Raw genomic sequence first — 60,395 nt, 5'->3', positions numbered from 1 at the left:
CTTCCTACCCAATTAGTTTTATCTTGTTAACAATACCCAACAATTTGTTTGAATATTCCTTAATTGTCTTAAACTCTTTCATTCTTTGCAATTTAAATTTCTTATCAAATTTAACATTTTCATGCCAAAAATATTCGTTTTCTTTGTATTTTACTTTCAAATTGTCTCAAATTTATTTGGATGTCGTTAAAGTCGTGATTTTAGTAAGAATCATTTATGAAACACCAACTAACAAACATGATCACACCTTACTTGCCTTTTTTTTGTTTTTCTTTTCTTTTGAATTTCAATTTGAGCTATAATCAGATTTTTAGATAACGAATTAACAATATAATGCTCTTCCAGAACTTCCCATAAATATAGCCCTTCTAGATAGTTTGCAAGTTCACCCACAAATCATAACTTTCGTCTTGGAAGAGAGGAATAATCACTTGTGAGAAATTTTTTCTCTTTCCATTGTACACGTCACTATGATTCCTATTGTTGGATTTTGTGTTTTAAATATAAGAGATATATTTAGGTTGAGGAAGTTTTCATTTACTTTACTTTGTACATGTACTCTATATATTGAAAAAAAATGTAATAAATATAAAATAGTAACAATATTTTAATCTTAACTTTCTAAATCTAAATAATAATTAATTATATTTTAATTTTATCTAAATAATATTTAATTTAAAAAAAAACTAATTTAAATAAAAATATTAAAGAAATATTCTCAACACAATAAATAAATGAGATGGAAGCTTAAACCATAGGGTTAAATTTTACTGCCTTTTACCTAACTTTTGAAAAAAAAAAAAAAGATATCTAACTTAACAACTTGGCTTGTCCCATTTTTGTTTAAGTATTTTTTTTTTACACTTAATCTAACGAGTCTAAAACGTGGATGAAATTGGTTGATCGAATAGATCAAACCTATTAATTGTTTTTACAATTGTGTAATATGTGAGCTGAGGTTAATAATTATAACAAAAGAGTAGGATTTTTATTGTATTATAATTTTATGGATTTGGATTTTTATCTATTTCAACCTCTAATTTTTATGCTTTTGGTCAACCTCGGATAGAAAAGAAAAAATCTTTGGCCTAGGATGTGAGATTTATCCATGGTGGTGGTTCAACTTCAACCATTTTCTCCTTTGGCCATTATGAAAACTTTGTATCAACATATATGTTTATGTTCATAAAGTTTTCCCTGTATGATCTCCTGAATTGAAGGAAGAGTAATCTCTGTGAAGAAGTAAACATTTGAAGGATTGAGCTATAATATATGAGTTGGTTTGGTCTGATAGGTAAGGTTTGTGGCTTGACAGTTTCCATGTGGAAAAAGTGCTGACCTCGGAAGACGCCAACCAACATCCAACTATCTCATCCTTCACACTCTAACTCACTTAAAGCTCACACCACACATTACAAACACAATCACAATCTCCATGCTTATATTTTGCCCCTCTTCTTACTCTCAACAAGCTTCATTTTCTTGCATGCAACAAGACCCTACCTTGGGATTTCATAAAACTTAACTCCTCTTATTATTGCCCAATACTTGTTCTTCTTTTGTTCACCGTCAAGCTTCTCATTCATTTCAGTAATATTACAAAGGGATATATATAATATGAAGTAAGTTCTTTTCCCCCTTACCCTTTTTCCCTGATCTTATATATTATATATAGTTTAAGAGCTTTCAACTGTCTTCATGTTTTTGCTACTTTTCTTTCTGCTTCATCGTCTACCGTACGGTAAAGAAACCATAACGACCTACAATTCTGTCTCTGACATTGGTCGATGGTGACAAGAGAAATCTACTACTGTTAGCTGCTTCTGATTTTGTCTCCCAGAATTAGAAGCTTATTTCTAGCACCATGAAGAGAACAAGCGGATGGTGTGTTTCTCATCTTCTAAAACTCGTTCTTTGCTGGCTCTTGTAACAAACGTTCCCTACTTTCATATGTAACATACATTTGCTGATTGCTAACCTTGACCTTTTTTTTTGGATATAAAGAAAATTACTTGAAACCTCTGACTTGAACTATTTGATTGCAGGGCTTTTTCTCATGAGATTCCGAGTGATGTCACCGTACAAGTTGGCGAAGTTTCGTTTTCCTTACATAAGGTAAGTGAACCAACTCAAACACAAACCTTTTACAAAAGAAAATATTTAAGTTTGAATTCATGAATTGTAATATAATTTGCAGTTTCCATTAGTTTCCAAGTGTGGCTACATAGAGAAACTGGTCTCAGAATCCAGTGGCGAAGATGTTTCATTCATTGAACTTTATGATGTGCCTGGTGGAGCAGAAGCATTCGAACTGGCAACAAAATTCTGCTACGGGGTAAACTTCGAGATTAGTGTTGAAAACATTGCTATGCTTCGATGCGTGGCAGAGTATCTTGAGATGACAGAGGATTATTCAGTTGGAAATTTGGTGGGAAGGGCTGATTCTTACTTGAATGAAATGGCACTGAAGACTATTTCAGGGGCTGTTTCTATCCTACACGTGTCTGCACGGTTCCTTCCAATTGCAGAAAAAGCAAAATTGGTGAGTCGATGCATAGATGCTATTGCGTTCATAGCCTCAAAGGAGACCCAACTTTTTTCATCTATGAGAGGTGACATTAGCAGTGATGGCATAGCATCTCACCAAAGGCCAGTAGTTCAATGGTGGGCTGAAGATTTCACAGTTCTCAGAATTGACATTTTTCAAAGAGTGGTCATTGCAATGATGGCAAGAGGGTTTAAACAGTTTGCTCTTGGTCCCATCATCATGCTGTATGCACAGAAATCTCTACGAGGTTTGGTAAGACTATGACCCTTTACCCAAAACATGGAAATACAAATAAACATGGTTTTATGTATTGACTGTGTGCCATGAAAAGATTCATTTTGTGATTTCTTCTAATAAATATTTGTTTCAAATACGAAATCAATTTTCATTCAGTCACATATTATCACTAATAACAAGTTTATTAAATTTTATGACCACCATTTTCCAAAGTTACATTTAAAATAAATTCTGATTGATTAATATCATTGACAGTACAAGGAGTTCAACATTCATGCATGCTCAGTATACAAAATTTTACAGTGTCAAACAATCAGAAATTAGTGTTGATGTGACCTTTATGGTAATTATTATAAGAATCAACTAATTACCATATATGATGGTCTAAGGTTAGATGTTGCATAGCCTAAAATGATATACATAAAGCAAAAACGTAGTTTGTATGATTGATTAAAAGAAATAACAGTGATTGATTATCACAAGTAACCAAAATGCACTCTGATTCATGAAAAATTCTTGTTGTGGAGCAGGAGATATTCGGAAAGGGTAGGAAGAAGATAGAAATTGAGGCACAAGAGGAACACGAGAAGAGGGTTGTTTTAGAGACATTAGTGAGCCTTCTGCCAAGGGAGAAGAATGCAATGTCAGTGAGCTTTCTTTCTATGTTGCTTCGGGCAGCCATATATCTCGAGACTACGGTTGCCTGCAGGCTTGATTTGGAAAAGAGGATAGCCCTGCAGCTAGGACAGGCTGTTTTAGATGATCTTCTCATTCCTTCTTATTCCTTCACTGGGGACACACTGTTTGATGTAGATACAGTGCAGAGAATCATGATGAATTACCTACAATCTGAAAATGAAAAACATTCAGCCTATAATGCAGACGATGAATATTTTTCTCCTCCCCAAAGTGATATCTATGGGATTGGAAAGCTAATGGAGAACTACCTCGCTGAAGTAGCCACCGACAGAAATTTACCTGTTTCAAAATTCATCACTCTAGCTGAACTAATTCCTCAACTATATAGATCAACAGAGGATGGGATGTATAGGGCCATAGACATCTATCTTAAGGTAAGCTTCTAAACCCGTGTGGCTGTAACTTCTTTTGGGGTAACTTTTTGGCTGCAACTAGTACTGTATATTAAATTAGTCATCAGTGCTATTAGAAACTTCTTTCCTCCTATTGGTATAACTTATATAAATTGGATTCCTTAAGTGTACATACATAACAAGTCATGGATGTGTTGAAATATTAATCATTCAGTGCGTGTTTGGTCATGAGTCAGTGATCTATAGTATGCCTGGATGCACAGTGAAACCATGGGGATATTTCGTTTTCCCACCATATCTCTTAGTAGCTTTAAGGTCACAATGATTTTTTAATCAAACAACTAGTACATTTTTGCGTCATGATAAAAGCTCTCTATGGTAGCTTTTGTGTCTCTTATGACGTGAATTCTTACAAACTAAACGTAGAAAATGTATTTCCAAAAACACATGTTTTTTTCTTACTCAGTTTAAGGAGTCAAATGCAACTTTTATGTTGTACTCAGATTACCTGTCTCTCTTCGGGTCTCTTATTAAAACTTTATTTGCATAATGATGTTATTTTACTGGGAGAGACATGGAAGGAGATCGAAATCAGAGACAGGTTACTTCATTTCCTTTTGGTAGAACACGCACTCACGATCACATTTTTGTACTTCTACTATTTTGCAAAGCCTACATCAGATTTCACTTCTAGAAAGCACATACACTCAGGTTTACCACATTTGAATTGGCTTTGGATTTTGATGTCACCTCGTATCAATATTAAACTTACGACACTCACTCTAATGTTCTATCAATTTTATAAAAGCATCATAAATTGCTGGTGATAAAGTAAAAAATTTACAAATCTCAGGCTCATCCAATTCTAAGCGACACGGAGAAAAAGAAAGTGTGCAGCGTGATGGATTGCCAGAAGTTATCACGAGATGCGTGTGCACACGCTGCTCAAAACGACAGGCTTCCCGTTCAAACTGTGGTTCAAGTTCTCTACTATGAACAACAACGTCTTCGCGATTCCGTGGATGGTAGTGTCGGTTGGGATTCTCCTAATAATTTTCGCGACAAGGCGAATCTATCCCCCAACGGGCTTAATCCAGTGTCAAATGAGTTCTCCAACTTACGAAGAGAAAACGAAGAGCTGAAACTAGAGATAGTGAAGTTGAAAATGAAACTAAAAGAGATCGAAAGATCTTCCCTTATATCAGCATCAAGCAGTCCTGTAATATATGCTTCACCCTCCGCTGATAAGCCTCCTCTCCCTAGGAAATCGTTCATGAACTCAGTTTCTAAAAAACTTGGACGCCTATCTCCTTTTTCACGTGCCGGTGCTGCCACCAACCCTGTCAAAGGTCGCGTAAAACCTGACAAAAATCGACGCCATTCTATATCCTAATGTGCAGGGTACAAGTTCTATCTTTGCTTTCAGAGGCTTATTGTACACAGGGCTAGTTTTACTTCACTGTCATACTCGTGAAGATTAAATTTTCACGATCCTTACTTCCAAGAACTTTAATGTGTAACTTGTAAAGGGTGGTGAAAACTAATACAGAATTTCTTATTGATTGCTTGCATTTCAGCCCAGTGACTACATGAATGCTCTATGATTCAAAAAAAAAAAAAATTCAATAATTTATCATCTGTTATTTTCAGAAAAATAAACCTCTGTTCTAATCAACAATGATGGAGATGTCACGGCCAAATTATAATATATAAACAGAGTTAAATCTACACTTTATAAGCTGATTTTTTTAGATTAATTTAGATAGAAATCTGTTTATTAAGATAATATTGAAGTTATTCAAAGTCTCTTCAGTCAAGTTCATTGAGGTTAATATGTCATCACTAATTGATGCTGAATCTCCCCGCATCTAGTGTTCGCCTCCCGAGAATCTAGCAAATATAAAATCTTACATACCATCATGTTCACTTTTTGCAGTTTGTATGAATCAATTCACATAGAGTGATGTATTATGTTGAATACCCAGAAAAAAATATTCTTTTATTCATTCGCAAATGCCAAACGAAGTTGTAAATTTGTTCTGTTCCGTTTAAAAGGGCATAGCTTCTTGCTGAAGATCCAAATGTTAATAACTCTGTGTCTGTGATCAAGGAGAAAGGGAGGAACGGAAATTATCTTTGTTTTGGGCACAAATTCAACATTCCAGGAAAAAAAATGGAGGAAAGGGTTATTGGTGTAAACATGAGGAAAGTACAATTTTATAAAAGTTCTGAACGAGTTAATGGTATAAAGAAAAATGAATATTAGGCGGGTCAACTTGGAACAGTACAGCGACATAGACACTACATCTTTCCAACGACCTCAAGATCCCTGGAAGAATACAACTTCTGGTAACAGCAGTTAGTGGGGTCGGTCTGTCTTTGAATTATTGAGTCCTTTGGGATAAAAACTTGGTAATATGGTTCAAGTGACAGCCTAGCAATGTCCGTGCTGATGTCTGAGCCTAATCATGTAAAGAAAGAAGATAATGGTTTGGGTTCGATTCATGCATATTCTAAAGGCATCAAACATAGTTATAAGTTATACATATTTCGGGACAGAGCTAACGTAAGTATGTTAATATATGTTTAAATATTAGCTGGAGAATCTGATGTCCATCCCATGGCAGACAGGAATTAGATCTCCAACTTCGTGTTGGCTTCTAAGTTGTGTGCGGTGTGTGATGGATAAGTGGAAAATGAATCACACTGGGGAGAGAAAAAAAATATTTTGCCTACTTAATGCGTTGAGGGAAGTAAACAATTGCTTTCTACTCTTACCCAAAACTTGAATTGTTTTTGTTCTGGACCCCTCCTTGGAGTACTAGTTTGAGGTAGTTTGGCCAATTAATTCAATTCACTTATCCAATAACTAAGACTTGAGATATGCAACCACAACCTTCTAGCGGTACAATTACACTGACTTAAAGGCAAAAGTCGGTTAAAGATATCAATTCTTGTAAGATTGGTGAGAAACTTGTATAGGAAATGCCAAAATGACATAAATAGGCCTAGTAGGGCTTGGTGTATTTGCTATCTAATTTCTAACTTCTATCCTCCATTCGTTTTCTTCACTTGAACATTTGAACATTTGCAGATACACCATGAGACATTGACAAGGCCAATTTCCGAAGTGACTTATTTTGAGATTCCGTTTGAATATTTTGTTCATGAGAATTGGTGGTGAACAGTGTTTGCGCTAGCTGCAAAGAACCATCCATTTTCATTGTGAGTGGTAGCGGGAACGAACTACAGCAACCTGATACTGTAGTAAAACACTACTGGGTTCAGTTGCTTGAGAGAGATCTATTAGGATAGACAGTTTTTTGTCATTTTAAGGAAAATTGGTATCTAAAAGTTCTTTGTTAAAAGACTGAATGTGGAGGTGGGAATCTAATTAAAATGAAATATCTCAGCGTTTCTGAGAAAGTGGTATTTGATTCATATAGTTGTCCTCCGTAATATATGAAAGGATGATTCATGGCGTTTAGTGTGAAGGAATGCGAGTGGTTGCATGTGACTTGTGAATAGTAACGGGTTTGGGCATCAGGGAAAAAAATGATCTTACGATAGACACATCAAATCCTACCACTCTCAATAATTCGGCTGAACATTCAACACAAACATCATCCACAAAGTTAGTCTCAACTCTTAAAACATAAACATAAAATATATCACATTGACCATAGATTTTTCTTTTCAAGTCATGTTCAGATTCAACACTTGAAAAAGCCAAGGTGACTGTTTTAATCTCTCTTGTCTCAATTGTTCTTCTACATCAAAACTGTTTCTAATTCCACTTTGGCACCCTGGGGTTGAACCAGGCATCTGGACAAGGCGAATTATGCTTCCACTTGATTCTTCTCTTGTGGTATGACTGCCATGACATCTTGTCTTGTTTACACGGCTTGATCCACTAGAAGAAGAAGACAAGCTGTGTCCTGAATCTGATGTTAGTGGTGTCTCAACTTTCTTCCTACGGTTGTAACTTGAGGGGCCTAATGTTAGCTCAATCTCAGTCTCATCTATGGCCTCTAGCACCCCATCTTCTGATTCTGCAATGTGCTCTTCTGCTGGCCGTTCAAGGTCAAATTTCATTTGAGGATTTTCTTGTTCTCCTTTATGAGTTAAACTAATCGCATTCTTGAAGTACCACTCTTCTTGGCTTACTTCAACACCTCTTCTGGCTTCCATATTTTGCATCAGTATCTTCTGAATTCGGTACAAACGATGTAGTTCATATACCTGTTAAAAACATTGTCGGGATTTTAAGGCTCTAGGATTCATGATTGAAGAAGATATCCTGAAGGAACAGAAAGAGAAGTACCTGCTCTTTGAAGGTTTCTTCGTGTTTTAACATTGCCATCCTCATGTATTCTTTGTCGCAGGACCTCACAAGCTTCTCCATCGGTGGTCTACTTAGCTTCTTGAGAAAATGAACTTTGAACTAGTGCTACACAGTTAAGTCTTCTTTGTAGAAAATTTGTACTAGACTTGTAGCTTCATATGCCTTCATATAAGTTATATATCACTGATGAGCTTTAAGTGATGTAGTTGATAGATGAAAAGCTTTTATATAGAAAACAGAATAGTTCATCAAAAGCATGGTTACAATGTGGCCATGAGACACTAATACAAAATGATAGCATCAACTTCCTTTTAGTATAATTTGTCTGTTCCCTTCCTTTCAAAACTTTGGACCACATTCGACTGAACCCCAGCAAAAAAAATATCTCCCGACATCTTTATCAGTTGAATTTTCCTACCATAATTACAACTTCTCACACATACACACGCATGATGTCATTATTCATGTTATCCTTTCAATTATTGCAATATTTAAATTAACGACCAGGGAGACATTTTCTCTTCTTTTCATATGCCTAGATTAAAAAGAATGCTTGAAGAAGCAATATCATTATAGTCAGGGCCATAAGGAAGCCCATTTACTTGTTTTTTAACCCTTGAACTTTCCTTCCTTAGTTTCTCTCTCTCTCTCATTCATGGCATAATTTTGTTTGTCATAATTAATTTTTTCCCTTGTTAAACTATCTGCAGACATCCATCCATCCCTATTACTCTAGAGATTTAAAGGCGTGAATGATTTAGGCTACGCTTTTGTTTGTGTAATCTTTTAGAATGTACTATACTTCTCCACATTGGCCCGCCAAGATGCAAAGCATATTCCTCATCTCTCAATTTCTTCAGGATTCAACATTTGTTTGTTTTGTTCTCTACAATATAATATCACAATCTGACATTAAATTATTTCACTATTGACACACTATAAATTTAAACACATACTAATATATCATCTTCAATTCTCGACAATAGAAAAACTTCGTAGCACCCTCATTAAAGTTATACAAACCAAGTCCCACAGCTAAATTACATAACAACAGAATATGCACAAAATTTGCTTGCAGAAAGGGAAGAAGAGGGGCATGCCACAGTTTAAAAATCAGTTTGTAAACTTAACCAAGAATATGCCTATCATAAATACTGAACTGATTTTGGTTTTGAGAGTCTTCCTTCCTATAACAAAACACATGTTCAGAAAAGAAATAACTGAATTTCCAACGCAAAAGATGATGAGAAATGGAATATTGTAGCTTCTAACCTGCTAGAATTTTATTAGCCGAGGGCACCAAAAATATGTTCGGAACAAGAAGACGAGAGAACAGAAGGAGATCTCAGAAGGAAAAGAAAGAAAGACACTCTTCCTTTCAATTTCAACCCAACTTAAGCGACAAGACACAACCCTGTGTTAATTTGATGAAGACTCTGCTAACCTGCTCTCACATTCCCCATCAGGGTCGTCAGTGCATACTGTTGGGGATTAAATAGAACACTACAATGTAACAGAACTGTTGTGGAATTTAAGATTCTCTCTTGAGGACACGGAAACCAAGGTGCTATTGCATGAGGTTAGAGGCATGCGAAAGAAATCCCAGTGCCTTGACCAATGTGATTGAAGTTTTGTGGAGGAGATGCCTGAGACAGGTCCAGCAATGCAGATATATTAAACAAAGAGTAAAGAAAGGAGAAGAAATAAAGAAATACAGGTATTATTAGCAGTATTTTAAAACTATATAATTGTTGAGGATCACAAGGCATTGGTTTGCTCAAGACAAATCATGAACAGAACAGCATAGCCTGCTGAGGTGAATCACATGCACCTAAAATTTCTTCATCATAAAATAGTTGTCTGAAAACAAACATTATAGTATTATGTATGTATGATGAATGTATGTATATGTAAGTTAGCATTAATATTGTATAATTGAAGCGTGCCTATGTGATTGTGAAGGGGCTTAAGGTGGCATCTTGTGTGCCGCCGACAGTTGGATCCTGACCGTACGATGAAAGGGTATCTCTGGTAGTTGTCGAGGCTAGGAACTGACCTCAGGATCTCAAATCGAAGCATTGGTGTTAAGTTTAGAGTCATTAAAAAAAGCAAAGGGGACAAAAAATCATGGGTTTATCCCTTACTTAATTGGTTTTGTTGGTTATATGGCATTGAAGGGGCGAGCAAAGAGTGAAGGATGAATTATGGATGTTTCGTACCTGTACTATGCGAAAAATAGATGCAATATGGTATTTTGATGAGCATGAAGACCCGTGGCAATGATTATAGAGGTGAAGTGGCCATGTGGGTGGTATGTGTTTTGCTAATTCAATGCATGGTTGTGCTAACTTTATACATTTTTGTTTACAAATGGATGTGCATACGTTACGGGTATATATGTACGCTAATCCATGTAATAACGTTGATCCATGTGTACCCTGGTCCTTCTGAAGATGACCACACACATGCTTGTGAGGCCTATGTTGAAGTAATAATATATATTAATAAAAAAGATGGAGGGAAATGGACGTGGAGTGGAAGCACGCGTTGCCGGGGCTACAAGGTGAATTCTTATGGGGTGGTGGGTCCTTTCAGTTTATACCTCATTCTTCATTTCCATATTCAATCACACCAACCAACCCACACAAATTAAATATATCAAATGGGAATTCTTAGATCCACTCAATTCTTATTATACTATCAAAATATTCTTACTACATCTAATCAGAATGCCCAAATAATACATATTCAAATTTCATTATGTTCAATTACGCAAACACAAATGTTCTATAAAAACATCTTTAGATAAGGATAACTCTTATTTAATTATTAAAACATTTTTTTAACATATATTACGTTTAGTACTTCTTCATTTTTTTAATTTATAGAAACCTATTTTATTATTTGGATTTAGTTACCAAAGTTAACTTTTATTTCATTAATATTCATTCATGTGTATTTTAATGGTTTTTTTAAAATATTCTCACTTTTTCTTTTACTAATGAAAGACAAGATTCGGTAACGATTTATTATGACACCTTCGTAATGAGTTAAGTAGTGATAAACTTGTAAATATGGACAGAGTTTTTCTTAGTTTGAATTAGAGTTTTTTTTTTCTATAAAGTATCTTCCTAAGATATTTGTTTTTGTACTCAATCCTTTTCTCTTATTTTTCATTATTTGGGTATTTTGTGTTTAAATTAGTAATATTAGTAATAATACCTAAACAAAAATATAATTAAATGGTATAAAATTAACCTTTAAAGAATATAAGATGGTTTTTCAAAGAAATCAAAACACCTAACAAACACTACTAAGCAGAAAATGAAATAGAAAAATAAAACACAACACTAAAAAGTAAGAAAACGGAATAAAGTTGCAGCCTCTAAATAAGCATTAACACACTTCCATCAAATTTCACAATGTAAACCCAAATTCTACGTCGTGTTAAAATATTTGTTTATAACTTGGGATCACATAACTCATTGTCCAAATTTGAAGTCAAAGTCTAACCAAGAATTCTATCTCATAAGATACTTTGTATATATCCTGAGTTCTAGTTTCCACTCTAAACAGAACAAAATTTGTTCCTTCAACCCAATTGCAATTTTTTTTGTTATTTTGTGGATCACAGTGTTGCTGAATGAAGACTAACCCTCATTATAAAATTGCATTTGTTCTAGAGAGTGGAATCAAACTTTCTATATGGTTAGTCTCACTCCATACTTTATAGATTTATTAGTTTTATTATCCAGTTAGAAATATGTTCAAAACTTAGATTGGATCATCGTTCACTGTCAATAAATGGTTTCCATAAAATAATAATTGTTTGTCATACTTCCCCTTTTGCTAATTAGAATACAGATGTCTCAATAAAACTTTTAGTGTTTTCTCTTTACTCTATCTTTAAAATAGATTGATTTTGAAATTTAAAAAATAATATTTTTTATCAGCAAAAATACTTTATATAAAATAAATTACTTAACAATCCTTAAAAAAAAAAAAAAAAAAACTTATTCAGAATAAAAAGAAGAAAAAACTAGATAAGTGGGATTATAGTCTTCACCCCACAATAATCTCCCAACACAAATTCACCCCCACAAAAAATCTCTATGAATCACAAATGGACCGTTATCTGATCTCCTATATTGCCCCATATGTAGAGAAGAACCCAATTGACTTATTACAATGATTCAATTGGAAACTTCTCCTTATTTATAGGTGTTGCATAGAACTACGGGTTCCTTATTGTTAGATTTTATTTCCTTGTGTTGTAGCCTCACATCAAAGCACCATGTATATGTTGTTTCTTTCTTTGTAGCCCTTCAAAATTTTACAGACTCTACTCACATGTCGCTTAAATATGCTTGGTATATGATTGCAACCATTAAGCTCTTGAAATTTTGTTCAAACAGTTCTACAGTACTTTTTTTTTTATCAGAAAAAATAATTAATAAATAGAATCATTCTAAGGATAGTCTAATCTTTATACAAAATATGAAAACAAAGTGTATCACTCCTATCAACCCACTCCACCCAAGGAAGGAAATCCAACACTTAACAAAAGAAACAAAAGCACTAAAAGAAACCAAAACACTAAACCAACATGTGACTATAGAAACCAAGAGGTTCAACACTCCACACAAACAAAACAAGGATCACCAAAGTATAAAACATAACCTAACTTCACCGTCAGACAATACACCACCCATCCAAATTGCTCAATAAAAGATAAAGTTATGCCTACCTAAAACAGAAACAGACAACTTAAATCGAATTCAAACAAGATAAGGGAGCAAACACCAGTCGGAGAAAGAGAAGTAAGCAGAGAAAACTTTATAAGTAATTCAAGATCAAACCTTCAATTAAGCCAAAGAGAAGATTTCAGAATGATCCATTACACTAACATTGAAGATGACTCTAATCCTATGACATCAAATCTCTCTAAACCACCAAGATCCACACACTCCCCACAACAAGGTTGGACAGGACTCGCTGTCTCACATATTTACATACACTTGGATTTGTACATCTGCCTTCATTTTTAGCACATGTTTCCTCTAGCATAAGAATTTTTTGAAACCTTGTTTGCAAAATCTAAAGGTAACTAATATATCTCTTTGGAAAACATTTATTTTTTAATTAAAAAATAAACTAACAAAAAATATTAAAAGTTTTCGGAGTTTTTATTTTATAATGATTTTGTCAATCCACTGACAAATTGTATGAGTTTTTGCTATTCACACCGCTCCAACTACTATATGCACATTTAATGAAATTATTTAAATAATTTTTTCTTTCTCTTCACATAATTATTATTTTACTCCTCCTGCTTCACTGCACTTAATTTCGTTTCACCATATCTAGATATTACTTGTAGTCTCACTTTACTATTTTTTTTATTAACAATAAATAAATTCTATAAAGTGTGGTATTTTATACATTTTACTATTTTTTTTAAAACTTAAAATTATTATTATATCGTTAGATTGAATGTTTCCTGTAGATATCGGTATCCGATACCAAACGACATAAGTTTAGACATATTTACTAAATTATATATTAACGTTAATTAAATCGAACAAAAATAGGTAATAATTGTACTAGTGGTAACACATGCCTTAAACAAGGTCCAATAGTGAAAGGACAAATCAAATATTGTAAATAGACTCCACAACAAGATAAATATATGTTATTATTACAATATTTATTGTATTTGAATATCGAACCCATTTACTTAATTAAAAGTCGAATAACTTTTTATAGGTATTCTTCCGATAAAAAAAATAAGGACAAGAGCATCAAATGAGGAGATTTAACTGTTCAACGTGTAGATACCTAGCTCATACCCTTTTAAAAAACAATTATTATTATGTAATTTTAATCTAGGTATGCTAAGTATATTAAATACTCCAAACCTGAAATTCTAAGCCTTAGATATTAACCCTAGACACATGTAATGACGTTTATTTAGAAATTAATAGAAATATTTTAATTTATTTTAAAAATATATAATAAATAAAAGGAGAAGTGGTGTGATGAAACCGCGAGTACGATGAAAGTGAAAGGGATAAGTGAATAAAACAGAACTAGTAAAAAATGATATCTGAAAGAGGTGGAAATACCGTTATTTAAGTAATTTTATATAAACTAAATAAAATAGAAAGAAAATGTAAACAGAGAAGGCCACTAAGGTAATACACCTTTAACCTATTTTTACTGCTCCTTACTTATTTTCCTTCAACCTTATCTTACATCTAAGCAAATATACTCTCTACTTTGTCAAGTAACCTTTTTATTCACACAAATTTGTGATTTTAACAATCACAAGTATCATACTATTTAATGGTAATACATAATTTTCAGAATATATTATTATTGTTTAATTTTAACAAAAAAATAGCATAAATAATTACAATTATATAAAATTATAATTTAATGATTACATTGAAGGAATCTATTTTATATGTAAAATTACTGTAACATTTAGTAAGTTACAGAAGTATAATTTCAATTACACTAATATAAGTCATACCAAATATTATATCATTTATTTTTATCACATCATATATTTTTTTTCCAAAAAATCACTATTAAAGTTCCAATAACATAGATTATATACATAATTTTATATTAATATAAAAAATTGTATGCATCTCTAAAAAAAAAATCTCTATTTTTCTCTCTATAATCTCATACTTGTTTCTATTTCTTTCCTTAAGTTATAAATTTTGTTAACCAATTTGTTTCTCAAATATTTATCTTAAAAAAAGTTAAGTCTTAACAAATAAAGGAAAAGAGAGAGAAAAATTTAGTATTTTTTTCCAAATAAAACATGTTAAAACCTTTTTTTTATCACTGATAAATCAATCTCCTTATCAGTGATTGAAATCAATTTAAAAAAATATAAATATCCACGCATCGAAGAAATGTGAGACTAATTTATATTTAAGTATAACAATATAGCTTGTGTCATTGAATTAAAATTTATATTTAAATATCTTTATGTATCTTAAATATTGAAATCAATATTTTTAAAAGATATCTGAACATTCATTTATTTTTTATCTAATAAGCGAAACGATTATTGATTAAAGATGAGAGAGAATTGGGTGAAAAAGAGAGTTGAGATTTGATTTTGTTATTCTTCCTTAACAATTAACATAAGGATTAATTTGGTGAGAAGTTTTAGAATGATTGATTGTTTAGAGTGGTTTACAGTGGGATATGAAGTACTTATTTATTTATTTTTTTCATAAAAGTTGGATTAATGATCCATATTTATTATTTATTGTTTTTTAGTGATTAAAAAAGAGAGTTATTATACTGATTAGTCTCTCACTAAAATTAATAGAGTGGATCCAAAGGAGCAATCCTTTATGTTGGAACAGCAAAATAACATCATGATTTGACCAACATATAGAAAAGGAAGTCAAGAAAATTGCTGAATTTAGGATGATCCTGATGAGTGTGGAAAGTGAGGGAAATGTGTCGTATCTGAATTGAAGAAAGCTTGGCTAAGATTTTTGAGATCCCAATAGAAAGAAAAAGGAGGATTTACATATATTTGGACATTTGCTCTTTTAACTTCAACTTCTTCTCAATTAGCTAGTACCCAACTCCTTCATTCTCATTGGTTTTGTTAGCCCCACATGTATTATCGTCTTTGTTGCATTATGATGGAGTGTTGTATGATGATATGAACACAGAGAATCTAAATTGGTTAAAGATAGCATAATTGCGCCCCACCATGTTCAACTTTAATCAATGAACACACGTTTCATTGCGTTACCAAGACCAGAGATGAATAAGTCATGCAAGTCTTCGATTGATGTTGTACGTGAAAAAACCCACCATATGAATGGACCTTAAATCTATTTCACTCACCATCACACCTCACTCCACCCCCACCCTCCAAAATCAGGTTAATAATTAACTTTATTTCAAATTATTCATTTCAACTCTAAAAGGGTTCATTATTAACAAATCTGAAAAAATTAAAATGTACCATTCTATCTATTTTTGAAGTATAGAACTCAATCTGTCCTCTCAGTTTGTGTTTTCTATAATAATTGCCATATTGGTTGCAAATTAATGTACATAATATGAAAAAAGTTGCATAAAAAGACACAATTAACAACCGGTGCAAGAGTTGTAGTTTGAGATAAGGAGTACTTGAAGAAAAAAAAACACAATGTAAACCAAATGAAGCCTTAACCAATAACCAAACTTTAGGTAGTGGAAACTATTTTTCCTTCATTCATAAATGGAACCAAGTGCATCAACTTCAAGAAATTTTGCTCTTTAAGAAGTTTCCGTACACATGTTATGGCACCACCAATACCCAATGGGACTAACAAGTGCACCAACTTTACCTCTTCAGTCTTATCTTAGTTCAGTGAATTCAATTACACCTACTACTACAAGTACATGCATAAGAAGATGTGTCACCAAGTTTTCAAGCATCCACCACTACAATTACAGAACAAATTTTGAGATTACCTTGGGATTGATAGGTTTTAAAATGGTTGAAGTATATCTCGAGCTTTTTTTAACTTCTCTTTCATTATTTTTTCACATGATGTATTAGAATCAACTTAATTAGCTCTAAAAGACAAAATAATGATTTTTCTTCTTCCTGGACTAAGATATTTGTGATAATTATATAAATCATAGTTAAACCCTGTTCATAAAAAACAATTTCACTTTATACCTACCTGATCCGACTAAGATCTTTACTAATTTGTTAGAAACTTCACTATTAATGTCAAATTATAGACAATTTATTTATACTAAAATGTTTAAATGTGAAATCATTTCTACTCTGCATTAAAATTCATACTACAGTCAATCCTACATTTATAATGTATATAGTAGGAATAGTCACAGTAATTTAAAACGAGTAAAAGCAAAAAAACTCATAGAAACAAAGATGGAAGAAACCGAAATCATTGCATGCCTTCCTTTAAGAGCTAACTCAGGAAATTGGAACTGATAGAATACGGGTGAACATGAACCAAAGCTAACTCAGGAAGTTTGAAGAAAATAAGTTAACAATGATGATCCAAGTTAACATTTGGAGACCTTGTTAATATTTTATCTCTCATAAATATTATTTTATTATAATTTAGTAAATATTAATGAGTAAATGTTACTAAATCCGTAGATACTAACAAAATATTTTAAAAGAAGAAAAGTTATAAAATATTAAAAATTTATAATCAGCTAAATAATTACCGGCAACTATAATAATTGTGGGTATACAAATAATTTTTTTCTAATGATTGGTCTTGAATCCTTGAAATCACTTATTAGTCATCAATACTTTTTATCAAGCAATATAGTAGTCTCAACTAGTGTATTGTCAAGAAAAAACTGTCCATAAAAAGTAAAATTTGGTGCAGTGAGTGATACATCATACTGTTACTTAGTTATTATACAGACTCGTAAAGTTTGTGTATGCATTTTTTTTTGTTACTTTATGACGTAATGCTTCCAAAATTTGTTATCCAAATCTTCACTGTTGTGGTAATGATTAAACTTTTTAAGAAATTAAAACAATTTCAACCTTGTACTGAATTCAATACATAGTTATTAAAACAAAACGAAAAGGGTATTGCGATGGGTACATGAATAGTAGCAGCAAATGAGGGACACAAATTCCATGATCCACTCCCACACAAATGAAAATAGAAAATATAATAATTAAAATGTCATTTTCATCTATATTTCCCAAATGTTATTAATGGAAGTTAAGAGCAGCCCATGGATGAGCATGCAGAAAACTAAGAGGCCCATTATGATTTTCCACGTGGCCATAAAAGTGTTGGGTTTAAAACAGAAATCCAAAACATAAAATGGACCATTCACTGCACTACCGAAAACAAGGGAAGTTACGAAATGGATATTGTCGTGTCTCTATCACTCTCTCTTACACAGCTGCACTTAGAACTCACTTCAATAAACGAACGTGACGGACACCTAGTTTTGGATTTATTTATTTTATTATGGCTTGGAAAATTATTCAAACCACATTCACCACTTCACAAGTTGTTAGATTCTTTTGATTAATATCTAGATCTTTAGAGGTTTACAGAGAATATATCATGTAAGAATTAATTTTAAATTAAAATTTGATGAGAAATTTGGTAGAATTAGAATTTAGAGAAGGGCACAATTGATTTTTTAATCAAATTTAATGCTGTGTGAGTGAGTTTCAGCAATTTATTTAATTGATTTCGAGTAAACGAAAAAGGAAGACAATTCGAGAGGTTTAATTATCAATGAATGATTAATTTTAAAATTAGAATGAATAAACCGAGTTTTCCAAAAAATGCAGGCGAAAATCAGACATTAGTCAAATTATTAAATCACAATTAAATCAAATTTCTAATAAAAGAAAGGTGAAACTCAAACAAAAAATTAAAAATAAAAATAAACACAGGCCTACAGATAAATATAAGTAATGAATGAAAGCTATGCCTGTAATTTCTAAGCTCCGATGGGTCTCTAAAGTGTATACTTAAAAGAAGAAACTTAAGTTTAAAGTTAAAAAAAGTAGTCAAAATTTGAATTATTCAAAGTTAGATTAGAAGAGGGGGTTAGAAAACAAGACTGGTATTAAATGGTTAGAAGAAAATAAGAGTAGGAAAAGACAATTATGAGTTCAAAATACAATTTTAAGCAAACAAAGTTACTCAAATTAAAAACCTACTAACTTGTTTGCTTTCTCTTACATACACATTAAATTTTTTTTGTTTGCTACGACTTTCAACATTCTTTAAATTCTCTAATTAACTCATTTATTTTTTATTGATAAAAAAAATATATTATAAATATTTCATATATTTAACCTCTTTTAATTACATTATAAGGGAAGGTATTTTGTTTAGATTAATTTAAGCAGGAGTGATTATTTGAAAAATGATATACTTTTAAAATTCAAGTAAACCATTCTTAAAAATACAAATAAAGGTTTAAAGAAGTAGGAATAGGTTCTTGCGTTTGTTTTAATTTGAGGGCAGGTATATGATAATTTAGTTTAGAATAAATGATAACGTTTAATTATTGGTTTTGTCAACATCAAGAGGACAAGTAAAAGAGTGCAGTTTAATAAGATCATAGCTGGCAAAGTTGATACACTTTTTGTCCTTCGTTTTCGTTCATAATTGATACATTTTTGTCCACTATATATATATATAAGAAATTGGTTTTCTCATAATAGGCCAAAACTAAATAATTAGTATTGACTTCAAAATACTAGATTTATCTCTTTGACAGCGATGTAGATGTGTGAGCATGAAGACTAAATCAGAGATACAAGAACCTGTAAATTATTTCTGCTTCCTTTTAAACATACTTCTTTTTATTTATATCTTTATTCAGAACAATAAATCAAATTTGAAATTTACAGTATTTTTCACAGTCTAATCAACCCAACTAAATATATTTTTTCGTTTCCATCTAAATTGTTATTTTAAAGACTTGTCCAAAGAGTTTAACAACTTAAATTTATTTGTGATTAAGTCTAATATTTCTTTTAGTTTTGTCAGTAATAAAACAATTTTTTAAATATTTGCAATATAAACATATTTCATATTTTTAAAATGACTAAACCATTGAATTAATACATTTTAACATATAATTCATTTTAAGCAATTTTAATTTTAAAAATCGTTGTTCAGTAGGAAATATTATTCTGTAGGTATTATTTAGGGTTTCCAGTCAACTCATATCCTATTAGTAATGCAGATATGGATATAGTTTTTTCCCATAACTTAAGGAAGAAAATATAAACTAATTTTAAATAAAAATAATAATTAATTGTTATAGTGACTAAATTTAAAATTATTTTCAAAATTAAAAAAATAGTTTTTAAATTAATTTTTATTATTGTTAAATAATTTTTAAATTGCTACTAAATTTAGAATCTAAATAATTGGTAATTAAAACTTTGGTAGCTAATTAGATACAAATTTAAAAACTATTTAACAATAATAAAAACTCATTTAAAAATAAAAAAAATTTAGTATCTAAAATAGTTTCTAATTTAGTTACTATAACAATTAAATATTTTTTGTGTTTAAAATTAATTTCTATTTCATTGTAGTGTGATCGATTAATTTCTAAAATTTGAAGTTCTAAAATACTAACTACAAAATTAATTATGTAAATACTATTTCAATATTATAGGATAAATTGATGTAATATATACATGATATAAGATATATAACACTCACTACAAGAAAATCATGAAATAAAAACCAATTTTTAAAGACCAAAATAATTAGTTGCAATAGTAAATAAATTAGATACCATTTTAGAAACTAAACAAAATTTTGGTTTCTAAATTAGTTTATATTATTGTTAAATAGTTTCTAAATTGGTATTTAATTAGCAACCAAAGTTTTAGAGACCAAATTTAGAAACTAAATAATTGGTAGTTAAAATCATGGTTGCTAATTAGATACCAATTTATAAACTATTTAACAATAATATAAACTATTTTTTTTAGTTTCTAAAATGATCTATAATTTAGTTACTATTGCAACTAATTATTTTGATCTTTAAAAATTGGTTTTTATTTCATAATTTTATTGTTCTGAATACACAAGTTAACCTAACAACTAAATATAATATGTAGTTTTTTTTATTTATACAAAAATATAATCGCATTTCATTGAAGTGTTGTTATTCAAAAATTAATATAATAAACTTGTTGTAAATATTTTTTTCTACATTAGTGCGATAATTTAATCTTATGAAAAATAGTGTTCTATAATTTTTCACATATTCAAAATATGTACTTCAATGCATTTTATTATTATGTTAACATATCGATGTAACTTTATATATATGTTATAAATTAGCACACATAATTTAGAGAATAAAATTTAATAAATTATAGTATTTTAATTAAATAATAATTTACTATTACTATTATTATATATAAAAAATAATCCATTATTGTAAACTCATCTCATTACTAATAATTTTATAATTATAAAACAATATATTACTTATTGACTTAAGCCCGTTATATAACAGGTTTTTTTATATTATTGACTTAAGCTCGTTATATAACAGGTTTTTTTTTTATATTATTGACTTAAGCTTGTAAATATAGTATTTCACATTTTCTTTATATATATTGAATTAGCAATTTTTTTCTTAATAAAATAACAGTCTTGGTTGAACTTATAGCATTAATACAGATTTGTTTAATAAGTCCTTCTCATGCCAGGTATCAAATATATATAAAACAATACAATAATTTTAAAAGTATATTAATTTTCATTTTTGGCTTAAAATAGTTGTCTTTTCTCTTTGATGTAATAAAATAACAGATAACTTCTTGTTTTTGTTTTTGAACTTGTCTTCTTCTTCTTAAATATAACCGTTGCTGGTGTGAGTGCCTTTATACGTTACCAATTTAATATTATTATATGCATTGACAATATATAAAAATTGTAATTTAAACTAATATTATTTAATTATAAATTATTGTTACAGTTACTTTAAAATAATTATAATAAAAATTAACAAATTTATTATAAACGCTGTTTTTTAATCTAAGAACCGTGTAAATTATCTTAAATTGGCATAAGCTTGTTTTCTCCTAAACTAATACTTATATTTGTAATGAAATTAAATTAACTTGTTTCAGTAGTTAACTGTAAAATTTAGATAAAAATAACAAGATAGAAAGAGAAATAAAATTTTATAATAAAGGACTTAAATTACAGTCAAATTATAAATTTAAGAAATATAATAAAATATACAAATATTTAAATTTAAATGCGAATAACACTATTAAAGTATCCGTTTTTTTCTATCAAACAAATTCTCCTTTTCAATCTCATGCTCCTTTTCAACTACCAAAAATAAAATAAAAACTAAAAAGGCTATTACTTTAAAACAAAAGATAACTACATATTTTTTAAATGGTTTTACAGTTTTTGCATCCTTTTTTTAATAGCGAATATTTTTTATTAAATTATTTAAAAATTAAAAACAAAAACAACGTGATTTAAATGTTCTAAGTCAAGGTATAATAATTTTTATTTCAATTCTTGTTAATATTTTATTTGGTTTCCTTTCATTGTTTTAAAACATAATTCTGTGTTGTTAATTAATGATAGTTTTCTAAGTAACAAAATGTCAAATATAACGTTACAATTGTTTTTGATTAAATTTATTTATATTTTTCTTAGAGTAATTTTTTTCAAACTTTCATTTAGGTTTGGTGTAACACAAAAAAAAATTGTATTTTCATTTATATACTTTTTTATAATATTAATAATAATAATAATTATTATTATAATTTATAATCTATAACAATCTATATACTTATATATAAAAAGGGATTTTTCATTGTTTTTGGTGTACACAATTTTGTTTCTATTTTATCTTTATTAACATTTTGTTTTATTAATTTATTTTGGTTATTTTGTCATTTTTTAAATTCAGTTGTTAATAAAATAGTTTTTTAGTTTTAAAAATTTATTTTATCTATAGTTACTTAACCGTTGTTAGATGTGGACAGAGAGATTGGTATGTTGGTGTTTTAGACTTATTTTTTCCATTGCTATTATACAATTCTGAATTTTCCATTTTATTTTTATTAATATTTTACTTTGATTTTTTTGTAATTTATTCATAATTGATATTCTTTTGTAGGAAACGAAATTTTTAAAAAAATGGAACACTTAGAAGAATGATCAATTACTCGCATTGGTTAAGTTAATTAATATCAATGTATAATAATTTTACATAATGACGATAATAATTACAATTTTTATTTTTATGGATCATATTCTTATTTTAGGTACATCATTTGTAAATTTATGAATAACATGTTTTATACATTTACTCGATTATTGTTGTAGTTTAAATATATTCATTAAAAGATACTTTACTTCTACTTCTTTTGAATGATAGAAAAAATAAAAACATCCCAAATACCAATCAAATCATTAATTTCTTCTTAAAATATATATATATATATATATATTAATATACTATATATTGACTATGTATTCTTCAATTTATGAGCATTTTACACAGGTGCTCTCACAACTTATGTGATATCTCGTTATCATGTCTTTAAAAAATTAGTTTTCAAATCCTCATTTCAACGGCACACAATATTACAGTCTTTGGTTTTTCCATCCACTACTTTTCCTTATATTTCCATAAAGGAAAGTTATTACAAAGATCTTCATTTATTATATTCCATCAACTGCCATAAGAAATATAAATATAGTGTTTCAACGTAGGAAAAAAAAATTGCTAAAGTTTTCACAATAACTAAACTGAATCCAAAAGAATATTATCATTGAACCTTTTATGTTTTATTTTTTTTATCAGCTTTTATGTATATCATGGTGTTTTGTACAAAATTACCTGTATTTTTATTTTTTGGATGCATTTTTTTAAAAATTTTCTGTGCGTTGTTTTTCAATAAACTATATCATTTGCGTTTTTTCTGTACTTTAGTATAGTGTTAATTTCTTGGTCAAAGTTGAGAAAGTTTTTTTGATATAATTTTGTAGGAAATTGAGTATGAAAGAAGAGGAGACTTACATAAATACATGTCACATCCTTTATAGGTATATGTTCAAATATCAGTTTGACAATGGAATGATAGTGGAACAAAATTAGATAAACATGAAACTACTCTGCAATATAGAATATATTCATCTTATTAGACAACAAAACAAATTGTCCTATATATGTGATAGGTTAAGAGTTAACTAGGGAGTATAAGAATAGAAAGATATTGTTGTGTTATTACTTTTGAAGTTCAAATAATGAGTTTTTTTTAAGAAAATACATTGTACATTGACTATAAGAACTTTATCTACTTTTGTTTAAAAATTGAGACATCACTTAATATATTGGTTAATTCATTATTTTATTTTCTTTGCTTTGCTAAAAAAATCTTTATGAAATCATCACACCTCAAAACAAAATCTTAATAAACCAAGCGGAAAATATACCTGAAATAACAATCACTAAATGCTTTTTTAGAATTTTTTAAAACATAAATATTTTGAAAAGCTACAAACTGAATAAAAGTAACAACAACCACATTAATAAAAAAACGTAAATTAAACATAGAGAGAAACCCAAGGTAATTGGTGGGCATGGCGCATCAAGCATTCCAAAATAGTCTGTGCATCATTAATTTTTATATACCAAAAAGTTGAACAAAAGCAATAAACTAAGTGGCATGTCCCACACTTTTAATTATACCCACTTGATTTTTTTTTTTGGATTCACAAATTGTCAATCTTTTTATCCCTTATTGCTGTGTGGTACTCTTTATATAGAGAGATTAGAATATGAAAGAGAATGATTTAACCAAAATGAGATATTTCTCAATATAAAAAAAAGTGAAAGAAAATAACTTTTCTAGACTCAGACTTCTCAAGAAACTATTTTTTTTTTTATTGTAAGATGATTTACTTTCAGTCATCTTTTATAATTAAAGATAAGTAAGCTTTGTTTACAAGATAGATATATATGAGTTGTAGACATTTCTCCTATTTTTTTATGACAGAGAACATATTTGAACAAATAAGTATATCTATAGATATAAAACATTATTTACACTGTATAACATAAAAGAGTCGTTAATACTTTTTTTTTTCTTAAGTGAACTTACTTTTATATTTTACTTAATTTAATTGAACAAAATTAAGCACTCAAACATCCTATTCTTAATCTATTATTTTTCTTAATTTATGAAAAAATAATTTGGTATATTTTTCAAAAATTATTTGAGTTCTATACTAAATTAGGTCCAATAAATTGTAATTATATATACATTTAGATGATTTTCATTATTTTATTATTTCATATACTTTATCCATTAGATAATGTCCTGTGATGATTACAAATATTGTTTCATAAAATATATGTTTAGTTCAGTATAATTATGACATTAACCACATTTAGCAAAGTACGATTAAGAGTGATTGTTTTGTGGACATAAATACAAAGTTGTAAATTTTCTATTATACTAGTTGTGCAAAAGCAATATGCTAGGTTTGTGTAAGAATTACTATTTGGATTGTTTTAATTTCTTTTGTTATTTCTTGAACTATTTTGTTGTTATAATTATAAATCAACAAATAGGGTGAAAAAGGTTTAAAGCACTAGAGAAAAAAGCATCAAGAAAAGGATGTTCAATATTAAGATGTCCCACAAGGAAATTTGGATAAGAACTTGCACCAAATGAGGGAATCAAAATGAGGTGAAGCAACAAAGAAGAAGAGAGAAAATGAGGTGGAAAAGTCAAAGATAAAGTGAAGAATGAGATTACGTGCATGAGCAGACAATTATTGAAGGGAGTTCTACATGAGGGTGTGTACCTTATTTGAATACTTCTTTCTTTTTAGACTCACTCTTATCCCCAATACCCTAATCATTAATTGTTGGTATACTTCTGTAATTCCTTATTTTTGGAAACTAGTGTTGTATTTCCTTTAGTGTAAGTTTCTAAACACACTCTTATTGAGTAAAACTTGAGATTCAAACAATTTTTTTTTATTTAATAAGTGAGAAAATTAATAAATAATGTACTACATGACAAAATTAAATTTGTTTCCATGTTAATCATACTTGCATCTTGACTTTTTCTTTTCTTTTTTATTTCATGACAACCTTAAGGGTGAGACGATGGTTCTTGTTTTCGGTTGGTGGCTTCTGTAGGCATGTGCAATGTTTAGAGCACGCCATTGATGAAAGTTACTATGCGAATCATGATTTTTTGTTCAAAGCACGAGCCATGATATTTTTTATAAAATCGCTGACAAGTTGTTTAATAATAACATTGATCTCGTTAGGTAAACTATTTAAAAATAAATAAAATTACATTATTGTCTGTTGATAAATGTTTGTATCTACACTTTGGCCCATTAATAGTTGCCTAGAGACATTACTTTATGGTATAAAAGGGCATCTCAATAAGAAAGAAAATAAAACTAGAGTTAGAGGATAAGACACCCCAAAAGAAAATTACATTAAAAAAACACAAACGAAACAAAGTACAGTGAGAAATAGTCACAGAAAATTAACAGTTTCTAATAGAGTCAGACATTTGGGTGAGTATATAACAGGTGCAGGATAATTCCTCTTTTGTTAGACTACACTTGAGAGTACAACTGTGATAACTTCAGACCAAAGTATTACTGCACAAGTCTTTTCCAAGTTTTAAACATAAGTTTTTTCTTAATCAGGCATGACTCTACACTATTTCAAACTTTTAATGAACTGCAAATGTTAACTGAAAGAAATTCATATGATATGCAGAAATAGGCAAACATTTAATTTCTTAAATGCAGAGATCATGTAGAAAATTAATACAACAGAAGCTAGAGAATGAAATAAAAGAATGGTTACAATTAATTGTTGCCTGTGTATTATCAGATGAATAAACTTTTTTTTACTGGGAAAAATCATATTTAAATAATCAATATTAAAGTACATGCCTTTTGTAATTAAGGGTCATATCTTATTATCAACATATATCTATTGTAAAAATAAAAGTACAAAATTAAAAATAATTGACACATATATATGGAGATAATATAATAGATAAAATAAACATGGTAGAACTATTTTATTATCATGAAAAGATTATTATATTTTTTAGTTTCATTAAATAAACTCTAATAATCAGGGATCCAATCCTGGATAAAGCATACATTGTTTTTGTACTGAAAAGGGTGAATGTCTTCTGTCTCACCACATGTTCCCAGGATAATCCTCATCTTATGCCCAATTATTCTTTATAAAGTAATCTACTGCCCTGCTGTACAGAATCGACCACTGTCTACTTCAAGGTCAAATCATATATGTATTAAATAAAATTATAATGTAAAAATATAAATATTATGAATCAGTATTTTATTAATTCACTTCAAACCCATCACTGTATTTCCAAATAAGGTTTCTTCAGGAAACAAATCCTACGCAGTTCTCAAACAAAAAGCTGCACCTGATCTCAGTCATGAAAAATTACTTGTTACATAGTAAAGTTGAAGTAGTTAGTTTAATTCAATCAAGTTTGGTCTGGATATGCAAAAATAAGGATCAGTTTAATCTCCATCAATTAAAAATCTTCAAAATTGGTTAAAACTATGAGCCTACACATGTTTTTCAAGAACATGTAGGAACATATACTTTATCAGAACAACTCTAACTAACAGAAAAAAATGCAAACTTTATTTATTTGCAGCAGGGGAGCCCATAGAAAGTAAAGTAGTAACCTTGACCTTTCTTTCTCGTGCTGTATATTTTGGCAGCCCCTTCACCTTTCTGTCTCTCTCTAACTTTGTTGTGGACAACAACTTTTTAGAAATTAAGAGTTGAGGATTCCCATGACATAAATAATCCCTTCCCCAGCTCCTTTCTGGAACCCCTTCCTTTGACAAAGATCAAAGCAACCCAAGCAAGCAAGCAGTTATTTGAATGGAACAAGGCGGCCACAGACACACAGACACACCAAACCTCTCAACAGTGTCCCTTTCGGAGCCTATTGTTATTGTTTGTTCAAACAATAATATAATAATAATAAATAATACAATTTTGTTTTCTTAATTTGTGTTTTGAAAAGATTCCAAGACAACTGGCTGCCTCGTGAGCCATGTCCCACTCTTAGCTTAACTCGGTTGCTCTTATATATCCCCACTTAAACACCTTACTCAGTACCTTTGTCACAAAAACCTCTTGGTAATTCTCTTTTGTCTATCTCCCTCTGCAAAACATAGTAAATGGGTCGGCTAAATCTCATACTTGTGTGGTCGCTCTCATTAACACTGTCCCTCTATAATCTTCATCCAACCTCTGCCCAGCTTAGTCCAAACCACTATGCCAATGTATGCCCCAATCTTGAAAGCATAGTTAGACAGGCAGTTACCAATAAGTTCCAGCAAACCTTTGTCACTGTTCCAGCCACCCTTCGTCTCTTCTTTCACGATTGCTTTGTCCAGGTAAATCCACCAATCAATTCCCTGCCCATATAATGCCAATTACTGCACTAAGACAAAACTTTTTCTAAAGTATGACATTTTCTTCAAATATAAACTTTCTACAAGTTAATGATCCCAAGAATCAGTAAAAGAGGGTAATTTTCCAATGCTAAATTTGATCACTGATTTCTTTATTTATAGTATTGTAGTCAGGTTGAGAAAAGTCTAAAAATCTTGGCATTGAGGTTGAAAATCAGTTTTTTGAGAAGTTACTTTTGAGACTAGAGACAACAATTTGTTGTTGAAGTGATGAATGCTGTTATTAATTTTGTTGTTTGGGGTGTTACATAAAGGGTTGTGATGCCTCGGTTTTGGTGGCATCTAATGGAAATAACCAAGCGGAGAAGGATCACCCAGACAATCTTTCATTGGCGGGTGATGGATTTGACACAGTGATCAAAGCAAAAGCTGCAGTAGATGCTGTCCCTCAGTGCAGGAACAAAGTCTCGTGTGCTGATATCCTCGCCTTGGCTACCCGTGATGTTATTGTACTGGTTAGTTCTTCAATCACTCCAAAATCTGTGTACATATAAAATAATTTTATACCTAACACAAATTGTAGTTTTTAATTAGATCACATGGTATAAAACTGTTTTAATCCAAGTATGTATAGTTTGTTTTCATTCATTTATTAATTATTAAAATGAATTAATGTGTGGTGCAGTCTGGTGGACCTTCCTATAAGGTTGAATTGGGAAGGTTTGATGGGTTGGTTTCAAGAGCTTCTGATGTAAATGGAAGGCTTCCACAGCCAACTTTCAATTTGAACCAGCTCAACTCCCTTTTTGCTGCAAACGGACTCACCCAAACTGATATGATTGCTCTCTCAGGTAATGACCCTGCAACTCTTTTCTACAATGGTCCCATTAACATAATAACCTTATTAGGGTGGTTGATAATGTATGTACTCAATTATGTTACAGTCAAATGAAGTGATAATGATCCACACGAGCCAAATTGGTCATTTGGTTAATGTAAAACTTAAAAAAACAAAAGAGGTGGGTGAAGGGGGAAATTTATTAGATGCTTTGTCTCCATGTTCATAGTTGATCAGTACTTTATATTTAATTGAATTTTATTAATTTTCATGAATTAAAAAACCTAAAGACATATCACATCGGTTAATACTATATATTGATAATCTTGTAAAATGTATTGATAGTTTTTGAAAAGAAGGAGATGCTATTACACATTTAAATTGTTTGGTTTATGAAACTTTAAAAAGAGAAGCTGAAGTAGAGAAACTTAAGTGGTTGATATGGGACCGAAAACACCTGTCTATATGTGTACACCTGTGTTTTAATTTATGAGAAAAAAAATAATGACATTTAACTATTTATAATGTAAAAGTTAGGAAAGATCGTGACAAGTTCCAAACTACCTAATAGCTTTTTAAGACTTAAATGATTTTACTTAATGTTAATTCTTAAATGGATTTAAATAAGTAAAACTGAAAATCCTTAAATAGTCTTCAGTACAAAGTTTTAAATAAAGATATTAACTTGTTGTTATTTAATTAAAAAACATGATTGATGGCATAAAAATGACGACCTTGATATAGATTTGATCATTAATTAATATTTTTTTTAAAATAAAAATGTTATTTTTGAAAATAATACAATAGCTAAATATATTTTAAAGGTGTTTTTTATTATGTTGCTCTATAAAAGCTCAAACAAGTCTTTAAAGATAAATAATGGAGAAGTAAGAGATTAGTGTGTTAAGTATAATAAAACACAATTATTTGTGAATAAAAACCATTCAATGAAATGATATAGAGAAGCGAGCTTGAAGCTTGTGAGCTGCATGCATGCAAGTTGCAGAGCCAGAAAACAAAACGTGGTTGAGATCTGAAATCTGAATAAAAAACTGTTCATTAGTTAATAGTTTTAGTTGTCTTGCAGATTTACTTTATCCACCCTCAATCAACGTGCTTAATTGTGATTTTGCAGGTGCACACACCCTTGGATTCTCCCACTGCAGCAAGTTCGCCAATAGAATATACAACTTCAATGGCCAAACTCCAGTGGACCCAACGTTGAACAAGCAATACGCAACCCAACTGCAACAAATGTGCCCAAGGAACGTGGACCCAAGGATTGCCATCGACATGGACCCAACCACTGCCCGAAAATTCGACAATGTTTATTACCAAAACCTCCAACAAGGAAAGGGCCTCTTCACCTCGGACCAAATCCTCTTCACTGACCAGAGGTCCAGGAACACCGTTAATTCCTTTGCTTCAAATTCTAACGTTTTCAACTCTAACTTCATTGCTGCTATTACAAAACTGGGTCGTGTTGGAGTCAAGACTGCAAGAAATGGCAAAATTCGTACCGATTGCTCTGTGCTTTAATTCAAGACAAAGTCGCAAACAGTGCATGTTTTAGGAGGAAAGCAAGTTGCAACTTTAATGGGGGAATTTAATTTGCAAGGGGCGGTTAGACTAATTGTTGTTAATAAATTTGTTTGCGAATAATTCGGGACATGAGAGGGATTTTCCGGGAAGAAGAGAAGGTTAAGGTTGAGTTTTTATTTGTTGTAATGTTCCAAATGATTCAAAGTCCTCCCAAACTATGAACTTTGGATTGTTCATAAAAATAAAAATTCAATAAATGGATTTTAGAATACTTGAACCTCTGTTGTTTTTTTTTATTTATGGTTTATGCTAGAATTAAATTTCTGGATCAAATAATGACATAAACATATTACTTTAATAGTAAGTAACTTACATTAAGAATACGTATTTCATTTAATAAAAAAATTAAGCATGCTGTAGAAGAATACAGTTCTCTTTCATTTTAGTTTAGGTTTTCTTGAAAAGCATTGAAAGCTGTTGATTTGTCCACTATCAGCTTTCATTTGTTTTCTTGCATAATTTGTCCTGCATTTGTTGGCTTGAAATAATCTCAACGTCTCCATACGAATATAACGGCATATAAAACAATGCAAGTGAAAAACTAAGCTTACCTATTTGCATTAACTATGATTTCAATCAATTTCAAAACCATGCGAGCGATCTTATCTTTACATTCAAACTCCAATATTTTCTGTATATAAAACAAAACCAATTCCATCACCCAAAATTTCATGGAAATAAAATACAACTCCGCACACAACAAGAAAATGAGAACTTAAAATCCAAGTTTGGTGGGAGAACAAACCTTGTATGCAGATGGTTTGTTCACCATGTACCTGTAATGTGTGCAATTTAGAAGCTCCATTTGCAGATTCATATGCATTGAGACTATTCAACAAAAATATTTTAGGATGCTACAGACAGTAACTAGAAGCAGCACATTTACACAAACTTAAAGGAGCAGCTGTTCAAAAGCCATGTCCAAAAGAAAATCCCCTCACTTAACATAATCTGTAAAGATGCTCCAAGAAAAATTGTTAAAGAACTAGGAAACAGACATAAGTGGAAAGAAAAACTAACTAGTTGCCAAATATATCTTCCATAAAGAATGTCTGTATATACTTCTAGTAAGGCCATAGGATAGACACCCATATTCTGCTAATTTAAATGTCAAATTCTCCATCACAAGCCCCAACTCATAGTATCATGTCGAAAATTGTTGCAAAGACTTTTGAATCACAAATCATATAGCATATGAGCAGTACTCTTAAAAATAGTCATATTATAAATTAGAATATACAAGAATAAAGAGACTCTGACTCCCTTCACCCTTTAGATTAAATATTCACAACATATTCTCTCTTCTCCCTTTTTAATAATGTGCACTTCACTCTATCAGACTGTTCAGGCAACTAGCCAAAACAATTCCCACAACCGTCTCAAACTACCATCCTCTTTTATCTTTATTTGGATATTTGATCTTCTTCACCACCTGTCTATTTCACTCTACCTTATCAATAGTTTTTTTTGAGAGAAATTATTTATAAATAAAAATAATCTCATATCATACCACAATTTAAATTGCTCATTGTAAATTTAAATAGTCAATTATATTTATTTATTATGATTTTTAATTACAATTTTTTTATATAAAATATATTTATTTATTATAAATTTTAATTTTATAAAATAAACCGACTAAATATTAATTTATATTGCCTAACTATAGATTTAACTTCTAATCGCTTGATGGTAACAATATTTAAAACTGATATACGCTGCCAAACCCCATAAACACAACAGACAGTGCACTCCCAGTTTCACATGTCTTACCATGACCATCAAGCGTCAATCATACAAATAAATTGCAACAAACGAACCACAGATTAAAGACCTTGAACCATCAAACACAACTATAATACTCAGAAAACCCAAAACAACATGGAATCCTGATCAAAGCCATGGTTGCAAATTTATGTCTTTTATGCTCAGCAGATAAAGCACGTTTTTGTACTTATTGGATTTTTGCATGAAATTCAATTCCTCACACCTAGAATCACACCACTTGTATATTGTTAATTAATCTACCAATCAAAACTTGAAAATAGAAATATTACAGAGAGCATTAAAATCTTTAGATCCCAAGAGAACACTTTTGAAGTAAAAAAAAAAAGTTATGATTTATATATTCTAAATAGAAAGTTGTTCGTTTAGGTGGGATCTTTCATGTTTCATTTTCATTCTCTTATTATTTGAAGTTTTAAAAAACGTAGGGAGTAAACAAAGAAAAAAAAAATTGGAGTGGTATTTGCGCATATGAAAACCAATTTGCATGTATTTGAAACAAACTAGAAGCATGACATTTGTACAAAAGAACACATAAGATGCTATAGTTAGTCATGCATGCATTAATTATATTCAGAACTTAGAACAGAATGGAATGTTTGGAATGAAATGATTGAGAATGCTTTACACACATAAAAACTCGTACAAAGAAGAAATAACCTAACTATATATAAAAGGGATCTCATCTATTCAGTAAACTTTATTCTTATGGTAATAATTTTTAAAATTTAACACGTCACAATGTCCCAAACTAAATTTGTCAGCACTGAAACTATACAGCTTGTAGTCACCAGATCAAAACTTCTCACATTTCCACTAAAGTATGTCAGCAATGTTGAGTGAAAAATCAAATACTAGATTCAGAGTAGACTTACCCTATTCCAATATCATCACTTCAAGGAGAATTCAATTTTATAGCCGGCAGTATTGAACCTGGCTTGGATCATTCCTCTAATTCACGTAGGCAAACCTTCTCTAAATTTAGAGGCCAATCTTTCCCTAATATAGTAGGATTCAACTCTATTGCTGTTCTAAAGTCAGATATAGATACAGAAGCAGATCCAACTGGCTTTTGCATACCCCTTCTCATTGGTAACTCCTTTAAACCAGGTTGGATTGAAGCACTAAACTTATTTACAGACTTTGAAGCAGCAAAATCCAAACAGGGCTTTATCAATCTTTTGAGATAAAGATCAAGTGCATTATTTAACAAGCTGGCTGCATCCATAGAGATCTTACATCCTTCTGTTTCCAATTTCTGCTCCAACCTTTTGGTCAAAGAAGATGTATCAGGTAACTGACCAATGCTTTGACAGGTATCACTTAAAGTACCAAGTGATAATCCTTGATATAAATATTTTTGCCGTCTTCTCTTGTAAGTTGGAATAGCCAGAGGTGCTTCAATTGGACCCCTTTTGTAAACGTTCGGGATTTCAGAATCCTGATCAACCTCCTCATCTTCCACAGGGAGAGCAAGTCTACTCCCTGGAGACTGTAGATCGACAAAGCTCTGCTGCTCATGAATTTTCGGTGCTGAATCATCACATCCAATGTTTTTCTTTCCATGAGGACCAAGAGGGCTGGGACGGTCCCTGTATCTGCGATCACGCAAATTTGGAGTCCTGCCTTTTCGAGGAGATTGTGGAAAGTCCTTGCACAGAAATTGAAGATTGCTACATCCATTTGGCGTTTTCACATTCAAAGAACTTTCTACTTTGCTTTCTCTTGGCCCAGATGCCTTGGAGAGACATGCTTTTCTCAGGATTGACTTGAGCAAATGATTATGAAGAGGGACATTTTCTCTCCCAATAGTTGCTATGCAGGTCCTATCAAATTCACTTTTGCTAATTTTGAGACTCAGAAATCTCTGCAGCAGATCAAAATACTTGCGTGCTCTGACACTACCAAGCTTCCTTTCTATATGTAACTTCTGCTCTACGGTGTCTTCGGGAAAAAAACACCGCACCGCTGGCATGGTGCTTGCCCAAATTATCACCACTGAAATCAGAAACAAACCATCATACAATTAAACTTCCTCCAACAAAAATTCATAATGTAACGGGAACACAAAAGGTAAAATTCGGTTCCATCAATTGCTGCAATAAAAATAAACCAAGGCAGCACAAACACGGCACTGAATACAAGGGGTAAACAATAGCCAAAACCTAAATACTAAAATTCTCAAAGTTAAAAACAAAACAGCATGCAATTATTCGCTACACTAGCAATTAAGATGACAATCGGTGGCATGACAAAAAAAGACTAACTAATTTAGCAGAAAGGATCAAGGAAAATAAAAATTGACATATATGGGAAAAGAAGTTCTCTTACATGAAATCGAATGGCAGAGCAATAGAGGAGGAACCTGAACGCGCGAAATTGATAAAAGAATCGGAAAGTAAGAGGGGCAATGAGGAGAGGAAAGAAAGTGATGATGGGAGAGAATGCAAAGGTTGGTTATGGAAGTTGAAATCGATAGTTGGAGCAACAGAGGAGGAACCTGAAGGCGCGAAATTGATGAAGAATCGAAAAGTGGCGAGTGCGAAAAGTGAAGAGTGAAGCGGGAAAAGAAAGAAAAAAAACAGTGAAGAGTGAGAATGCAAAACCTTGAAATTTGAATTGAGAGTGAAAGGGTTGTTTGGAATTGCAGTTAGTGGATGACTACAGTGGTAGCTACCGCTTCGGAAGTGGGAGCAGAAAAAGGATTAGGGCTGGGAAAGATAGAGGAGAGAGGACCAGTTTGACCTTTCCCAAAGCCTCCAAGTTCCAAGTCAATATGGTCAAAGCCACGTGCGTTTTGCAATGCCTTCACTGTTTATCTTCACCATCTTACTCTTACTCATTCACTCCCTCCACCCAACCAAGATCAAAACCCTTCAATTTTTGTCAAAATATTATATCAAAATTTTTCTGGAAATTGAAAAACAAAAATTAGACAAGTTCTTTATAAAACTAAGGATGTGAGGGGATATCGATCATTTGGATAAGGATGTGCAAATGATGAGAGTGAATATGCGTGAATACTGATTTCTCTCAGTAAAGATTTGAAGAGAAAGTCATTTAGGATGGTGATGTTTTTCCTTTTTTACCCTTCTTTTTTTCTTTGACATTCATGCAATAATATATATAATAATATTTTTTTATTTCAATTACTTTTTTATTATATTATATGATATTTCATACTTTATTCTATATATTTTCTCTTTTTTATAAATAAATCTGTTGTACAATTCACTTTAAATATAACATTTTTTATTATTATAAAATATTCTCTAAAATATTTAGATGGTTGCATACAATCTAAATCAATAAATATAAAAACCTTTCAAAATGTATAAATAAATATAATAATAAATTTGTATATTTTTAAATAATATTATTGTTACGATTCTTGTCATGTTTCGATAATCTTAAGTAATTCGTATTTTTTTAAAAATAATTATTTAACGGCATCGAAATAAAATATTCAACAGTAACAAAAATAATTTAAAATATTTTAATTAACTCAAATCTACACAAAAATACTTCGTATTTTATTATTTAGATATTTGTAAATGCAAGGATAAATTTGTAAACTTGCATTTTACATTAAAAATACTCACAATCATCACATCACTCACAAATTTCAATAAACTTTCCTTACAAATCATCCAAACACACTCATTTTCTTCACACTTTTCTCTCAAATTCTCACACATTCACTTTCTTAAATTCTCACACATCCTCTCCCCAATCTAAACACAACCTTATGGTCTATTTGTTTCTATGAATGTACTGTTCATAAGCAAATATGTGAGGATATATCTCTTATTTGGATTCCTGATTTTGTGAAGAAGAAAATGAAAAGATATAAGTATGAACAATAAATTTCTTCTCCTTAAAATGAAGAGAACCAGAGGGAAGACCAACTCAACATTGGGTTCTTTCCAAATTTGTCCCTTTTTATTTTAGGATTTCACGTTTTTTTTCTCTTTTTCATTAATAAAAAGTAGACTTCGTTATAAATATTAGTTATTAAATAAATTTAACTAACACAAATTTTTTAATAAAATAAAATAATAATAATTAATAATAAAATAAATTTTTAATAGAAAAATATGTAGTTATTTATAGTAAAAAACTTACATTTAATAAAAAAGATTTTTTAATTATAATTTTTAAATTTATGAATATTTAAATTATTTATTTCTATATAACAATTTACAATTTTTACATATATTCAAAAATTTTGCATGTAAATTATTTTTCATCAAGTAACTCATTTTTTTCGAAGTTAATTATTCAACTATATCGAATTATACTATTAATAATTTTAATTCGTCAAAATTTAGACAAAAATACATAATATTTTATTATTCTAATTTTTAAAAACAAGGATAAATTTGTAATCTTATATTCTACGCCATAAAAAAAAATACTTTCACAACCATCACATAGTAAAAGACTTCAATAAACTTCCCTCAAAAAGTAAAACTAAAAAGGAAAAAATTTAGACTTCAATATAAAATTTATATTGACAAATTACTTCTGATTGTGTTAGTAGATGGAGGGAGTTCAGATAAATGTTTGCAACCTCGTCTTTAAATTATTTTGAAGGTTCTGGTCGAACCAACACCCATGTTCAAAGTAATGGTGAGAAATGACAATTACATTGCTACATAAGGTTTAATTCAAACATTGGCCATACAAGCTCTAGAGAATTCATTTCAAATGCCTGTATATTTGCTCACAATTTCAGGTGCAAATCTTATTTTGGGAGCTAATTGGCTGAAAACTAGTGATCATCATGTGGTTGATTAAAATTTAAAATTCTTGTATAATGGTAAATTTGTCACATTGAAAGGGATGTGAATATGCTCCTATATAGGCTCATTTACATGATATCCATATGCTATAAGAAAATCACTAAATAAAATTTTAATTTTTAGAGACAAATAATAATTAGTTGTTATAATAATTAATTGTTATATTGACTAAATTAGATATTATTTTAGATACTAAAAAAATTATTAGTATCTAAAACAGTTTCTATTATTGTAAAAATAAAATTAAATTGGTATCAAATTAATTACCAATGTTTTAGCTACTAACTTGTAAAATCTAAATAATTGGTAGATAAAACTTTGATAGCTAATTAGATATCAATTTAAAAATTATTTATCAATAATATAAACTATTTTAAATACCAACATAGTTACGTAATTTTTTTAGTGTTAAAGGGTATTACTAGAGTTTGTAAAAGGCTATGCACAAATAACAACTTCATTAACTGATTTGTTGAAGAAAAAATGTTTCTAAATGGACTTAAATAACTATCAACCCCTTTCCATAGTTGAAAAGAAGCACTCAAGACAACAACTTGACCATTACGTACTGTGCAAATTGACAAATATAAAACAACCATAAGATTTTGGTTATAACAATGAGATGTTAAAACAAATTTTGGTTAAGATGATAAAATATATCTATATAAAGTGGGTCAATTTGTATGTATAAGCTAACATCAACATTAAAGACTATACATGGTTGGAAATGATTATACATATGGAATAAAAATAGAAATCATAGATATCATATTTTTTTTGGAACCATACAAATATGAGTAGTCACATTGTTACAAAATTATGTTGTCTAGATTAGAATTAGTGTAAATGTTTTTCATATCTTGAATGACAGAAACAATCCTTTATTCAAAATATATTTAGACGATGAATATTATTATTTTAGGGTAAGGTGTGTCTTGGATCCTATAACAAATTAGGGAGTTATATGCATATTATTAGTAAGTGATGAGGTGAATATTAATTAGGCGATGATAAATAAATATTTTGTAAGAGATGAATATATGGTATTTATTTTATTTTCATGCTAATGTTATGTGGCAGAGGATTTATTATCTGTTATTTTTCTTTTACGTAATTTGATTAGATGATCGCAAACACAGACACATGATAATTTAAATATTACCTATCATATGAAAGATTTCAATTCATGAAAAATAGATCAAATTTGTGTTTATAAAATGGATGAACTTCATCCCTTTGGCATGTTGGTTTCGAACATTATAAGCATAAATGAGGAACAATGGAGGCATACAAGTTGTACTTATGTAACATGTTGAAACTATCATATATATATATATATATATATGGAATAATTGATTATATAATAAAATGTATTAGTTGAATGATAGATGTTTTAACGAGAAAATATTGTAATCTTACAAGGAAAGTATCTATTTGCTTTGGAAGCAAAATCATGGCGGATAATATTAAGCTTTTAATGTGGTTAGGAGAGTAAGATTTGAAATTTTTAGGGTTTAACCATGCACTTAAATAATAATAATAATAATTATTAATTCTAATATTTAAAATGATTCAAAAAAATATTTTTAGAATTTAAAGACATATGAGAATATGTGTCTAATGAGAAAACGATGTTGCTATAGTACGAGAATTGCATGAAAGAAGATTAAAACAATATCAAACTTTTATGAATGAAAATAGAAAAAGAATTCCATGTACAACAAGTGATCAAGACGTATTAAAAGTTCGATATCAAAAGATTTATTTTCTAGCATCTAATACGAGAAAGATGATCAATGGTACAATACATTGAAGATTGTTTGAGGTCCCCAATGGTGCATGGATCAAAAGACTTGTTTAAGGTCAATTAAAAAGTAAGGGTGAGGTTGAATGGTGTGGTTTATTTGGGGGAAAGTGTTGTTCCCTTGTGTTTTTGTCACATTGTATGTCAACGGGTGTAAGAACTTTATATGATATGTCGTTGTATATAGTTCGTTGAGTTGTTAGTGTGTGTTGTTAGGTTTGGTACTAGAAAGGGTTGTGTTGTAGTATATGTTCTGGGTTCATGGCTTGCCACACGGGACACGGGCATTGAGCTTTTTATATAAGGGTTGGAATACCCAAAAGTGTTCCATTTTTATTTAATTTATTCATTACTAAGCAAAAAAAAAATATTGGAGATTCAAGTACAAATATGATAAAGCTTCAACATTCAAATTTTTATAAATGAAGAAACAATTTAAAAGATCAAGTATGTGATTAAGACACACAAATTACATCAAAGTGAACATTGTGTTATTGAGCGTCTACTACACGAAGGAAGATCAACGATGCAAATTTTAATAGATATTTTAGTAAATGGAATTAAAACTTCTACGTACACATTTGAGAAAAGAAGAAACAATTTAAATTGTCTCACACATTTGATAAGTGTCTAATTTCAGTAATATTTCATATTAAAATATAGACACTTATGAGGATTTATTGCTAATTTACATATAAAATAATCCCTAATTTATGAATTTATACCTTTTTACAATTTTTTATGATCTTTATTTGAATAAGAGTATTTTATTCCCAAATTTGGTGTTAATTGCAGAGCCAAAAAGATAAAGATAGAAGGTCCCAGAATGGAAAAAGATGCAAAGAAAGATTGGGCCTTTTTTTATGTTTTATCATTTAGCTCATTAGCGCGACACAATAAACAACCTAACCCTAGAAAACTAGGATAAATAGAGGGCTAGAGGCTCAACCTTAGTGTGCGAGATTGAGAGGAAAACACCATAGAGTGAATTGTAACCCAATTGGGAGAATGGAAGGTGATAGAAGTATGCGTGGCTAATTCTACCCCTTTGGGATTGGGAGTAATCTGCTCAAATTCTTATGTATTGAGGTGATATTTTATATATTAATATTCAGTTCTTGATTGATTATTGGTATTGTTGTTTTACTTTTAATTTTCCGTGACAAATTGAGAATCTTAAATCTGACCGGGAGGTATTTTTAGGGTTCGGACCTAAACAACAATATTTAACATATTTGAGTGCTAGGAATAGATTTGAGATGTTAATTGCTATTAAACGTCTGAGTTTCGTTCTAAGTTGTTCTTATAATTATGCGAGGGATCGATAGTTAGGGAACATTCTTAAGGATTTTATATGCGAGGAATCGATATAAATGATTTTTATACGGGCATCAATTTCAATTAAAAAACTTAATATTGACATGTTAATCAAAATACATGAGAGTGAGAGAGATGAAACTAATCCCTATTTTTCCAATTGAAACAATTAATTCTTTGTCTGTTTTCTTATTGATCATCGCCAACACAACCACTCTCAATACACTTTTAATTGTTTTGTTCTATATTTAGCGATTATTGTACTTGATAATTCACTGTTCCTTGTGGGATCGATATCCGTCCTTAGGGACAATTATTAAACGCGTTGCACTTGCCGTAAAAAGTCATCTGATGATACCGGTGTAAATTCAGGTCTTCATGATTTTACAAGGAGCCTAGTTTTTAACTTTTTCAATTTATACACAAATTAAGATAAAGAAAAGGCAGTTTTTCAATCATTGACTCAAACCCATTGTTGAACTGAATCAATCCCACTGAGTGGAATAGGGAGGTACTTATGGCAGAACGGACCAATCTAATGTTTCACAATAAAGTGATAGGTGGAACTGCCATTAAACGACTTATTAGCAGATTAATAGATCACTTCGGAATGGCATATACATCACATATCCTGGATCAAGTCAAGACTCTGGGATTCCGCCAAGCTACGGCTACATCCATTTCATTAGGAATTGATGACCTTTTAACAATACCTTCTAAAGGATGGCTAGTCCGAGATGCTGAACACCAAAATTTGATTTTGGAAAAACAGCATCATTATGGAAATGTACATGCGGTAGAAAAATTACGCCAATCCATTGAGATATGGTATGCTACGAGTGAATATTTTCGACAAGAAATGAATCCTAATTTTAGAATGACCGATCCTTTTAATCCAGTCCATATAATGTCCTTTTCGGGAGCTAGAGGAAATGCATCTCAAGTACACCAATTAGTAGGTATGAGAGGATTAATGTCGGATCCACAAGGACAAATGATTGATTTACCTATTCAAAGCAATTTACGCGAAGGGCTCTCTTTAACAGAATATATAATTTCTTGCTATGGAGCTCGTAAAGGGGTTGTAGATACTGCTGTACGAACATCAGATGCTGGATATCTTACACGTAGACTTGTTGAAGTGGTTCAACATATTGTTATACGTCGAACAGATTGTGGTACCATTCGAGGAATTTCAGTGAATACCCAGAATGAAATGATGCCGGAAAGTACTTGGACACAAACATTAATTGGTCGTGTATTAGCAGACGATATATACAGAGGTTCACGATGCATTGCCGTTAGAAATCAAGATATTGGAATTGGACTTTTCAATCAATTTAAAACCTTTCAAACACAACCAATATCTATACGAACTCCTTTTACCTGTAGGAATACATCTTGGATCTGTCGATTGTGTTATGGCCAAAGTCCTACTCAAGGTCACTTGGTGGAATTAGGAGAAGCTGTGGGTATTATTGCGGGCCAATCCATTGGAGAACCGGGCACTCAATTAACATTAAGAACTTTTCATACTGGCGGAGTATTCACAGGGGGTACTGCAGAACAGGTGCGAGCACCTTATAATGGAAAAATTAAATTCAATGAGGATTTGGTTCATCCTACACGTACACGTCACGGACATCCTGCCTTTCTATGTTATATAGACTTGTATGTTAGTATTGAAAATGGTGACATTATACATAATGTGACTATTCCACCAAAAAGTTTTCTATTAGTTCAAAATAATCAATATGTAAAATCAGAACAAGTGATTGCCGAGATTTTGGCAGGAACATACACGTTTAATTTCAAAGAAAAAGTACGAAAACATGTTTATTCTGACTTAGAAGGAGAAATGCATTGGAGTACCAATGTGTATCATGCATCAGAATTTAAATATAGTAATGTCCATATCTTACCAAAAACAAGTCATTTATGGATTTTATCAGGAAAATCAGAAGTTTTTCCCCCGTTGCCGGGGAACATGTTTGATTTGTTGAGTATAATTTCCTAAATATTGTAAATATTTTAATTGTTTTGATTTTGTTTATTTTATTTCATTATAGATTTTATTTTATTTTAATTTACAGATTTTGTGTTTTAAAAAAAAAAATTGTTTTTATTTTTTTTCTTTACGTTATTTATGTTAGTTGGTTTTTATTTTTATTTTATTTTATTTTGATTTTAATTTTGTTTTGTTTTCTTAAATGTTATTTCGTTTTTTTTTTCTTATAGATTTAGTTTACGTAGTTTATTTGTAGGTAGTTTTATTTAGGTTTACGTAGTTTTTATTTATTTGTTTTAATTAATTATTTTTACGTAAGTTAGTTAGAAATTCTGTTAGTTGTTTACAATTATACTTTTCAGTTTTATTCTTGTTTAGCTTTATTTTATTTTTTTATTTATTTTATTCCTCGTATTTATTTTTTATTTTTATGTACATTATTTCTTGTTTTTAAGTGTTTTCTTTTATTCTGTTTTTAGTTTTGGTTTTACCTGTATATATTTTTTTTAATATTTTTGTTATTTTTCTCTTAACGTCATTTTAGTGTTTTATTTTTGTTTTTGTTTTATTTTTATTTTATTTTGCAGATTTGTTTTTATTTTATTTTACTTTTTCTTTAAAGAAAAAAAATACTCTGTTTTTTTTTTTTTTTCACTAATGGTAGAAGAACAAACACCACCTATTAAGAGGACACTTGGAGATTATGTCATGTACCAAGGACCAAGGCATTATTCTAGTATCGCAATACCTGCTACCGCTAAGGCCTTGAAAATAAATCCTAATTTTCTCACTCTCATCATTACTCATCAATTCAAAGACATGGATCATGAGGATCCATGTTCACATTTGTCTACATTTTATGAATTGGTGGGAACAATGGGCTTTCAATCAAGTGATCTTGAAAATGCTTATATGCGTTTGTTTTCTTTGTCATTGGCAGGAAAGGCTAAGGATTGGCTCAGATCACTTCCAAATCAGAGTCTCACTAGTTGGAAGGAGGTAGAGGAAAAATTTCTGCAAAGATTTTTTCCAATTTCTCGCTACATCAAAGCAAAGTCTGAAATTTCTGTGTTCAGACAAGGAGTAGATGAATCATTCTATGAGACATGGGAAAAATTTAAAATGTTACTTAGAAAATGCCCAAATCATGGGTTTGAAGATATTGCTCAACTGAGCATATTTTTCACCGGTCTCAGATCTAACACAAAGATGCTCCTAGATGTTGCAACTGGCGGCACAATGATGGCTCTTGATGTAGAACAAGCGACAAGGATTATTGTTGCATTGGTGTCAACTGATTATCAACCCCAACATGATATACAAAATACTCAGAAGGAAGGGTCGTTAGAAAATGCACTCTTGGCTCAAAATAAAATTCTGACACAGCAGATTGGGCAACTAACCGCACAAATGGCTAAATTTCCCCAACAGTTATATGTTGTGCATTCATCTCAAAGCCAGAGTCAATCAATCATGTGTGATTTTTGTGGAGGTGATCATCCTAATGGTCACTGTTCTTATCTGAACAATTCACCTGAAGTTGAGGATTCATCCATGCTTGAAAGAATGAGTAAAGTTGAAGAAGCCCTAACAAAACTTGTGATAATGGAAGAAAATAGCATGACAACGATCAGGAATATAGAGATCCAAATGGGAAAAGTGGCTAAACAATTTGAAGAAATACAAAGTGGTCAGTTTTTAGTTGACAACCAAACCAACCCAAAAGAGCATTGCAATAAGGTAATAGCTGAAAAAGAAGATGAGACTGAGGAGTTAGAGAGAGAAATGAAAAGAAGTGAGGAAGAAAAAATTAAAAATAAGGAGAGAAGTGTTCTTGAAAAAGATTTATCATATCCTCATCCTCCTTCAAAAACAGAGAAGGACAGAAAATTCTTTGACAAATTGCTCCCTAGGAATTATTTTTGCAGGAAATCTGAAGCAAGATTCAACATTTGAGAGATTTCTGAAGAATAAGAGCTATATTGAAGAGAGAAATAGAGAGTTGGAGGCTAGATGCAGTATCATGACTCAAAGGGACTTGCTTCAAAATTCTAAGAACTTAGGAGGTTTTAATCTTCCCGTGTCTATAGGTGTTTTATCTGTGGACAAGGCTGCACTGTATTTAGGCGATTTGGAGGTTCAACCCACCAAGATGCAGTTGGCAAAAAGATCCATCAAAGATCCTTATCGTGTGGTTGAAGATGTTCTTGTAACGAGGAAGAATGCATACAACATGATGCAACAAAGAGAGTTGTCCATCTTGAAATAAACAGGCGTCAAGCTAGATGACGTTAAACGAGTGCTTACTGGGAGGCAACCCAGTCCACATTTTAGTTTTATGTTGTTTTATTACCTTTGCTGATTTTATTTAAAATAAAAAATAAAAAATAAAAGTAAATAAGAATAATAAAAAAAAAATCCTATATGCCTCCTAATCATTTTGTAGGTTATGTATTTTTGACCTGGGGACATGTTCTATTATTCAGGGGGGCAGATCCAGCAAATGAAGCAAGACTGTAGATAAAAATTTTAACAAAAAGCTGGATGATTTCTTAAGAAGAGAGGATTGAGCAAAAATATGGTTTTATCTTTCTAATTCTCTTTTCTTTTCAGTTATTTGAATTTTGTCTTATTTTATCTATTTTATTTTTCGGTTATTTTGTTTTCTGTTTATTTTCTTATTTGTTTAGTTTGTTTATATTGCTTATTTTGAATAAATTTCTTATTAGTTTGGTAATTTTAAGTCTTGAATTATCTTTCTTGACTAAATTTCAGTTTTAATTTGTTTGTTTTCTAGTTTATTTATTTTTTCAAATAAAAAAGAACTAGAATATTAATTTTGAATTGTGGAAAAAAGAATTTGTGTTTAAATATTAAATAGTGAGATGAATTAGACACAGGTTAGAAAAGAAAATATGATTGAATCCCTATTCAAATGTAGTTAAAATATGATACATGAAAAGTTAACAGGGTGATTGATTATGACAGATAATGACAAGACAAAAAGGAATGAGACCATTTAAACCAAGTGAGTGTGTGAACCTGAAACAGTTTTGAGAGTTTTACTGATGATTTGACAGTTGTGGTTGCTTAATTTTTATTTTTGTTGCATCATAAAAGAGCATGAAGATGATTGAGGCATTTGTTTGTGTTAATTAGGAGCCAGGACCAAAAAGCCAACCTTTATATTAGAATTCCATTTTTTTTATCCCCTTTGGGCCAAGAATCTTTTTGTTAATATTGCACCTTAACCTTTATTGATATAATTTCCTACCCTTTAGCATGTTTAAGGAAGGAGAACATAGATGCAATACATATAGAAAAGGGAATGGTTGGTTCTGATTGTGAAAGTCAAAAAGTTGAAAATAGGAAGAATCTTTTCCTATTATTGAAAAGAAAAAAAAAAGGAACAAAAGAAGAAAAATAAATAGAAAAGAAAGATAGAAAAATTTCATGAAAATCATGAAAAGTCAAAAAGAAAATGAGGGAAAAGGTGACATCGAAAGAAAGTGGTAATTAGATAACATATATGTTCTCTATAATTGAATTGTAGATATGTTCTTCTTCTTTAATATGTGCATTTTGTTATCTAAGAAAAACCAGTATTTTTTGGAAGCCCAGCCTCATTACAACCCTGGAAAAGACCTCAAGATTCATGTTTCTAATGTGTTTGTGATTTGAAGATGAAATGAAAAGCAACTGTGATTTGTTATGATTCAGTGAAAATAGAGAGAAACAAACACTTACCCGTGAGCATATGAGAAGATATTCCTTGATGAATTGTCATTTATTTGTTTTGATTTGATCCTGGAAATTGATTGTGTCTATAATTTTCTATATTTGAATTTGGAAGCATCATAAGTTTCTAATTTGATCTGTTGTTTAGTGAATTAAGCTGTTTGATATTTAAATTCAAATATATTCATTTACTTTGCTTGAGGACAAGCAAGATTCTAAGTTGGGGAGAGTGATAAGTGTCTAATTTCAGTAATATTTCATATTAAAATATAGACACTTATGAGGATTTATTGCTAATTTACATATAAAATAATCCCTAATTTATGAATTTATACCTTTTTACAATTTTTTATGATCTTTATTTGAATAAGAGTATTTTATTCCCAAATTTGGTGTTAATTGCAGATTTCTAAGGAAGATTGGAGATTTGGATTAAAGATGAATGATTTGAGCCAAAAAGATAAAGATAGAAGGTCCCAGAATGGAAAAAGATGCAAAGAAAGATTGGGCCTTTTTTATGTTTTATCATTTAGCCCATTAGCGCGACACAATAAACAACCTAACCCTAGAAAACTAGGATAAATAGAGGGCTAGAGGCTCAACCTTAGTGTGCGAGATTGAGAGGAAAACACCATAGAGTGAATTGTAACCCAATTGGGAGAATGGAAGGTGATAGAAGTATGCGTGGCTAATTCTACCCCTTTGGGATTGGGAGTAATCTGCTCAAACTCTTATGTATTGAGGTGATATTTTATATATTAATATTCAGTTCTTGATTGATTATTGGTATTGTTGTTTTACTTTTAATTTTCCGTGACAAATTGAGAATCTTAAATCTGACCGGGAGGTATTTTTAGGGTTCGGACCTAAACAACAATACTTAACATATTTGAGTGCTAGGAATAGATTTGAGATGTTAATTGCTATTAAACGTCTGAGTTTCGTTCTAAGTTGTTCTTATAATTATGCGAGGGATCGATAGTTAGGGAACATTCTTAAGGATTTTATATGCGAGGAATCGATATAAATGATTTTTATACGGGCATCAATTTCAATTAAAAAACTTAATATTGACATGTTAATCAAAATACATGAGAGTGAGAGAGATGAAACTAATCCCTATTTTTCCAATTGAAACAATTAATTCTTTGTCTGTTTTCTTATTGATCATCGCCAACACAACCACTCTCAATACACTTTTAATTGTTTTGTTCTATATTTAACGATTATTGTACTTGATAATTCACTGTTCCTTGTGGGATCGATATCCGTCCTTAGGGACAATTATTAAACGCGGTGCACTTGCCGTAAAAAGTCATCAACATTCAAGATGGGCAAGAAATTATTCAAAGCAAAAGTTTACATTCTAAGCGTCTAATGAATACTTGAAGAAATGCGGCACACAAAGCTTCAACGATCATATTAAAAAATTTATATAAAGACCTTGAAGATAAAGATGAAACACACAGAAACGATACACAAGATTATAAAGTGAACTACAAAATTGTGTGTGAAAAGATAGTTGTCATTTTACAAATTGTATTTGCTATAGTAGAGTGTCTAGTGAGTTGGGTAGTTAAAACTCGATTTTGTGAAAAGCTCTTAGATAGTTTGCTTAAAGGGATTGGACGTAGTCCAAGTGGTGGGGTGAATCAGTAAGTATTCAAATTAAATCTACATCAAATTTAAAATTTATGTAAATACTTATAAATAACCAATTTAAAATGTCTTCTTTGTACGTAGTAGTGAATCTTTATTTATAAGAATGTTATTAAGTTTAGTAAAAGATATTTCTTACCTTTAAAACTCTTCTCTTAAGCCAATCTTATTTGATGTTACATAATAATTCTTCTTTTTTAACCAAATTTTAACTATTTTATCTCAAAATTTCAATAAAATATAAAAAGAATACTCCATTTACTAGCAAAGATAAAAAAAATTAACAATAAAAGTAAAAAATAAAGAATACATATCCAATAATATTTATTAAAAACACGATTATTGTGTACGTGTTGAAAGGGTTACCCAACAATAGTGTAATTTGAAAAATGATAAGTGGACCTGACATGGAAAGGATTGACATTTAAATAGATAAATTTAGAAGTTTACAAAAAATAAACTTTGAGAAGGATAAAACATGCTAGGGACTTAGAGGAAAGATATAGTTATTGTTCTTACAACCAGGACCGAGAACACTTAAGTAAGTTGATAAGACCACCTTCTTCCACTGATCTGCAGGTTTTGGGCTTCTCTCCAGACTGGGCTTTCGGTTTCTCTTCAGGTAGGACTCTCGGCTTCTCTCCAAGTAAAACTCTCGGCTTCTCTCAGGTAGGGCTCTCGACTACTTCTCCTCACGGATGAGTGTGTGTACTTGCAAGGCACTCCGATACCAAAGTCAGAAATAGTTTTATGTTCTTTAGATAAAATTCACTCTTACTTACCTCTTCCTCTATTTATAGAGTTTTGTTATTGGGGTCATTTCTTATTTGGACTTTTCTTTCTGCACCACTTTATTACTTTACACATACCCATTAATTTGGACTTTTATTAAATTAGGTCTTGCTATAGTAATTATATATATATATATTTTTTTTTATTTTTTTTTTATTCTTTCGTGTAAATTTCATGTGTAATTCTCGACATAACTTCTTGGTTATACCTTTCGGTTACAGTTATGATAGTGGATAATTCCTTATAGAAGCTTTTGGTTTAGAAACTTTTGTAAAAAGGTTCAAAGGAAAAAGGCTCTAAAACTCTTTTTGTAAGGATGGAGAAGAATTTGAAAACTCTCCATTCAGAGTTTTATTTGTCGAAAACATGTCATGTCACTCTTTTATCTTACAAAATCACAATCAAGCGGAATTGTGAAACGAAGTACGAATCCTTACGTCAAATAGATAGAAATAAATTGAAGAAGGATTTTGTTTGATCGCATCGTTTTGTCAATGTACATATTTAGTCTCTAATAAATTTTACAGCAAATATGGTCTAAAATTCAAAAATTAAATAATTTTAGTTCAACATAATATATCATATAATTGCTTTAAAATGCTGACATAATTTTTTATAATAACAATGTTAAAACTTATAATTTAAAATTGTTATTAACGTTCTAACAAACGAGTGACTAACATTATCATTAGACACGTCAACATTTTCGGGTAGAAATTGAAAAATATATCAACAGGTACGAGGTTCGGACACTTCTCTTAAATGTGCGTATCTGTGTCGGACACACGTATCGATATTGACATTCGTAGGACACTTATCGGTGAAGTGTTCAATTCAAAAACTATTTGTTGAATTTTTAAAAATTCTAGCACGGTTTTAATACAATTTTAAAAGGTATAAATACAATAATTTTCTAAAAACTCAAATTTATTGTATAAATTTTTATTATGATTATAAAAATAAGGAACAAATTTTTTTGAACCAGTCATGAAAAATATCTTCCTGCTCCCAAAAGAATCTGAAACATACTTTTTGCACATAAATATTTATTTTCAATTTATATAATTCAAAATTATATAATATATAGATCCGTGTCCCCGTGTTTAGAGATTATACGTATCTCTGTGTCAGTATCCGTGTCGTGTCAGTGTCTGTATCCGTATCTGTGCTACATAGGGAGTCAATGTTTTTTTTTTCAATTTTAAAACAACTACAGGTCAAATTTATAATTATTTTTTTTATAAGAACAAAAATTTTATAAGTTTACGAAATTAGAAAGATAAAAAATATTGACTGGTTTAAATATAAGGATAGAAAATATATAAGTTATGTTATCTAGTTTAAATAATAAAGGCAACAAGATATAGAAGGCAATATGAGTAATTATGGTAATAAGCATATGGAAATAGAGAAATTCTATATTATCTAGAAATAGAATGGTAAAGAGGATAAAGAGGAAATATTTGGAAATATACAATTAAAAGTTTTAGCATGTATTATAACTAAAATATCTAAAGCAAACTTCTTCTTATTATAGTCAAACTGATGTCTATAAGTCCAAAAACATGGATTTAAGGTATACAAAAATAATACATAAGTTTGACCAATTATAACTCAAATTTCAAACAATCAGTAAGATAATTTAGACATCAATATATTAAATTATATATGTTGATCTAACTAACTAAATAAAAATTAAATATATTAAAATTTTGTATTAGCTTGGCAATATAACTAATAAATACAAATTATTGAATAACATTGTCGACTTAGCCTAGAGTACTATATTTTTTTTTTTAATTTTCTCAGCCCCTTCGACATGCTAGACCTTGTTGAACTGCAACTACGCCCTGAGAATCAATGCAGAGTTTAGTTTTAGATTTTTAAACATTTTTTCTTTGTAATTTTCAAGTAAATTATATTAACATGGCTAAAGAAAATTTAAATAATATTAAAAATAACTAAATTATTGTTTTAAAATTAATAAACATGCTACTATTAAGATTATGGGACAAGTGTTAAAATATCTTTTTCTATTATCAATATTTTTTTTATCAGCAATAAAAAATTAATAAATATGAATCACTTCAAGGGTGGTTCAACCCTTATACAAAATTGCACTTTATCCTCCTCCTACCAAGAAACATCTACCATACTGACAAAATCAAACAAAATAAAAAATTCTCAAACAAGACATATAGAAACCAGCCTCATACAAGCCAAAGGGTCCAAACACCAATTAGAATAGGAGAACAAACCAAAACAGGATTTTGAAAAAATCCAAGACCAAACTTTTACTTGAACCATTGCGAACACTTCAGATGCGTCAGCTACGCCCCTTTTAAAGATGACATTGTTCCTGTGTTTCCAGATTTCATTTACTACTCCAACTCAAATTGCACGCCAAATATCATTAACTGGACCTGAAGCATTGCACATCCTGAATTGTAAAAAATTTGACACAGGATCGTTGTGGAACACAAGCGACACACCTGGCCACCCAAAGCAATGACTCCAAACAAGCCAAGCAAAACTGCAATAAAAAAACAAGTGGCGACAAGACTCCTCCTCCTTTACTCACAAACTACCAAAACATTTTCAACCAATATACCACGTCTTTCCAAATTGACCCTAGTAGCAATCTATTATTAGTAATGATATTTTGACAACATGTTCCAATGTACAATGTGTGATTAATGCTATAAAAAAGAGGTTATTTTCATCATTTCATGCAAAACTGAATTTTTAAGCAGAGAAATGGAGTTGTAAATTGGTGTGAGTTGTCAATATATTACTTATTTTCTATTATAATCCACCAAAGATTGTATAAGTTTGTAGATGAATGATATATTGACAACCTGCTGCATTATACAACCTCTAATTGATGATATAAAATAAATGTATTTTTATTATTTTATATAAAAATTAAAATTTTAAGCAAAGAAAAAAAGTTGTATAATGAGACAAGATTGTGAATGTATCATTTTTCAAGTTTATAACTTCTAGAAATTGAGTAGCGTTGTACACATATATAGCAACCGATCAGTATAAACCTACAACTTGTTAGAGTAGCAATTGTTGAATTACAACCAATAGCAACCATTTGCTTATGATGCCCCCTGCCATGCCATTGACACAAGGGAGTTGCAGACTTGTAACCTTTAGCCATTATCAACAACACTTTCTCTCTTTAATTAATTTCCTTAAGAGACGTAACTCCTTTCATATTTTGTAGTAATTATTTGATGGAGGCGTTTGAAGGAGGGTGGGGGGAGATGCTTGAAGAACAGGGGTCAGGTGAGGGAGATGATCATATGGGTGTTACATATGGAAGAAATTTCTATTTGGTGCAATTAGGCAATCTCTTGCCTTTTGGTTAGCTTTTGAAATTTGTATGTACCGTGTTACAAACTTAATAGTCTCTGGTTAGTCTCATGTTATCTTCTGGCCTGATACTATTGTAACTTTTATCTTGCATTATATATATAAATATTCTACAAGAAAGGAAGTACTAAAGTTATCGTAAGTTTAGTAAAGGATAAGATTTATAAGAATACTGTTTTTTTGGTTGTACCTGAGATAGGGGAATCCAATTCTTACCATCACATATAGCAAACAAAAAGTGAAGATCACACGTCCATAATGATCTACTACAATTATACCTAGGAAACACCGCACAATTTTACAGGAGTATATAATAGACTGTCACTAGCTTCGCATTTAATGCACCCTCACCATTATTTGTTTCAGGTGGTCAAGGATTCAGTGGTCATAGATTTCATCTTCAAAATTTACTGTTTAGTTAAAAGGCACTTGTTCAGAGAAATTAACAGAAAACAAAATATGGTAAAAATGTACTTTAATGATATTGCAATTTTCAATAAAAATGTTTTTAGTCATTAAGACATTCGTTGACCTCTTCTCATTTCAAAATTAACGGCTTTTGGTTACCAAGAGACAATTAAACTATCATAGATTTGAATTTTGGATAAAATGTTTAAAATCTCAAGAATGTCTAGAAATAATAAAAATGCACCAGGAAAAAAATGAAAGAGCTGCATTGATAGTATCTAAAAGCATGAGAAAGACCTAAAAGTAAGTTGTGATCTAGTTATTTACTCTAAAAAGTAGAATGTTACTATTTAAGAAAGTTACTAAGAAAGAGTAAATAGGAAAATAATGAATGTCTGTTATTGATAAAGTAGAAAGCGGGAAAAAATGATGTTCAAGCAGGTAACCAAGCAGAGGCAAAGACGACGTTGTGTCCTTTCCAAGTGAGGAGAATGTGTTCATCTTCCCTCTTCAATCCCCACCCCGCAGCATGCTCATCAAGCATGCCCTTCACCTCCGCAACAGAGTCATCACTGAAAGCCACCCCTTGAAAGTTCGCGTTTTTCATTCGCTGCTCCCACCTAGTCTTAGGCTCAACCCTCTCCACCCTCTCAATCCCTTCGTGCGCTATCACGTTCTCAATCTTCCAGCAAATGTCTGCTTCGTACCACTGTCTTTGCTTGCTCCCTCGTGGAAGGAACGTGTCCACAGTGTCGTAAGGTATCCATAGATAGTTAAACGCAGATCTTAGCCTGCAAACCAAGTTATTGGATGTCAAATCCGCATCTTCATCTACCAAGATTACAACCGTTGGATCCAAACCCCGCAGGGATTTAAGGAACAAGGATCGCAGCGAGGAAGTGGAAGTAACACTAACAGCAGAAGAAGCAGCAGCAGAAGAAGAATCGTAGAGCAAAGAGGCCAAGTCAGTTTCAGGAATTGCGTGTAGGGATTCGTCGGGGATGTAGTGAAGCATCATGTGACAGTTGATAACCAAAGCCTCACAGGAGCGAGGTTCTGCTGCGTAAACAAAATGTTGTTGTTGCACTCTTAACTGTTCGATCAAACCCGCGAAGCCGTCTTGGTAAGTGGAAGAAACCACTCTGAATTCCATGACGACGTTTCTGGACCTTGCGAAATTGATCAACTTGGCGCCGAGTTCGTCGTAGGAGAGGTCGAGCATAGGAGGGATGTCTCTGCAGGTGGCATCGGCAACAGTAAGTTTAATGAGGGGAGTGACCTCGTGGCGGCTGGCGATGGCGTCGATGAGCGTGGGAATCTGCATGCAATGCGTGAGGCTCAGGTCGACGATGTGGATGACGGAGAAGCCCTCGGTGGCTGCTAGGACGGCAGCGTTGGCGGCGGTGAAGCCGAAGCGGTGCCAGGGAGTTAGGTCGACGAAGTTGGCGAGCTCGATGACGGAGAATTTGTGGGTGTCTATGGAGAGGTTGGTGCGGTCGTGATCGGCTACAGCGACGAGCATCTTGGTTTGGGCGGCACGTGCGGTGAGAGCGCGGAGGAAGCTGGAGGCAAGACGTTGATTGGAGTCGCCGTCGGGGGAGGCTATGTTGTTGAGGACCCAAAGGATTTGTTGTGCGAGGGTTACGTCGTTTGTTTGAATGGCGTTGGCACAGTGAACAAGTAACTGTTCCATGCAGTTAGCGTCTCCGAAGTTGGTTAAGGCCTTGGAGGTAGGAAAGCCTGCAGGCCAGGGCCTAGTCCTAGGGATTTGGTTTTTGTTCATGGTAGGGTTGGGGAGGGGTGTGATTTGGTGGAAGGGAGGCAGTTGGGGTGTGAATTGCGTCATGGACAGCGCAGGTGTTGGGATGATGGGTTTTGAATGAATTAAAAGGAAGGAGAAGAAAGTTGGGCAGAGGTGAAAGGAGAATTAACGAGAGAAGAGGGGAAAAGGGAAAGTGACCTGACTAGTAGTGGGTACCTTTGCCATTGGGAAGCGATCCAAGTTGTGGGTGAAAATTGGCAGTAGAGTTTGGGAGAATTCTGCTCACAAAATAGACAGTTCAGCTTTTTCTTGAGGGATTATATTATCGTTCTTCCCAACAGAGACTGATCGGTGGAGGGGAAACTCTCGGCCCGAGAAAACATATTTGAAGTCAAATTGGGCAAAAGAGACCCTTCTAGGGGGAGTTCAGGCTTTTTCAGATGGCAAAAGGAGTAGTGCTGAGAACATCACTTTCATGGCTACAAAAGGTGCTAATCCCACTCCACTCTCCAGAGATAATTAACCCTTTTTATCTTTTCTGATTTTGGTTTGTTTTCAAAGAGAGAGAGAGATGAAATATAAGAGGGAGGCAGTGGAGAGAGGGTAGTACCTGTAGCCGTAGGAGCACTGCTCGTGTTGGATTTTGGAGGCATGTGAAGCAGCCGGCCAGCAAATTGTTTGTATATGGGAGTTGGGGTTTTGTCATGTAATGGTGGGCACTGTGGGAGGGATTTGAGGCAGTTAAGCTTTTGGCTCACTCTCTCACGGGTCATCACATAATTGAACAAATCATTTTTTCATCACCACCTCCTTTTCCTTTCTTTTCTGCCCCCATCAGAATGTGCTATATTTTCTCACTCCCATGTTCTCAAACCACAATAACACACATAATGCATATCAATGCCCAGCTACCTAGGATGCACTTCTTAATTCACAAACTTAACATCGGACAAATACAAACCTATTCCCACCTTCCAATGCTCTCCTTATCGGACTTCATTTCTCTCATCAATTTTTTATATTTTAATATCTATAATTTAGTTTCATGCATTTAAATTTAAAATCTTTATACATGATTTGAACTTTTATTTCTTCATTATCACATTTTCATCAAAAACAAATTCATAATCTCATAAAGCTCTCAAAAAAATTCTTTCAAAATTCATATGTCCTCTCCATTGCATCTTACGGAATATTTTTACTTTATCTCAAACTTTTATTAGGTTCCATTATAAATTTTATTATTTTCTAATCATCATATTCTCTTCTGATTTTTCCATATGCACAACCTTGTGACAGTTCAACCCACTTATGAAAAAACACAATAAAATTTATAAATAAAAACTTAAAATTGTATTAACCTCTATAAATCATACAGAAGACAAATTTTTACTTTATCTATATATGTCTAAATATACAAAATACATAATGTATATAGAGTCATTTATCATTAGCTCTAGAATAAGATCAATAAAGAAAATAATTGACTACACCTTGTAAGTTTCTAGACCTTGACAATCTTTCTTATATTACTTAGTGCCAGAGTATCCTTTATTAAAAACTGTGTAGTTGCTTTTTAATTTGATGATTCAGCCAAATTGAGACTTTTGTGCAATAGTCTAGCGATAAGGAAATGTTTATTAACACTAATTTTGTTATACTTGTAAAAAATAGTTTAGAAATTAGATATATGGAGGAATCAGACCAAACCATCTAGACTTTTTTTTAAATAAGATGATAATCACATAAACATGATTTACATTAATATAAAAAAAATGCTTTGATTATCATAATATAATAACAAATTATTTTAAAGAAGACATCTTAAGATCATTGAGTAAGTAAGTTATTTTAACTCATAAATCATGTAAATATGGTAAGATTTACATGGATAGACATAATAACAACTAGAGGAAGATCATGAAAGACACTAACATTGAAAAATTGGTAGAAGGAAAATAAATAATAAACATGGTACAAAGAGAAAGATTTTAGCATAGTTTTAGGAAGAAACTCGTATACTAAAATGTAACAGAATAAGAATAAGAAGATATTTTTATTTTGTGTATGTAAAAAAAAATAAAACACATTACATATATAAAGTTATTTTATCCCAAATTTTAGAACTTGACAACCTTGTTTTTACTATTTGGTGTCCAAGTATCATTTTTTTTCAATGTAGTTACGGCATAATTTAATGAATGGACTATTTTAGAAATTTTGTATAATACAAAAAGGTTATCATATCCTCATCATTTATGAAATATAAAAAAATAAATTACTTAACTTCAATTTATATATCAAAAGGTTTGATAAACATTCTTTTGTTTTTTTTAAAAAAAATAAGAAATAATATTTTATGTGTTTTTTTTATATTTGAACAACACTGGCAAATGAAAAAAAAAATTGCTCTTAACCATCTTGGTTTTCATGATGGATAACAAGAAATGTCCTTTACAATTGATCCATTATTAAAAAGTTATAGCTTTATAGTGAGCTCATTTAACTAATTTTTCTCTCAAATAAATAGTGTTAGAATTTTCTTTAACAAACTTGTGCAACATAATTGGATGGTTGGTTTTGATGGAAGAGCTTAAAGGATAAAAACCTTGTCAATGGTCCCATAGGCCTTATCATTACACAACTTAAGGAAAGAAAACAAATGTTGGGAAAATTGAAGAGAGAAATAATGGGGAGGTCTTTACTAACGGATTACTAGTCAAAACACAATAAAACATGACACTATTACTTAAAATTTTAATACATTAGTTTTGTGGTTTTTTTTTATCTAGATGTTGTTTAGCTTACTCATTTCTACATAATGTGAGACTCCAACTCACACTGGCTCAAACAACATTATTGTTTGATATGCTCAAACTCGAGGGATAGTGTATCAATGTTAAAGGTCTTACGCTTGAGGGAAAGATTGTTAGGATTCTGGTGAGTTGGAGTTTTACATGGTATAGAAATAAGCAAGTTGGATAACATATATGAAGTCCCAAAAAACTTATTGTTCTTAGGTTTTTGGTTGAAAATGATTTCATATTCTCATGTGTATTAGCTCATGACACATTTGTGATTATTCATCTTGATATTTCTCAAATCGAATTGTCCAACAAATAATACCATAGTTGATATGATTTGTCTTAGTGACTCATTCAAACAAATACGAATAAGTAGATAATAGACTCTAGATATATGCATCCCATGTATCAAAAGTCTTACTGACATAATTTGAGTAAGCATGTCTCATTGGGGTGAACAAGAGTATAAGTAAGAATTACAATTAGATACATTTGATTAAAAAAACTTTAATCTAAGAGAAAATCACTAATGTGAAAGTGACATAAACTTTAGAAAGAGATATTTGATATTCAAATATGACTTGTAGTCAAATATTGTTTAAAAAAATACAAGTTGAAAAACATATAAGTGAAAAAAAAAAACATCATAAACCTATTTGAATTGAAAATATTATATTCAATATATAACTCATAACTAATTAATCAATATATCGTGATGTTTCTTTTAAATATATATTTTTTCTCATATTAACAAACACTTAAATAAGAAAAAAAACATACGGATGGCTAATTAATCAATATCTTTTTATATTTTTTTCAAATATATGTTTTCTCTCGTATTAACAAACACTTAAATAGGAAAAAAAATTACTGATGACTAATTAATAATTTTCTTTTGATATTTCTTTCAAATATTTTTTTTCTCTCCTATTATCGAACACTTATTCTAACAGTGTCAACTAGAAATCAAATTAATTGATCAGTATTGAAATCAAAGTCATTGAACAGTGATTATTAAAAGTAAGAATGAATGCATATCTAAGCAGCTATTAATAAGTGGAATTGATGAGTATTAATTATCTACCTGGGTCCTTGTACTGGAATGACTTTGAAGATGAACCTTTTTTGGAGGTAAAACAAGATAAAGAGAAACAAGCAAGTCAAGATCAATACTTATAAGTGCATTACTATTTATTTTAGCCAGTATATGAGAACAAAAAAAGTATTATTATAAAAAAAGATAGTTTACTTAAGTGATTTTGATATGAGAACAAACAAGATAAATTTACTAGCATTAAAGTTTTGGAATTTCTTGTATGAGTCGCATGCGTTGGGTGGTCTAGAATATTTTGTTTTAGGGTGAAAGAAATACTACTACATACATAGCTTATATGTTTGGCATAGCCTTTGCATGAAAGATTTGAGTATACAAATTTGTTAGATCGAATCCAATTGAAAATGTCATTTACCTTTTATTTAGTTGAATGATAAAACCAAATTTTGAACTAAAAACCTTGTACAAATTACAATCCAAAACTGTTACTTAATATAGCAGAATACTATTTCACGTGAAATAAAAGAGTAATAAACATGTTGGAAGAAGTTTATTGGTGAGCGTTCTCCACTGCAAAACACATTGCAGCAGCCATTGTAAAATCAACATCATCCAAACATTATTAGTCTTGCGCATGTAGAATGTGAAGATCACGTCTTAGACAACAAAATAATGGCAAACAAAAGTATGTTGGAAGATCATTAAATCAACAAATTAAACGGAGAGAGAGTAAAAGATTATTAATTTGTACTTTGTATGTGAAGTAAATGATCCCAAAACCAGGTAGATAATAAACCATATCATCCACTCTATCCATCATATATTCTCATTATAATTTTTTAATTCATAGTTTGACTCTGCTTTTCGAATAACTCTGGAATCTTGCTATTTTTTATTCCGTATATCAAATGAAGTAACAACACCTCCGCAATAATGAGTTAAAAGAAATACTAGTTTGCAGTAGTATATGAAATGAAATATTAATCTACAAGCCGTTTCGTCGCAATCGAATATAGAACAATCCCCAATAAATCTCGGAAACTTTGCGAGTAAATTACAGAGGAACCTTAATTAACAAATCTCCAATATATTACATCGAAATTCGTTTGGCAAAATAGACAAAACAAATAATTTATATAAGAATCACTGGTCTAAAAAGTCCTGTGTTTATTGTCTGATATATATATATATATCATTCTCCATATCTGCTTGGTCCCCCACTCTCCCTTACATTCTCTCTCTTCTTCTTCTTCTTCTTCTTTTTTTCCCTACTTCGATTCTATCTTTTAATATCAAAATCCAGACTAGAACATCTGTTTTATCTAGCATGTACCCAAAGCATATCTGCAACTATCCAGAGAGTACATTTTTTTTGTCCCCACTCTATTTTTCCTCACATGGATTCTCTCTCTTAATATCAAATTTCAGACCACAACATCTATTAGTTTTATCTACCATGTAATCCAACACATGTCTACTACCTCTCCTGGGAGGACGTTTCTTTCAAAACTCTCTAATCATCGATCGATATCAAAGAGTAAGCCACAAAACATAATTGGAATTTTTAAATTAGTGTGAATTATAAGAAATTTCTGAGTCATACTACGTATTCATATGATGCTTTTTTTCAATATCTTTTTCACGTTATTTTTCTTTTTTGCTTTTACAAATTACATACTTGGAGGTTGAATTCTGGTAGATGTTTCATAATCATCCAATCTTTAAATCACGATTTACTAAACAGATTGTGATATGATTATCTTATGATGACCTTGTCCTTAATATTAGCGTGGATAAGATGTTTTGGATACTTGAAATCTTGTAATGGGGACACAATGTTGGTTACAAAGTTATAGATGTTTTCTTTAGTTATTATTCGTAACCCATTAATTAGTTACATTTATCCTTTTCAATAAAAAAACTTATCTTATATTTTTTATTTTTAAAAAATAAAAGTGTACCTAAATTCTAAACTTCAAAACGTATAATATTTTGATATTAAAGATGTTATCTTAATAACATTTTGAAGTTAAAATATTTGTGTCATTTTCTAATAATCAGATCACTTAAAAGTTGAAGTCAATCATAATTTAAATATACAAATCTTTCTTAATTTTCAGAAGTAACTTTTAAAAATAACGTTGTGTAACTTTTAAAAATAACGTTGTGATAGAACTTCAAATTCAAAACAAACAAATAATAATAATTCGAATGTGATCATTGATTATATTATCTCAATAAATTTGAAATAAATAATATATATATATATTTAATAAGTTTGGTGTATAAATATAACTATCTCAATTTTGTAATTTATTATATTTAGTTTTGGAGGAAAAAATATTAAAAGGTACCTAGGACTATTTGAATCCTAAATGTTTGAATCTGAAGCAACAGTTCAAATTAGGAAGGTTTTGTTGAGTGGGTTGATTTTT

General features: G+C 30.7%; 5 protein-coding genes and 1 pseudogene across 9 annotated transcripts; 2 read left to right on the top strand and 4 right to left on the bottom strand.

Moving 5' to 3' along the window:
- The first annotated feature begins 1,097 nt into the window (after window positions 1-1,097).
- On the top strand, window positions 1,098-5,408 carry LOC137808238 (BTB/POZ domain-containing protein SR1IP1-like). Of its 3 annotated transcripts, XM_068609258.1 has the most exons (6): window positions 1,098-1,622; window positions 1,748-1,884; window positions 2,046-2,115; window positions 2,198-2,800; window positions 3,316-3,858; window positions 4,691-5,408. In XM_068609258.1, exons 2-6 carry the CDS (start codon window positions 1,865-1,867, stop codon window positions 5,228-5,230), a joined length of 1,776 nt encoding a protein of 591 aa, XP_068465359.1. In that variant the 5' UTR covers window positions 1,098-1,622; window positions 1,748-1,864; the 3' UTR covers window positions 5,231-5,408. The 3 variants fall into 3 exon arrangements, with proteins under 3 accessions (XP_068465359.1, XP_068465361.1, XP_068465360.1); XM_068609260.1 differs by lacking the exon at window positions 1,748-1,884 and having other exon boundaries at window positions 1,396-1,622; XM_068609259.1 differs by lacking the exon at window positions 1,098-1,622 and having other exon boundaries at window positions 1,717-1,884.
- A 1,998-nt stretch (window positions 5,409-7,406) lies between these two features.
- On the bottom strand, window positions 7,407-10,065 carry LOC137808239 (uncharacterized). Its single transcript, XM_068609261.1, has 3 exons — window positions 9,455-10,065; window positions 8,162-8,344; window positions 7,407-8,079 (listed from the first exon to the last, which is right to left on the bottom strand). Exons 2-3 carry the CDS (start codon window positions 8,240-8,242, stop codon window positions 7,534-7,536), a joined length of 627 nt encoding a protein of 208 aa, XP_068465362.1. The 5' UTR covers window positions 8,243-8,344; window positions 9,455-10,065; the 3' UTR covers window positions 7,407-7,533.
- Window positions 10,066-27,606: 17,541 nt separating this feature from the next.
- On the top strand, window positions 27,607-30,857 carry LOC137808237 (peroxidase 73-like). The gene is made up of 4 exons (XM_068609257.1): window positions 27,607-28,182; window positions 28,515-28,715; window positions 28,886-29,051; window positions 30,174-30,857. Exons 1-4 carry the CDS (start codon window positions 27,964-27,966, stop codon window positions 30,575-30,577), a joined length of 990 nt encoding a protein of 329 aa, XP_068465358.1. The 5' UTR covers window positions 27,607-27,963; the 3' UTR covers window positions 30,578-30,857.
- Window positions 30,858-31,275: 418 nt separating this feature from the next.
- LOC137808235 (uncharacterized) lies at window positions 31,276-35,215 on the bottom strand. 3 transcript variants are annotated; one of them, XR_011080686.1, is made up of 3 exons: window positions 34,757-34,992; window positions 33,301-34,423; window positions 31,276-31,416 (listed from the first exon to the last, which is right to left on the bottom strand). XR_011080686.1 is itself a non-coding variant. In XM_068609256.1 (3 exons), the coding sequence occupies exon 3, from the start codon at window positions 34,398-34,400 to the stop codon at window positions 33,369-33,371; it is 1,032 nt and encodes a 343-aa protein (XP_068465357.1). In that variant the 5' UTR covers window positions 34,401-34,423; window positions 34,757-34,925; window positions 35,032-35,215; the 3' UTR covers window positions 33,095-33,368. The 3 variants fall into 3 exon arrangements, 2 of the variants coding, with proteins under 2 accessions (XP_068465357.1, XP_068465356.1); XM_068609256.1 differs by lacking the exon at window positions 31,276-31,416 and adding an exon at window positions 35,032-35,215 and having other exon boundaries at window positions 33,095-34,423; window positions 34,757-34,925; XM_068609255.1 differs by lacking the exon at window positions 31,276-31,416 and having other exon boundaries at window positions 33,095-34,423.
- An 8,192-nt stretch (window positions 35,216-43,407) lies between these two features.
- Window positions 43,408-43,513, bottom strand: LOC137808883 (small nucleolar RNA R71; annotated as a pseudogene).
- Window positions 43,514-52,631: 9,118 nt separating this feature from the next.
- LOC137808234 (scarecrow-like protein 32) lies at window positions 52,632-54,766 on the bottom strand. Its single transcript, XM_068609254.1, has one exon. It carries the CDS (start codon window positions 54,184-54,186, stop codon window positions 52,774-52,776), a length of 1,413 nt encoding a protein of 470 aa, XP_068465355.1. The 5' UTR covers window positions 54,187-54,766; the 3' UTR covers window positions 52,632-52,773.
- Between the last annotated feature and the right edge of the window lie 5,629 nt (window positions 54,767-60,395).

Source organism: Phaseolus vulgaris, chromosome 3 (genome assembly GCF_000499845.2).
Source record: "Phaseolus vulgaris cultivar G19833 chromosome 3, P. vulgaris v2.0, whole genome shotgun sequence".
NCBI lineage: Eukaryota > Viridiplantae > Streptophyta > Magnoliopsida > Fabales > Fabaceae > Phaseolus > Phaseolus vulgaris.
The sequence above is the reverse complement of the archived record's forward strand: the minus strand, read 5'-3'. Positions and strand labels throughout refer to the sequence as shown.

Bases quoted from the DNA above. Each gene is read 5' to 3' on its own strand.
- LOC137808238 (XM_068609258.1), top strand. From the start codon at position 1,865: ATGAAGAGAACAAGCGGATG. The intron at 2,801-3,315 runs GTAAGACTATGA...GTTGTGGAGCAG, and splicing joins AGAAATCTCTACGAGGTTTG to GAGATATTCGGAAAGGGTAG. The intron at 3,859-4,690 runs GTAAGCTTCTAA...TACAAATCTCAG, and splicing joins CCATAGACATCTATCTTAAG to GCTCATCCAATTCTAAGCGA.
- LOC137808239 (XM_068609261.1), bottom strand. From the start codon at position 8,242: ATGGAGAAGCTTGTGAGGTCCTGCGACAAAGAATACATGAGGATGGCA. The intron at 8,080-8,161 runs GTACTTCTCTTT...TGTTTTTAACAG, and splicing joins AAGAAACCTTCAAAGAGCAG to GTATATGAACTACATCGTTT.
- LOC137808237 (XM_068609257.1), top strand. From the start codon at position 27,964: ATGGGTCGGCTAAATCTCATACTTGTGTGGTCGCTCTCATTAACACTG. The intron at 28,183-28,514 runs GTAAATCCACCA...TGTTACATAAAG, and splicing joins TTCACGATTGCTTTGTCCAG to GGTTGTGATGCCTCGGTTTT. The intron at 28,716-28,885 runs GTTAGTTCTTCA...TGTGTGGTGCAG, and splicing joins CCCGTGATGTTATTGTACTG to TCTGGTGGACCTTCCTATAA.
- LOC137808235 (XM_068609256.1), bottom strand. From the start codon at position 34,400: ATGCCAGCGGTGCGGTGTTTTTTTCCCGAAGACACCGTAGAGCAGAAG.
- LOC137808234 (XM_068609254.1), bottom strand. From the start codon at position 54,186: ATGACGCAATTCACACCCCAACTGCCTCCCTTCCACCAAATCACACCC.